Source organism: Arachis ipaensis, chromosome B6 (assembly GCF_059453495.1).
Source record: "Arachis ipaensis isolate K30076 ecotype BB chromosome B6, ASM5945349v1, whole genome shotgun sequence".
Classification (NCBI taxonomy): domain Eukaryota; kingdom Viridiplantae; phylum Streptophyta; class Magnoliopsida; order Fabales; family Fabaceae; genus Arachis; species Arachis ipaensis.
The window spans coordinates 77,277,620-77,349,708 of NC_142441.1; the positions used below are offsets into that span (position 1 = coordinate 77,277,620).

Here is a 72,089-nt window from a genome sequence, read left to right on the forward strand (position 1 = left end):
CTGGAGAAAAAAGATTGCTCCAGCTGAATGAGCTAGAGGAATTCAGATTCACTGCTTTTGAAAATGCCAAGCTTTATAAAGAGAAATCTAAAAGGTGGCATGACAGAAAGCTGTCATCTAGAATCTTTGAACCAGGACAAAAGGTTCTGTTGTTTAACTCTAGGCTCAGGATATTCCCAGGAAAATTGAAATCCCGGTGGAGGGGACCATAGATGATTACAAGTGTATCACCATATGGTTATGTGGAGCTTCAAGACATTGATTCTGATAAGAAGTTCATTGTTAATAGACAGAGAATCAAGCGCTATCTTGAAGGCAATGTTGAGCAAGAGTGCTCAAGGCTGAAGCTAGATTAAAAGCTCAGCAAGGTCCAGCTAAAGACAATAAAGAAGCGCTTGCTGGGAGGCAACCTAGCCATTGGCATCACTTCCTCTAAGCATTTTTCCCTATTCTTGATTTTATTTGTTTATATAAAGTTCATTGATACTAAGGTAAAGAGTCAATTGCATAAGTTTACAGGGTTACAGAAGGATTCAGCACACAAAACAGAGAAAAAGAGCTCACTGGCAAAAAAACGCCAGTAAGAGGCACAATTGGGCGTTCAACGCCCAAAAGAAGCATCCACTGGGCGTTGAACGCCAGTAAGGATAGCTATCTGGGCGTTAAACGCCAGAAAGAAGCATCTTCTGGGCATTGAACGCCAGAAAGAAGCTCCTTCTGGGCGTTTAACGCCAGATTTACAGCGTCCTGGGCGTTCAGAAAAACGCCCAGTGACAAAGGAGTTCCTGGCGTTCAATGCCAGAAAGAAGCAACAGCTGGGCGTTGAACGCCCAGGAGAAACAGCAATTGGGCGTTAAACGCCCAAAACATGCAGCGTTTAGGCCTTTAATTCCAGGATGGTGGGGAGGAGGTAATTTCGTTTTTACTTCATATTTTTCATTTTAATTTTCATGTTTCAATTCATGATTTCTTGCATAAATATGTTACAAACCCTGATTTCTAAAATCCCTAATTTCTAAAAACCCTACTTTAAAAATATCAAATGTATCTTAATCCATAAGCACAAATCCTTTTTTCAATCCAATTCAACTCTTTTTCAAATTTTCAAAACAAATCTATCTCTTTTCATTCAAAAATCTTTTCAACTAATCAATATCTTTTTTAAATCTCCATATTATCTTTTTCAAAAATCCAAATTTATCTTTTTTAAATATCTTTTATATCTCTTTAATTTTAAATTATATCTTTTCTTATCATACTTATTTCTTTTTAAATTATATCTTCTATCTTATCTTTCTCCCTATTTTCGAAAACCCACCCCCTCCCTTTTAAAAACACATTCGGCCTCCCTCCTCTCATCCACCATTCAACACTCGCTCCCCTTCTATCCCTCTCCTTTCTTTCTTTTGCTTGAGGACAAGCAAACCTCTAAGTTTGGTGTGTTTATCCGTGATCACTAAACTATACCCACTAAGATCATGGCTCCTAAACGAAACAACCCACTCCAAGAGGCAAGAAAGAGAGCATTCCAAAACCACTTTGGAATCAAGGGAGGTTCTTAACCAAAGAACATTCAGACCATTACTACAAAATAATGGGTCTAAGATCAGTGATCCCGGAAGTCAAGTTCGATCTGAAAGAAGATGAATATCCGGAGATCCAAGAGCAGATTCAAAATAGGAACTGGGAAGTCCTAGCTAATCCTGAAACTAAAATGGGAAGGAATATGGTTCAGGAATTCTACACTAATCTGTGGCAAACAGACAGGCAGAGAATATCTGGAACTGCCCTCTATGACTATCGAACTTTGGTCAGAGGAAAGATTGTTCACATCCACCCTGACAAAATCAGGGAGATCTTTAAGCTACCTCAGCTGAAAGATGACCCAGACTCCTTCAATAGGAGAATGATGAGAACAAACAAGGGCCTGGATAAGATTCTAGAGGATATATGCAACCCTGGAGTCAGGTAGCCCACCAACAGCAAGGGTGTCCCAAATCAACTCAAGAGAGAAGATCTCAAACCAATCGCCAGAGGTTGGCTGGACTTCATTGGGCGTTCTATATTGCCCACAAGCAACCGTTCTGAAGTCACTGTTAAAAGAGCAGTGATGATCCATTGCATTATGTTGGGAAAAGAAGTAGAAGTTCATCAACTGATCCCATCTGAATTTTACATACTTGCTAACAAGAAATCCAAGGATACCAGGTTGGCTTATCCAAGCTTAATCTCTATGCTCTGCAAAGATGCTGGAGTAAAGATGGGAATAACAGAGTATATCTCAGTGGAGCAACCAATCACTAAAATCACAATGGAAAAACAACAAATGCAGGATGACCCCACCAAGAGGAGGGCGCAAGAATTCCTCTCAGAAGTCCCTCAATTTGAATATTGGGAACAGCTTGAAGCATCTGTTACCAAGTTGCAAGAATTTATGGACCAAATAAAGGAAGAACAGCAAAATCAAAAGAGTATGCTCTGCAAACTGCTCAGGGAACAAGAAGAGCAGGGGCATGACTTAAAGGAACTGAAGCGTCAGAAGTTATCTCTTGAAGGACCAAGCACTCCACAGACTAGAGGAACATCCACATCCCAAACTCAAGGTTGTTGAGCCCTAATCTTAGCCTTAACTCTGTGATAATTGTTCTTATTTGAGTTCTACCTTAGTAGTTATAGTGGTAATTAGTAGTTATTTTATCTCTAATTAAGCTATAATTTATTTTTCTCATCATCATTAAACATGAATAAAATAGAAGATTTTCTTTAGGATAAGGAGGCAATATTTTTCGAATTTTTAATACAAGAAATTTTGATTAATTACATGTGGTGGCAATGCTTTCTGCCTTCTGAATGAATGCTTGAACAGTGCATATGTCTTTGGAATTTGATGTTCTTGAATGTTAAATATGTTGGCTCTTGAAAGAATGATAAACATGAGACATGTTATTGGTAATCTGAAAAATCATAAAAATGATTCTTGAAGCAAGAAAAAGCAGTGAATACAAAGCTTGCAAAAAAAAAAAAAAGCAAGCAGAAAAAGCCAATAACCCTTAAAACCAAAAGGCAAGGGTAATAAAAAGGATCCAAGGCTTTGAGCATCAGTGGATAGGATGGCCTAAGGGAATCAAATCCTGGTCTAAGCGGCTAAACCAAGATGTCCCTAACCATGTGCTTGTGGCGTGAAGGTGTCAAGTGAAAACTTGAGACTGAGCGGTTAAAGTCAAGGTCCAAAGCAAAAAGAAGAGTGTGCTTAAGAACCCTGGACACCTCTAATTGGGGACTTTAGCAAAGCTGAGTCACAATCTGGAAAGGTTCACCCAATTATGTGTCTGTGGCATTTATGTATCCGGTGGTAATACTGAAAAACAAAGTGCTTAGGGCCACGGCCAAGACTCATAAAAGTAGCTGTGTTCAAGAATCAACATACTGAACTAGGAGAATCAATAACACTATCTGAATTCTAAGTTTCTATAGATGCCAATCATTCTGAGCATCAATGGATAAAGTGAGATGCCAAAACTTTTCGGAAGCAAAAAGCTACTAGCCCCCGCTCATTTAATTAGAATCTGAGCTTCACTCAAAAACTCTGAGATATTATTGTTTCTTGACTCATTTGCATTCTATTTTATTTGTCTAGTTACTTGGGGACAAGCAACAGTTCAAGTTTGGTGTTGTGAAGAGCGGATATTTTATACGTTTTTTTGGGTTAATTTCATATAGTTTTAGTATGTTTTAGTTAGTTTTTAGTTTATTTTCATTAGTTTCTAGGCAAAATTCATATTTCTAGACTTTACTATGAGTTTGTGTTTTTTTCTGTAATTTCAGATATTTTATGGCTGAAATTGAGGGAGCTGAGCAAAAATCTGATTCAGGCTGAAAAAGGACTGCTGATGCTGTTGGATCCTGACCTCTCTGCACTCGGAATAGAATTTCTGGAGCTACAGGAGTTCAATTGACGCGCTTTCAATTGCGTTGGAAAGTAAACATCCAGGGCTTTCCAGCAATATATAATAGTTTATACTTTGCTCAAGGATAGATGACGTAAACTGGCGTTCAACACCAGTTCCATGTTGCAGTCTGGCGTCCAGCACCAGAAACACATTACAAGTTGGAGTTCAACGCCAGAAACAGGTTACAGCCTGGCGTTGAACGCCCAAAACAGCCCAGGCACGTGAGAAGCTTTAGTCTCAGCCCCAGCACACACCAAGTGGGCCCCAGAACTTGATTTCTGCACTATCTATCATAGTTTACTCATTTTCTGTAAACCTAGGTTACTAGTTTAGCATTTAAACAACTTTTAGAGATTTAATTTTCATCTCATGACATTCAAAATCTGAACTTTGTACTCTTTGACGGCATGAGTCTCTAAACTCCATTGTTGGGGGTGAGGAGCTCTGCTGTGTCTCGATGAATTAATGCAAGTATTTCTGTTTTCTATTCAATCACGCTTGTTCCTATCTAAGATGTTCATTCGCGCCTTATTATGATGAATGTGATGATCCATGACACTCATCACCATTCTCAACTTATGAACGTGTGCCTGACAACCACTTCCGTTCTATATTAGATTGAATGAGTATCTCTTAGATTCCCTAATCGGAATCTCCGTGGTATAAGCTAGAATTCATTGGCAGCATCCTTGAGAATCTGGAAAGTCTAAACCTTGTCTGTGGTATTCCGAGTAGGATTCTGGGATTGGATGACTGTGACAAGCTTTAAACTCGCGAGTGCTGGGCGTAGTGACAGACGCAAAAGGATAGCAAATCCTATTCCGGTATGATCGAGAACCAACAGATGATTAGCCATGCAGTGGCAGCGTATTTGGACCATTTTCACTGAGAGGAAGGATGGTAGCCATTGACAATGGTGATCCACCAACACACAGCTTGCCATAGGAGGGACGTGCGTATGTGAAGAAGAAGATAGGGAGAAAGCAGAGATTCAAAGGACAAAGCATCTCCAAAACTCCAACATATTCTCCATTACTACATAACAAGTATTATTTGTGTTCTGCCCTTTTACTTTTTACAATTCAAACTAAAAATTATTATTGATATTATATCCTGACTAAGAGTTACAAGATAACCATAGCTTGCTTCAAGACAACAATCTCCGTGGGACCGACCCTTACTCACGTAAGGTATTACTTGGACGACCCAGTGCACTTGCTGGTTAGTTGTGCGAATTTGTAAAGAATTGTGATTTCCAATTTCGTGCACCCCAACCTCCCCACACTTAAACAATAGCATGTCCTCATGCTAAATCCAAGATAAAGAGTAAGGTTAAAGTTAAAGTGGTGGAATCTCATGCAATGCAATCTACTCTAAATGCAACTACCTAAATGAATCATGCAATTCTAATTGTCATTCACTTGTATATAAAAATTACATGTAGTTGAATTAATTCACATTCTCAAGGAATCATATATGCATAGCCAAACCTTAGATAATGTTAAACCACTTTTATAATTGAGATGGGAAAGAAAAATATTGTACAAACTTGCAAGACAATTAACAATTTAAGCAGAGATATATGTTGATGAGCTATTGAATCCTTACTGGATTTTGTGTTTACTCTCTAGTCACTTAGTGTTTATTGGGTTAATCACTCTATTCTTCTTTTTATCCTTACTTTCTAAAACTTTGTTCTTCATCTAACCAATCAACAATTACAGAATACAGACATACAAAAATCATGAGGTCTTTATTTAAGGTTGTAATGGGGCCAAGGTAAAGGTAAGGGTATATGTATAAGGCTGAGTGAGCTAATAAGTGAATCCTTGATTAGTCTAAGATCTCACCTAACATACATATTTTCTAATTCAAAGGTTTCTTTACCTATTTACCCAAATTTTCTCACTTTGTATTGCACGCTCATATATTAAATTTAACTTTTGTCCCATGTGCATTGATTTCTTTTATTTTGCAATAGGGGAATTTTTTTATCCCCTTCATTTAAATAAAATTTTTTTTGTAAAAAAAAAACTGCACATGGTAATTTAATTATTTTGATTTCACATGAGCATGCTTCCTAAAACTTTTATTTTGAAATGTCTTTATTCTTTTTAACTTTCTGCCTTTGTTTCTATAATCCATGTTCCCATAAGGTTTTCCACACTTAAACAATACACAATTTCTATCTTAAGCTAACCAAGGATTCAACTTGGGATTTTTATTTTGTTTTTCTGCTTAAGGCTAGTATTGTGGTTTATAGAACAAGAGGGGATTAAAAGCTCAAGGAGGCTAACAAGGGTGATGTAAAAGGTAGGATAATTTTGGGATAAATGAGCTAGAATCAAACAATGGCCTTAATCACTTTCTTGGTATGTATCTATATTCTATAATTGGACATATAGATTAAAACAAAGTAAAGAACATCAGAAAAAAAAAGAAGGACAAAACACACAGGAATAAAATATTATGGTTTGAATGTAACCATACTATTAAGCTCAAAACTCACAGGCTATGTATTCTCTAGCTCAAAAATCATATCTCAGTTATATATGTCATGCAAGTGAAAAATTAAGAGTTCCCATTATTCTCAATGTAAAACTTAGGGTGGCTTTAAAGTTGTTAACTAACTAACATGTAATGCTATATATACCAGGTGTGGATTGTTTTTATTATGTTAAAGTCTCTAGTTTACTTCCTTTTTATTTTTAATTTAAACCAAACTTATCATATGCTAAAAGGGTGATGCCAGGGCATTTTGGCCAGTTTCACTGACCTTTTCTTTACTGTTTTAGGGTAGTTTCATGCATTTTCTTAGGAAATAAGCAGGTTTTGGGTAGAATTTCACTTACATCTTGAGTTAAGCATACATTGAGCACTTTACATGATTTCATGAGAATTTTGCATGAATTAGATGACTAAATCGGATGATGCATGTCTCATGATGTGGATTAGAACTTTGATGCACTGTATGTGCTTGATTTCATGATGGGAGCTAGCTTGCAACGTTAATGAGAAAAGTAATCGCCAATAATGTCCTCGAAGCCATCATAGCCCACGTTAAGAGTCACGTTAACTAAGTTAACGTGGACTATAACGTGGAAGAAAGAAATAAGGCCAACGTTAGTGACACTCACCTTTGTCACTAACGTTGGACCAAGCTCATAAGTGGCCAGGTTAAGAGCCACGTTAACTCAGTTAACATGGACTCTAACGTTGGGAAGCAAAAGAGAAGCCAACGTTAGTGACACTCACCTTTGTCACTAACGTTGGCCAAGCTACAATGAGCCACGTTAGTTGCCACGTTAACTTAGTTAACGTGGAAGCTAACGTGGAGAAAGCAAGTGATCGCCAACGTTAGTGACACTTACCTTTGTCACTAACGTTGGAATGAGCCACAATGAGCCACTATGAGCTACGTTAACTCCCACGTTAACTTAGTTAACGTGGAAGTTAACATTGAGGATAGGATGATGAGCCAACGTTAGTGACACTCACCTTTGTCACTAACGTTGGAGATGGCTATCATTACCACGTTAGAAGCCACGTTAACTTAGTTAACGTGGACTCTAACGTGGGAAGTAGGGGGACCTTGGAACGTTAGTGACAAAGGTAAGTGTCACTAACGTTCTCGAAGAATTGGCAAGCCTACGTTAAGAGCCACGTTAACTATGTTAACATGAACTCTAACGTAGGGGGAGGGAGGACTCTCAACGTTACTGGAAAAGGTGAGCACCAATAACGTGTGCGAAGGACCAAGAGGCAACGTTAGTGGTCACGTTGGTGCCACTAACGTTGAAGTTAACGTGGATCATCCCTGGGTGAGGAACGTTAGTGAAAAAGGTGATTGCCACTAACGTTCTCGAACCCACACTCTCACTTAACGTTAACGCCACTAACGTCCTGAGCTAAACACCCTGCCTACTTCACACTTTCTCTCTGCAAGTAAATCTAAGCCCACTCAAGATCCAAAGGCCCATATCCAAGACTTGAAGAACCAACTAGAAGATCAGAAGAGTAGTATATGTAGGGGTAGTTTTGAATTAGAAAGCAGCTTTTGGGGGATGGGAAATTGAGAATTACTCTCTGTATAATTTACTTTCTCTACACTTCTAGTTCTAGTTTTCATGATGTATTCTCCATCTTTGTTTTCCATTTCATGAGCCATGAACAACTAAACCCCTTTCATTGGGTTAGGGAGCTCTATTGTAATTTGATGGATCAATACTAATTTTCATTACTCTTCTTCTATCTTTTCTTTTGATTTTACTAGAAAGCTTTCAATCTTCATCCAATTGGGTAGTTATCTTGGAAAAAAAGCTATTCATACTTGGATCTTGATGCGCATAAACTTGTTATGCTACGATTTAGGAAATTGCACGATCGGCAAAATTCCTTCCGGCAAGTGCACCGGTTATCGTCAAGTAAAAACTCACAATAGAGTGAGGTCGAATCCCACAAGGATTGGTTGAGTGAGCAATTCGGATTAGAAGTGTGTTCTAGTTGAGCGGAATCAAGATTTAGATGAGAATTGCGGAATGTAAAATTGGCGGGAAACGTAAATGACAAGAAATTTAAATGGCGGAATCTTAAATTGCATGAATTAAAGAGCAGAAGCTAAATTGCTGAAATTAAAAGGGAATGGGGGTGATTGCATGAATTGAGTTGCAGAATGTAAAGAGAAAGTGGAAATCAGAAATGGGGAATTCATTGGGTTATAGGAGATATTGAGATCTCCGAATCAAAACATGTTTATCTCTTCCTCAACCAATGCGTTCATTAAATTTTGCTTGGCAATCTTATATGATTGGATCCCAATCCCTTGGCTCACCAATTCTCTCTTAAAACAAACAAATTCCCAATCCCTTGGTTTAAATGTTCATAAGAAGAGATGATGCTCGATCACTGATTTTACCACACAGTTTCATGAACCACAATTTGGTAGGATTACATGTCACAATATCCATCCAAACCCCAATCCAATTCACTGTGAGAAAGCTTCTCTAGCATGAATCCTCCATTCCTTTCCCAAGGTTCCGAAGGATTCCAATTATGAGTAGTTTCTTTCCCAAGACAACTACCCAATGGAATTAGATCGAGAAGCTTTCTAATCAAAATTCAAGAGAAAAGATTGAAGAAGAAGATAAACTATTATTGATTCATTGAATTACAATAGAGCTCCCTAACCCAATGAAAGGGGGTTTAGTGAGTCATAGCTCTGAATTCAATTACAAAGATATGAAAACTAGCCAAAAATGAATAGGTAAAAGCCAAGTCCTTCCTAACTTAAATTCTATCCTATTTATACACTTTCTATATTGAGCTTCTGTTGTGTTTCTTGGGCTTTGAGGCCTCTCCCTGCTTTCCTTTTGCCTTGGGTTTATGATCCATAATCTTGATGAGGCTGTTGATCCAAATTCTGTAACATTCATTGAGCCAACTTAGTGATAATCAAATAATGACACATGACTCAATAAATTGAAATTTCAGACTCATCGATCCTTCAGGCCCAATCCCATAAACCATGATATTCAATTGGGTTTCATACCAGAGTAAGTTTAAGTTAATGTTTGTGCTCAAATACTAACTTAAACCGCAATATTTTTGGCCCAGAAACCTTTTCCAAGAGTGGCGTTTAAGTTGCAGTTTAAGCTTAAACTGCAGCTTAAACGCCAGACACTTCCAGTGATGCCTTTTGTGGAAGCACGTTTAAGCTTCAGTTTAAGGTTAAACTGAAGCTTAAACGTGGAAATGGAAGAAGGTAGCCCTGGAGGGTGACTTAGTCGAACACGTTTAAGCTTCAGTTTAAGGTTAAACTGAAGCTTAAACGTGGAGATAGGAAAGGCAGCCCTGGAGGTCGAACACGTTTAAGCTCCAGTTTAAGGTTAAACTGGAGCTTAAACGTGGAAATAGAGAAAGCCATCTGGGAGGTCGAACACGTTTAAGCTCCAGTTTAAGGTTAAACTGGAGCTTAAACGTGGAAGCTGAGAAAGGTAGCCCTGGAGGTGTCGAACACGTTTAAGCTCCAGTTTAAGGTTAAACTGGAGCTTAAACGTGGAAATGGAGAAAGCAACCCTGGAGGAGAAAACTTGGTCGAACACGTTTAAGCTCCAGTTTAAGGTTAAACTGGAGCTTAAACGTGGAAATGGCTCCCTGGTGCATTCCCATTTCTGGCGTTTAACCTCCAGTTTAAGGTTAAACTGGAGGTTAAATGTGGAAATGCTTCCTGAGTGGCATTCTCATTCTGGCGTTTAACCTCCAGTTTAAGGTTAAACTGGAGGTTAAACGTGGAAATGCTTCTTTGGTGAGACTTTCATTCTGGCGTTTAACCTCCAGTTTAAGGTTAAACTGGAGGTTAAACTTCAGTTTCAGCATTTCTTAGCCTTCATGATTCTGGCGTTTAAGCTCCAGTTTAGGCTTAAACTGGAACTTAAACTCCACATGTGATATTCAAGCTTCCTTTATTGATTTTGTTGCTTCCTTGCCTAGCCTCTTCTTCCCTGTAATCATCCAAACAATTGCATCAAAGTCTTGCAAAATTTCATGAGAAATCTTCCATTCATAGCATTCAAGTAATATAACTAAAACTCATGGAATTTGCATCAAAATCATACTGTTTGGATGGTTCATTGCTTTGTTATTCTTTTAACCATTCTTGGTTACTTTAAGCTCAAGAAAATGCATAAAACAACTAAAACTAACAAAAAAATGCTAGTGAAACTAGCCTAAGATGCCTTGGCATCACAACACCAAACTTAATACTTGCTTGTCCCTAAGCAAGTCCTGAGTTATTTGAGAAGAAAGTATGAAACAGAAAGCAATTACATTGGCTATATTAGTAAGCATTTGAAGTTCATCAGAAGGGTTTTATGCAGAAAGTTGCAGCATCACTTTTTCATTCTTATCAGGTAAGATTATCACTTTTTCATTGCATCCATCAAACACTGCTATGGCCTCTTGTTATTCTTATGTCCTTGGCACTTTTCTCTTCTTTGTTTTTCTTTTCTTTTTCTTAGAGCTCCTTTGCTCCTTGTTTGCTTAGTGTCATGTGTTGCACAAGCCTTTGGCATTTTCTTTTTCTTATCAGTGCACTACACATATCCACTCCAGGCATTTTAGTTCACATTTCTTCTTGAGACATTGGTGCCCAGCACCTCTTTGTGTGACTAAATGTTTTGTATTTAGGTTGCTCTTGATAATGGACTTTTGGTTGATAATCCCGGGTTAGTTAACCCAAGTTACCAAGTGTTGAAGCACTCCTCAGAACCTATTCATCCAAGCATATCCTTAATACATAAGCACCACAGGCATTTGTCTCAGAAGTTCAAACCATTGGTGCCTAGCTTATTTTCTCAATTTTTTTTTTTTTTGCTTTTTGGTTGCCCTTTTTCAGTGGCTTTTTCTTCTTCTTTTTCTTTCTTTTTCATGGCCAAAGACATTTATTCATCAAGATCCATAGACAGTTTTCAATTTCTACACAAAAAATGATAATTCTACACTCTATTTCCAGTGATCTGACTAAACAATCAAGCATGCATACCACCACTTAATTCTACTTGATTTGTCACTAATTGAGCCAAGTTACTTTTGTTCAAACTTTTCTTTTATTATTATTATTTTTTTTTTTTGAAACAGAACAAGCATTGCAAGCATTTGTTTAAGAAGGTGAAGTTATATCCAAACATCTAGGCATTCACTTTATTCAAAGCAATAAACAGACAAACATACTAGAAACTTCACATTAAAAACTTAAATGACTTATAATGAAAGAAAGCTCATAAAGACAATTCACCAATTATCATTTGATTATTAAGGAACGAGATCACCTCTCATTTATTGCTTGGTTCTTCTTGATTCTTGGGATCCTGCTTCTTCTTGCTTCCTACCCCTTTTTGACCACTTGTACTTCCTTTGTCTTTTCTTATGAGCTTTTTCCAGAATCCAGCCTTTTTCATTGTTTCTTCCACTCCTTTTTCAAGGATCATTGCCTTGTTTATTTCTCCTTCTTTCCTCCCTTTGAAATACTCATCAAAAGCTGGGAATGCTGGGTCCATCTTGTGTAAATGTTCCCCTATGTAGTTAAGCTTGATTTGCGAACTGATGTTGTAATCAGCTTGAACTGAGTATCTTGCATTCTGTAAAGTGGTGGCTTCCTTGATTGCCAAGACATTGGCATCTTGGTGTTGGCATATGTGGCTGAAGGATTCCTGTAATTGTAAATTCTTTTCCCTTTGCAGATCTAAGAATCTTGATTCAAAGTTCCTTTGCATATCCATCATTTTTAGGTGAAAGTCCTCTTGTCTCTCCTGAGACCTCATGTATTGTTGAGACATTCCTTCTATGATTTCCTGCATTCTGCTCATATCCATGGGGTCTCTGGGAATTTGTTGTCTTCTTTCTGGAATTCCTTGCTCTTCTTGCTCTTCTTCTCCGTCCTCTCCTTCTTGTCCTTCTTGCTCTGCTTCTTGCTCTGCTTCTGCTTGTTGCCCTTTTTCATTTCTTCTTTTTGTATGTCTTGGAGCAATTGGGCCAAGAGTCATTCTGTACGCAGTTATGGCCATTCCAGGATGTAGCCAATTAGGTCTTTCATCTTCAAGTGGTACTTGGGTATCGATGCATAGTCTAATGATGGTGCTAGGGAAGTGGAGCCAGGATTCAGGGTCACTTTTCTCACTAAGCTCTTGTATCTGTTCAGCAATGAGTTTATGAACTTTAATCTCCCCTCCCACCATTATGCAATGTAGCAAGATGGCTCTTTTAGGGACTATTTCTGAAGAGTTTGCAGTGGGTAGGATGGATCTCCTAACTATTGCATACCACCCTTTAGCTTCCGGTGTTAGGTCTCCCCTTCTCAAGACTCTTGGAGCCCCTCTTGTTTTTCTTACCCATTCAGCTCTGATGGCACAAAGGTCTTCAGCAATAGTTGTATAGTCAGGTTCTCCTATCATCCTTTCTTCATAACTTGCTTGGCTGAAATGTATGTTTTTCAGGCCAAGAGTTTTCATGATTGCTTTGGGACTGAAGTCAACTTCCACCCCTCTCACATAGCTTTTGTATGTGGGTTTCTTGGTTGAGTCTTCCCTCACTGCATTTGCATAGAACTCCTTCACCAAGTTGATGTTGATTTTAGTGATTGGCTTAGTCAGGAGCTCCCACTTCCTCTTTTTGATCTTCTCCCAAACACCTGGGAACTCATCCTTTTCAAGGTCAAAGGGAACCTCAGCTAGTACCCTTTTAGGTCTCATCCATTCGGCTTGAATTTCATGGAAAACTGATTTGTATCTCCATGCATCGAATTCCCTGTTCTCCTCCATTGGTTGCTTGTCTTTTCTTCTTTTGTGGCTAGATGAGGCTGCCATTGGTTCTTTAGTTTTGGTAAGTGACAAGCTAAAGTTGACAAGGTGAAGCAAGAAGTGTTGTTGGAGGTGTGGTGAGGTTGTTTCCGGCAAAAGATAGTTATGCTATGATGAAAGAAAATGTGCATGAAGGAGATTTGGTGGTGTGGAACTCGTTCCTCAAGTGGTTCTTTATAGTGCCCGTAAGTGAAAAATGGACGGCTAGGGTGGTTTGTGAAGGGTGGCTTGATGGTAAATATATGAATTAGGGAGAAGGACGAATTGCTTTTCATTTTCTTGGAAGTATTCTGGGTGCATTAGGTTGTACATGTAGCTATCTTTTCTTGCAGAACTTCCTTTTCCCATGTGTTAGTTTCAAAGACTTGTGAACTTTCTTTTTGACCAAGCACCGTACCTCCCTTTGTCTTTTTCCTCCATTTTTGTCTTTTCTTTTGTACCTGCACAAACAAACAAGTTTGCTATCATTTTTCGGTCCATGTGAATGATGAATAGTACTTGGACATGTAAATCAATGATTGACTTCATGAGCTTATAGCCGTGACTTTTGTATGTATGCACACTTATTACTGGACACCAAACTTAGTGTTTGGTAAAGTCTCCTGATGACATGAAATCCATATTGGTTGTCCTTAATGAATGTGCATAATTCTAATAAATCATAGTCACTTTGGCTCTTTGATTCTAAACAAATTTACTACCCTAAGTAATTGAAACCAAAGTATTAAAACATGCGAATGGTATACTTGTCATGAATTTCAAAATCCAGAGGAACTTCTTGCTTTTCATGAACCGTGTTCAAAGAGGAACACCAAACTTAATGTTTGGTTGTGCACTTTGAATGAAAAATTGAATGCATTTTGAATAAAATTTGGGGTGCCTTCAGGCACACCAAACTTAGAGACAAATTGTATTTTACATGCAATGTTTAGTGCACTCTTTCAGCAGTTGTCCTGAGGATTCAAGTTCATGCATAAGAAACCATGCTTTATTAAATGCACAACAAAACAAAAAAAGTAAGGATATTAAAACATGGGTTGCCTCCCATGAAGCGCTTCTTTAACGTCACTAGCTTGACGGTTGTCCCTTGTTAGGGTGGATTGTAGTGCTTGACGTCTTCTCCTCTCACTATGAAAACGTCCCCACTTGATTCCTTCATGACCTCTAAATGTTCCATAGAAAGAACTTTCCTGATTGTGAACACTTGAGGGAGCTGGGAAGGAATGGTTTTGAGGCCAGGTGGGATTGGCAGATAATGACTTGATATCACTTTATCTCCCGGAGAAAAACCTTCAGTGGGAATTTTCTTGTTTCTCCACCCTCTTGGCAATTTCCCTATCATTCTTCCCTTTTTCTTGAGGATTTCTTCATTGACCCTTATGCGAGGAGGATCCTTCTGATCTGTTTCCATTGATTCTTGTGGCTTTAACTCTTGCAACTCTTGTTTGCCTTCCAAGGACTGTTTTAGAGTTTCAGCTGCTGGATTACTTTCCTCCAAACACAGATGGCTACTATCATCCTTAGGCTTTTCAGGTTCTGGTTCAGGCTCAGATGCAGGTTTGAAAACTTTGAAAATGAGCTGTTCATCATGTATTCTCAGAATTAGCTCTCCTTGTTCTACATCTATGAGCGCTCTAGTAGTGGCTAGAAATGGTCTGCCCAGAATGATAGGGTGTAAGTAGCTTTCCTCCATGTCCAAAATGACAAAGTCTGTGGGGAAGTAATAATCCCCCACTTTCACCAGCACATTCTCAACTACCCCTTCAGCTTGCTTCTGAGTTTTGTCAGCCAGTTGTATGATTACATCAGTGGATCTCACCTCATTCAGTTGTAGCCTCTTCATAAGAGTTAGAGGCATCACATTTATGCTAGCTCCTAGATCACAGAATCCTCTGTCAATTTTTGTTTCCCCTATGATGCAAGGGATATGAAAACTTCCTGGGTCTGTTTTCTTAGAGACTGTGTCCTTCTTGATGAGGGCACTGCATTCTTTGTTCATTGTTACCGTTTGTCCTCCCTTCAAAACTCTTTTCTTGCTCAACAATTCCTTTAAATACTTGATGTGTGTAGGCATTTGATGGAGAATCTCAAGAAAGGGAATATTGATATGGAGAGACTTAAATGTCTCTAAAAACCTTGAATAGGTTTTCCCTTTTTCACCTCCTCCTAACCTCTGAGGAAATGGTGCTTTTGGTTGGTATGTTTCCATCGTGCCTTTTTGCAGTCCCTTGGCTTGCTCAGTTTCACTTTCCTGCTTAGCTTCCTCCACACCTTCCTTCAAGATTTCTGGCTCCTGTTCTGAGGATCTGATTCCTTCTTCTTCTGAGACTTCTTTCAATATGGTGATGGCTTTGCATTCTTCCCATCTCACTCCCTTTTGTTCCCCTTTAGGATTCTTTTCTGTGTCACTAGGGAACACTGCAGTTGATTTGGGGGCCTGTTGAGATAGCTCTCCTACTTGAGACTCCATCCTCTTGAGTTTTTCACCATGGTTTCTTAAGGTAGATCTCACATCATCCCTGAAGCTTTTCAATTCAATTATGTCCTGACCCATGTGTGCCAGCACTCCTTCTATCCTGTTTAATTGATCTTGAAATTGTTGGTTCGGGTTAGGTTGGGTAGGTTGATTATTTTGGCCATGATATGGTGGTTGAGAGTAAGTGTTTTGTGTGGCTTGGTATGATCTTTGGTTGGAGTTTTGGTATGTGGACTTGTTATTTTGGTTTTGCTGGTTTCCCCACCAAAAGTTTGGGTGATTTTTCCAGCCTGGGTTGTAAGTGTTGGAATGTGGATCATATGGTTGCCTTTGTTGATTTCCTACATAATTAGCCTCTTCCCAATCACCTCCTTCAGTACTTTCTTCCTCTTGATCTTGTGTGTGTATTGCAGCCACTTGTTTTGTTTCTAATTTCCTAGTGAGCTCTGCTAGTTGCTTGGCAAACACCTTGTTTTGGGCTAGAATTGTATCAACATGGTTCAGCTCCATGACTCCCTTAGTGTTGTGTCTCTCTGATGCATAGTAGTACTCATTCTCAGCCACTGTCTCAATCACTTCAATGGCTTCTTCCACAGTCTTTTTCCTGTTCAATGAACCTCCTGATGAATGGTCTACAGCCTTCCTTGATTCATAAGACAGTCCATCATAGAAAATATGCAATTGCACCCAGTCATGGAACATGTCTGGTGGGCATTTCCTTGTCAAATCCTTGAATCTCTCCCATGCCTCGTAGAGAGTTTCACCATCTTATTGTCTAAAAGTCTGAACCTCAGATCGAAGCCTATTGACCTTTTGTGGGGGGTAGAAACATGCCAGAAACTTGCTTTCCACCTCGTCCCAGGTTGTTAGGCTCCCCTTTGAGAATGATTCCAGCCACTTAGCTGCCTTGTCCCTAAGTGAAAATGGGAACAAAAGCAGTTTATAGGCATCTTCCTGGACTCCATTGGACTTCACAGTGTCACAAATTCTCAGGAATTTTGTGAGATGTTGGTTTGGGTCTTCATTAGCACTTCCACCAAATGAACAATGATTCTCCACAAGTGATATTAGCTGTGGTTTGAGCTCAAAATTGTTGGCCTGAATGGGTGGTTTCTGGATGCTGCTACCACAATTCCCAGAGGTTGGGTTTATGTATGAACTAAGAACCCTCCTCTCAGGAATGGCATTGTTTCCATCAGCTCTCTCATGGTTGTGAACTTCTCTATCCATGTTGAGATCTAAAGCTTCCTCAAAATTGTCCTCAGATTCTCCTTCAGATTCCTCTTCTCCCAGTACTCTCTTCCCTCTTGCTTCCCTTCTAAGTCTATGAAGGGTCCTCTCTGGTTCGGTATATGGAGGAGTTGATGTCTCTCCTCTCCTACCTGTCATACAAGAACACAGCACAGGCAACAAACAAGTGAAATACTCTTGGTTAATGGAAGAGTATGGTTAAAGCAGTTGAGGAATTAATTCAAACAGTTAGTGAGTCAGTGACTTAGTTGCTTGAATTTAAAGGCATAAAGAAAGAAAGCATGTAACAGAGTGCAGAAATTAAAATTCAACAAGTAACTTGTACTGAATTAATCAAAACAAAAAAAAATGCTCAATCTAGTTAACTTCCAATTTGAGAATTGTCAATCGAAAACCAATCCCCGGCAACGGCGCCATAAACTTGATGCGCATAAACTTGTTATGCTACGATTTAGGAAATTGCACGATTGGCAAAATTCCTTCCGGCAAGTGCACCGGTTATCGTCAAGTAAAAACTCACAATAGAGTGAGGTCGAATCCCACAAGGATTGGTTGAGTGAGCAATTCGGATTAGAAGTGTGTTCTAGTTGAGCGGAATCAAGATTTAGATGAGAATTGCGGAATGTAAAATTGGCGGGAAACGTAAATGACAAGAAATTTAAATGGCGGAATCTTAAATTGTATGAATTAAAGAGCAGAAGCTAAATTGCTGAAATTAAAAGGGAATGGGGGTGATTGCATGAATTGAGTTGCAGAATGTAAAGAGAAAGTGGAAATCAGAAATGGGGAATTCATTGGGTTATAGGAGATATTGAGATCTCCGAATCAAAACATGTTTATCTCTTCCTCAACCAATGCGTTCATTAAATTTTGCTTGGCAATCTTATATGATTGGATCCCAATCCCTTGGCTCACCAATTCTCTCTTAAAACAAACAAATTCCCAATCCCTTGGTTTAAATGTTCATAAGAAGAGATGATGCTCGATCACTGATTTTACCACACAGTTTCATGAACCACAATTTGGTAGGATTACATGTCACAATATCCATCCAAACCCCAATCCAATTCACTGTGAGAAAGCTTCTCTAGCATGAATCCTCCATTCCTTTCCCAAGGTTCCGAAGGATTCCAATTATGAGTAGTTTCTTTCCCAAGACAACTACCCAATGGAATTAGATCGAGAAGCTTTCTAATCAAAATTCAAGAGAAAAGATTGAAGAAGAAGATAAACTATTATTGATTCATTGAATTACAATAGAGCTCCCTAACCCAATGAAAGGGGGTTTAGTGAGTCATAGCTCTGAATTCAATTACAAAGATATGAAAACTAGCCAAAAATGAATAGGTAAAAGCCAAGTCCTTCCTAACTTAAATTCTATCCTATTTATACACTTTCTATATTGAGCTTCTGTTGTGTTTCTTGGGCTTTGAGGCCTCTCCCTGCTTTCCTTTTGCCTTGGGTTTATGATCCATAATCTTGATGAGGCTGTTGATCCAAATTCTGTAACATTCATTGAGCCAACTTAGTGATAATCAAATAATGACACATGACTCAATAAATTGAAATTTCAGACTCATCAATCCTTCAGGCCCAATCCCATAAACCATGATATTCAATTGGGTTTCATACCAGAGTAAGTTTAAGTTAATGTTTGTGCTCAAATACTAACTTAAACCGCAATATTTTTGGCCCAGAAACCTTTTCCAAGAGTGGCGTTTAAGTTGCAGTTTAAGCTTAAACTGCAGCTTAAACGCCAGACACTTCCAGTGATGCCATTTGTGGAAGCACGTTTAAGCTTCAGTTTAAGGTTAAACTGAAGCTTAAACGTGGAAATGGAAGAAGGCAGCCCTGGAGGGTGACTTAGTCGAACACGTTTAAGCTTCAGTTTAAGGTTAAACTGAAGCTTAAACGTGGAGATAGGAAAGGCAGCCCTGGAGGTCGAACACGTTTAAGCTCCAGTTTAAGGTTAAACTGGAGCTTAAACGTGGAAATAGAGAAAGCCATCTGGGAGGTCGAACACGTTTAAGCTCCAGTTTAAGGTTAAACTGGAGCTTAAACGTGGAAGCTGAGAAAGGTAGCCCTGGAGGTGTCGAACACGTTTAAGCTCCAGTTTAAGGTTAAACTGGAGCTTAAACGTGGAAATGGAGAAAGCAACCCTGGAGGAGAAAACTTGGTCGAACACGTTTAAGCTCCAGTTTAAGGTTAAACTGGAGCTTAAACGTGGAAATGGCTCCCTGGTGCATTCCCATTTCTGGCGTTTAACCTCCAGTTTAAGGTTAAACTGGAGGTTAAATGTGGAAATGCTTCCTGAGTGGCATTCTCATTCTGGCGTTTAACCTCCAGTTTAAGGTTAAACTGGAGGTTAAACGTGGAAATGCTTCTTTGGTGAGACTTTCATTCTGGCGTTTAACCTCCAGTTTAAGGTTAAACTGGAGGTTAAACTTCAGTTTCAGCATTTCTTAGCCTTCATGATTCTGGCGTTTAAGCTCCAGTTTAGGCTTAAACTGGAACTTAAACTCCACATGTGATATTCAAGCTTCCTTTATTGATTTTGTTGCTTCCTTGCCTAGCCTCTTCTTCCCTGTAATCATCCAAACAATTGCATCAAAGTCTTGCAAAATTTCATGAGAAATCTTCCATTCATAGCATTCAAGTAATATAACTAAAACTCATGGAATTTGCATCAAAATCATACTGTTTGGATGGTTCATTGCTTTGTTATTCTTTTAACCATTCTTGGTTACTTTAAGCTCAAGAAAATGCATAAAACAACTAAAACTAACAAAAAAATGCTAGTGAAACTAGCCTAAGATGCCTTGGCATCACAACACCAAACTTAATACTTGCTTGTCCCTAAGCAAGTCCTGAGTTATTTGAGAAGAAAGTATGAAACAGAAAGCAATTACATTGGCTATATTAGTAAGCATTTGAAGTTCATCAGAAGGGTTTTATGCAGAAAGTTGCAGCATCACTTTTTCATTCTTATCAGGTAAGATTATCACTTTTTCATTGCATCCATCAAACACTGCTATGGCCTCTTGTTATTCTTATGTCCTTGGCACTTTTCTCTTCTTTGTTTTTCTTTTCTTTTTCTTAGAGCTCCTTTGCTCCTTGTTTGCTTAGTGTCATGTGTTGCACAAGCCTTTGGCATTTTCTTTTTCTTATCAGTGCACTACACATATCCACTCCAGGCATTTTAGTTCACATTTCTTCTTGAGACATTGGTGCCCAGCACCTCTTTGTGTGACTAAATGTTTTGTATTTAGGTTGCTCTTGATAATGGACTTTTGGTTGATAATCCCGGGTTAGTTAACCCAAGTTACCAAGTGTTGAAGCACTCCTCAGAACCTATTCATCCAAGCATATCCTTAATACATAAGCACCACAGGCATTTGTCTCAGAAGTTCAAACCATTGGTGCCTAGCTTATTTTCTCAATTTTTTTTTTTTTTTTGCTTTTTGGTTGCCCTTTTTCAGTGGCTTTTTCTTCTTCTTTTTCTTTCTTTTTCATGGCCAAAGACATTTATTCATCAAGATCCATAGACAGTTTTCAATTTCTACACAAAAAATGATAATTCTACACTCTATTTCCAGTGATCTGACTAAACAATCAAGCATGCATACCACCACTTAATTCTACTTGATTTGTCACTAATTGAGCCAAGTTACTTTTGTTCAAACTTTTCTTTTATTATTATTATTTTTTTTTTTTGAAACAGAACAAGCATTGCAAGCATTTGTTTAAGAAGGTGAAGTTATATCCAAACATCTAGGCATTCACTTTATTCAAAGCAATAAACAGACAAACATACTAGAAACTTCACATTAAAAACTTAAATGACTTATAATGAAAGAAAGCTCATAAAGACAATTCACCAATTATCATTTGATTATTAAGGAACGAGATCACCTCTCATTTATTGCTTGGTTCTTCTTGATTCTTGGGATCCTGCTTCTTCTTGCTTCCTACCCCTTTTTGACCACTTGTACTTCCTTTGTCTTTTCTTATGAGCTTTTTCCAGAATCCAGCCTTTTTCATTGTTTCTTCCACTCCTTTTTCAAGGATCATTGCCTTGTTTATTTCTCCTTCTTTCCTCCCTTTGAAATACTCATCAAAAGCTGGGAATGCTGGGTCCATCTTGTGTAAATGTTCCCCTATGTAGTTAAGCTTGATTTGCGAACTGATGTTGTAATCAGCTTGAACTGAGTATCTTGCATTCTGTAAAGTGGTGGCTTCCTTGATTGCCAAGACATTGGCATCTTGGTGTTGGCATATGTGGCTGAAGGATTCCTGTAATTGTAAATTCTTTTCCCTTTGCAGATCTAAGAATCTTGATTCAAAGTTCCTTTGCATATCCATCATTTTTAGGTGAAAGTCCTCTTGTCTCTCCTGAGACCTCATGTATTGTTGAGACATTCCTTCTATGATTTCCTGCATTCTGCTCATATCCATGGGGTCTCTGGGAATTTGTTGTCTTCTTTCTGGAATTCCTTGCTCTTCTTGCTCTTCTTCTCCGTCCTCTCCTTCTTGTCCTTCTTGCTCTGCTTCTTGCTCTGCTTCTGCTTGTTGCCCTTCTTCATTTCTTCTTTTTGTATGTCTTGGAGCAATTGGGCCAAGAGTCATTCTGTACGCAGTTATGGCCATTCCAGGATGTAGCCAATTAGGTCTTTCATCTTCAAGTGGTACTTGGGCATCGATGCATAGTCTAATGATGGTGCTAGGGAAGTGGAGCCAGGATTCAGGGTCACTTTTCTCACTAAGCTCTTGTATCTGTTCAGCAATGAGTTTATGAACTTTAATCTCCCCTCCCACCATTATGCAATGTAGCAAGATGGCTCTTTTAGGGACTATTTCTGAAGAGTTTGCAGTGGGTAGGATGGATCTCCTAACTATTGCATACCACCCTTTAGCTTCCGGTGTTAGGTCTCCCCTTCTCAAGACTCTTGGAGCCCCTCTTGTTTTTCTTACCCATTCAGCTCTGATGGCACAAAGGTCTTCAGCAATAGTTGTATAGTCAGGTTCTCCTATCATCCTTTCTTCATAACTTGCTTGGCTGAAATGTATGTTTTTCAGGCCAAGAGTTTTCATGATTGCTTTGGGACTGAAGTCAACTTCCACCCCTCTCACATAGCTTTTGTATGTGGGTTTCTTGGTTGAGTCTTCCCTCACTGCATTTGCATAGAACTCCTTCACCAAGTTGATGTTGATTTTAGTGATTGGCTTAGTCAGGAGCTCCCACTTCCTCTTTTTGATCTTCTCCCAAACACCTGGGAACTCATCCTTTTCAAGGTCAAAGGGAACCTCAGCTAGTACCCTTTTAGGTCTCATCCATTCGGCTTGAATTTCATGGAAAACTGATTTGTATCTCCATGCATCGAATTCCCTGTTCTCCTCCATTGGTTGCTTGTCTTTTCTTCTTTTGTGGCTAGATGAGGCTGCCATTGGTTCTTTAGTTTTGGTAAGTGACAAGCTAAAGTTGACAAGGTGAAGCAAGAAGTGTTGTTGGAGGTGTGGTGAGGTTGTTTCCGGCAAAAGATAGTTATGCTATGATGAAAGAAAATGTGCATGAAGGAGATTTGGTGGTGTGGAACTCGTTCCTCAAGTGGTTCTTTATAGTGCCCGTAAGTGAAAAATGGACGGCTAGGGTGGTTTGTGAAGGGTGGCTTGATGGTAAATATATGAATTAGGGAGAAGGACGAATTGCTTTTCATTTTCTTGGAAGTATTCTGGGTGCATTAGGTTGTACATGTAGCTATCTTTTCTTGCAGAACTTCCTTTTCCCATGTGTTAGTTTCAAAGACTTGTGAACTTTCTTTTTGACCAAGCACCGTACCTCCCTTTGTCTTTTTCCTCCATTTTTGTCTTTTCTTTTGTACCTGCACAAACAAACAAGTTTGCTATCATTTTTCGGTCCATGTGAATGATGAATAGTACTTGGACATGTAAATCAATGATTGACTTCATGAGCTTATAGCCGTGACTTTTGTATGTATGCACACTTATTACTGGACACCAAACTTAGTGTTTGGTAAAGTCTCCTGATGACATGAAATCCATATTGGTTGTCCTTAATGAATGTGCATAATTCTAATAAATCATAGTCACTTTGGCTCTTTGATTCTAAACAAATTTACTACCCTAAGTAATTGAAACCAAAGTATTAAAACATGCGAATGGTATACTTGTCATGAATTTCAAAATCCAGAGGAACTTCTTGCTTTTCATGAACCGTGTTCAAAGAGGAACACCAAACTTAATGTTTGGTTGTGCACTTTGAATGAAAAATTGAATGCATTTTGAATAAAATTTGGGGTGCCTTCAGGCACACCAAACTTAGAGACAAATTGTATTTTACATGCAATGTTTAGTGCACTCTTTCAGCAGTTGTCCTGAGGATTCAAGTTCATGCATAAGAAACCATGCTTTATTAAATGCACAACAAAACAAAAAAAGTAAGGATATTAAAACATGGGTTGCCTCCCATGAAGCGCTTCTTTAACGTCACTAGCTTGACGGTTGTCCCTTGTTAGGGTGGATTGTAGTGCTTGACGTCTTCTCCTCTCACTATGAAAACGTCCCCACTTGATTCCTTCATGACCTCTAAATGTTCCATAGAAAGAACTTTCCTGATTGTGAACACTTGAGGGAGCTGGGAAGGAATGGTTTTGAGGCCAGGTGGGATTGGCAGATAATGACTTGATATCACTTTATCTCCCGGAGAAAAACCTTCAGTGGGAATTTTCTTGTTTCTCCACCCTCTTGGCAATTTCCCTATCATTCTTCCCTTTTTCTTGAGGATTTCTTCATTGACCCTTATGCGAGGAGGATCCTTCTGATCTGTTTCCATTGATTCTTGTGGCTTTAACTCTTGCAACTCTTGTTTGCCTTCCAAGGACTGTTTTAGAGTTTCAGCTGCTGGATTACTTTCCTCCAAACACAGATGGCTACTATCATCCTTAGGCTTTTCAGGTTCTGGTTCAGGCTCAGATGCAGGTTTGAAAACTTTGAAAATGAGCTGTTCATCATGTATTCTCAGAATTAGCTCTCCTTGTTCTACATCTATGAGCGCTCTAGTAGTGGCTAGAAATGGTCTGCCCAGAATGATAGGGTGTAAGTAGCTTTCCTCCATGTCCAAAATGACAAAGTCTGTGGGGAAGTAATAATCCCCCACTTTCACCAGCACATTCTCAACTACCCCTTCAGCTTGCTTCTGAGTTTTGTCAGCCAGTTGTATGATTACATCAGTGGATCTCACCTCATTCAGTTGTAGCCTCTTCATAAGAGTTAGAGGCATCACATTTATGCTAGCTCCTAGATCACAGAATCTTCTGTCAATTTTTGTTTCCCCTATGATGCAAGGGATATGAAAACTTCCTGGGTCTGTTTTCTTAGAGACTGTGTCCTTCTTGATGAGGGCACTGCATTCTTTGTTCATTGTTACCGTTTGTCCTCCCTTCAAAACTCTTTTCTTGCTCAACAATTCCTTTAAATACTTGATGTGTGTAGGCATTTGATGGAGAATCTCAAGAAAGGGAATATTGATATGGAGAGACTTAAATGTCTCTAAAAACCTTGAATAGGTTTTCCCTTTTTCACCTCCTCCTAACCTCTGAGGAAATGGTGCTTTTGGTTGGTATGTTTCCATCGTGCCTTTTTGCAGTCCCTTGGCTTGCTCAGTTTCACTTTCCTGCTTAGCTTCCTCCACACCTTCCTTCAAGATTTCTGGCTCCTGTTCTGAGGATCTGATTCCTTCTTCTTCTGAGACTTCTTTCAATATGGTGATGGCTTTGCATTCTTCCCATCTCACTCCCTTTTGTTCCCCTTTAGGATTCTTTTCTGTGTCACTAGGGAACACTGCAGTTGATTTGGGGGCCTGTTGAGATAGCTCTCCTACTTGAGACTCCATCCTCTTGAGTTTTTCACCATGGTTTCTTAAGGTAGATCTCACATCATCCCTGAAGCTTTTCAATTCAATTATGTCCTGACCCATGTGTGCCAGCACTCCTTCTATCCTGTTTAATTGATCTTGAAATTGTTGGTTCGGGTTAGGTTGGGTAGGTTGATTATTTTGGCAATGATATGGTGGTTGAGAGTAAGTGTTTTGTGTGGCTTGGTATGATCTTTGGTTGGAGTTTTGGTATGTGGACTTGTTATTTTGGTTTTGCTGGTTTCCCCACCCAAAGTTTGGGTGATTTTTCCAGCCTGGGTTGTAAGTGTTGGAATGTGGATCATATGGTTGCCTTTGTTGATTTCCTACATAATTAGCCTCTTCCCAATCACCTCCTTCAGTACTTTCTTCCTCTTGATCTTGTGTGCGTATTGCAGCCACTTGTTTTGTTTCTAATTTCCTAGTGAGCTCTGCTAGTTGCTTGGCAAACACCTTGTTTTGGGCTAGAATTGTATCAACATGGTTCAGCTCCATGACTCCCTTAGTGTTGTGTCTCTCTGATGCATAGTACTACTCATTCTCAGCCACTGTCTCAATCACTTCAATGGCTTCTTCCACAGTCTTTTTCCTGTTCAATGAACCTCCTGATGAATGGTCTACAGCCTTCCTTGATTCATAAGACAGTCCATCATAGAAAATATGCAATTGCACCCAGTCATGGAACATGTCTGGTGGGCATTTCCTTGTCAAATCCTTGAATCTCTCCCATGCCTCGTAGAGAGTTTCACCATCTTGTTGTCTAAAAGTCTGAACCTCAGATCGAAGCCTATTGACCTTTTGTGGGGGGTAGAAACGTGCCAGAAACTTGCTTTCCACCTCGTCCCAGGTTGTTAGGCTCCCCTTTGGGAATGATTCCAGCCACTTAGCTGCCTTGTCCCTAAGTGAAAATGGGAACAAAAGCAGTTTATAGGCATCTTCCTGGACTCCATTGGACTTCACAGTGTCGCAAATTCTCAGGAATTTTGTGAGATGTTGGTTTGGGTCTTCATTAGCACTTCCACCAAATGAACAATGATTCTCCACAAGTGATATTAGCTGTGGTTTGAGCTCAAAATTGTTGGCCTGAATGGGTGGTTTCTGGATGCTGCTACCACAATTCCCAGAGGTTGGGTTTATGTATGAACTAAGAACCCTCCTCTCAGGAATGGCATTGTTTCCATCAGCTCTCTCATGGTTGTGAACTTCTCTATCCATGTTGAGATCTAAAGCTTCCTCAAAATTGTCCTCAGATTCTCCTTCAGATTCCTCTTCTCCCAGTACTCTCTTCCCTCTTGCTTCCCTTCTAAGTCTATGAAGGGTCCTCTCTGGTTCGGTATATGGAGGAGTTGATGTCTCTCCTCTCCTACCTGTCATACAAGAACACAGCACAGGCAACAAACAAGTGAAATACTCTTGGTTAATGGAAGAGTATGGTTAGAGCAGTTGAGGAATTAATTCAAACAGTTAGTGCGTCAGTGACTTAGTTGCTTGAATTTAAAGGCATAAAGAAAGAAAGCATGTAACAGAGTGCAGAAATTAAAATTCAACAAGTAACTTGTACTGAATTAATCAAAACAAAAAAAAATGCTCAATCTAGTTAACTTCCAATTTGAGAATTGTCAATCGAAAACCAATCCCCGGCAACGGCGCCATAAACTTGATGCGCATAAACTTGTTATGCTACGATTTAGGAAATTGCACGATCGGCAAAATTCCTTCCGGCAAGTGCACCGGTTATCGTCAAGTAAAAACTCACAATAGAGTGAGGTCGAATCCCACAAGGATTGGTTGAGTGAGCAATTCGGATTAGAAGTGTGTTCTAGTTGAGCGGAATCAAGATTTAGATGAGAATTGCGGAATGTAAAATTGGCGGGAAACGTAAATGACAAGAAATTTAAATGGCGGAATCTTAAATTGCATGAATTAAAGAGCAGAAGCTAAATTGCTGAAATTAAAAGGGAATGGGGGTGATTGCATGAATTGAGTTGCAGAATGTAAAGAGAAAGTGGAAATCAGAAATGGGGAATTCATTGGGTTATAGGAGATATTGAGATCTCCGAATCAAAACATGTTTATCTCTTCCTCAACCAATGCGTTCATTAAATTTTGCTTGGCAATCTTATATGATTGGATCCCAATCCCTTGGCTCACCAATTCTCTCTAAAAACAAACAAATTCCCAATCCCTTGGTTTAAATGTTCATAAGAAGAGATGATGCTCGATCACTGATTTTACCACACAGTTTCATGAACCACAATTTGGTAGGATTACATGTCACAATATCCATCCAAACCCCAATCCAATTCACTGTGAGAAAGCTTCTCTAGCATGAATCCTCCATTCCTTTCCCAAGGTTCCGAAGGATTCCAATTATGAGTAGTTTCTTTCCCAAGACAACTACCCAATGGAATTAGATCGAGAAGCTTTCTAATCAAAATTCAAGAGAAAAGATTGAAGAAGAAGATAAACTATTATTGATTCATTGAATTACAATAGAGCTCCCTAACCCAATGAAAGGGGGTTTAGTGAGTCATAGCTCTGAATTCAATTACAAAGATATGAAAACTAGCCAGAAATGAATAGGTAAAAGCCAAGTCCTTCCTAACTTGAATTCTATCCTATTTATACACTTTCTATATTGAGCTTCTGTTGTGTTTCTTGGGCTTTGAGGCCTCTCCCTGCTTTCCTTTTGCCTTGGGTTTATGATCCATAATCTTGATGAGGCTGTTGATCCAAATTCTGTAACATTCATTGAGCCAACTTAGTGATAATCAAATAATGACACATGACTCAATAAATTGAAATTTCAGACTCATCAATCCTTCAGGCCCAATCCCATAAACCATGATATTCAATTGGGTTTCATACCAGAGTAAGTTTAAGTTAATGTTTGTGCTCAAATACTAACTTAAACCGCAATATTTTTGGCCCAGAAACCTTTTCCAAGAGTGGCGTTTAAGTTGCAGTTTAAGCTTAAACTGCAGCTTAAACGCCAGACACTTCCAGTGATGCCTTTTGTGGAAGCACGTTTAAGCTTCAGTTTAAGGTTAAACTGAAGCTTAAACGTGGAAATGGAAGAAGGCAGCCCTGGAGGGTGACTTAGTCGAACACGTTTAAGCTTCAGTTTAAGGTTAAACTGAAGCTTAAACGTGGAGATAGGAAAGGCAGCCCTGGAGGTCGAACACGTTTAAGCTCCAGTTTAAGGTTAAACTGGAGCTTAAACGTGGAAATAGAGAAAGCCATCTGGGAGGTCGAACACGTTTAAGCTCCAGTTTAAGGTTAAACTGGAGCTTAAACGTGGAAGCTGAGAAAGGTAGCCCTGGAGGTGTCGAACACGTTTAAGCTCCAGTTTAAGGTTAAACTGGAGCTTAAACGTGGAAATGGAGAAAGCAACCCTGGAGGAGAAAACTTGGTCGAACACGTTTAAGCTCCAGTTTAAGGTTAAACTGGAGCTTAAACGTGGAAATGGCTCCCTGGTGCATTCCCATTTCTGGCGTTTAACCTCCAGTTTAAGGTTAAACTGGAGGTTAAACGTGGAAATGCTTCCTGAGTGGCATTCTGGCGTTTAACCTCCAGTTTAAGGTTAAACTGGAGGTTAAACTTCAGTTTCAGCATTTCTTAGCCTTCATGATTCTGGCGTTTAAGCTCCAGTTTAGGCTTAAACTGGAACTTAAACTCCACATGTGATATTCAAGCTTCCTTTATTGATTTTGTTGCTTCCTTGCCTAGCCTCTTCTTCCCTGAAATCATCCAAACAATTGCATCAAAGTCTTGCAAAATTTCATGAGAAATCTTCCATTCATAGCATTCAAGTAATATAACTAAAACTCATGAAATTTGCATCAAAATCATACTGTTTGGATGGTTCATTGCTTTGTTATTCTTTTAACCATTCTTGGTTACTTTAAGCTCAAGAAAATGCATAAAACAACTAAAACTAACAAAAAAATGCTAGTGAAACTAGCCTAAGATGCCTTGGCATCAGATCTCTTCTGAACCTTGGAAGAGGAATGAAGAGATCATGCTAGAAATGCTTTCTCATGTTGGACCAAATTGGGTTTGGTTGGGTATGGTGACTATAATCCTACCAACACTTGATTTGGGAATGCATGTGGTATAATCAGTGACCATACTTCATCTCTTCTCATGAGCAATTGACCAAGGAATTGGCTATTGATCAAGATTTGAGAGATTGAATTACCAAGGAATTGGAATTCGATCACTTAAGATTGCCAAGGAGATCAATGAATGCATTGATTGAGGAAGAGATGAAAATGAACTTGATCCGGAGAATGCAACATCTCCTAAGCCCAATGAATCCCCATTTCTGATCTTACCCATTCTCTTTAATTTCTGCAATTTACTTTTATGAACATCTTCCCCATTCCCATTTACAATTCTGCAATTTACTTTCCGTCATTTACTTTCATCTCTTTACTTCCAGCATTTACATTTTCTGCTATTTACTTTCCCGCCATTTAATTTCCTGTAACTTTCAAACCAAATTCTTCTTCGCTCAACTAGAACACCCCTCTAATTAAAGTTGCTTGACCAATCAATCTCTGTGGGATTCGACCTCACTCTATTGTGAGTTTTTACTTGACGACAATTCGGTATACTTGCCGAAGGAAAATTGTTGAGAGACAAGTTTCCGTGCTATCAAAGGGTAAACTATACTAATTAATCCACATATTCTATGGATAATAAGTTAGAATTGGAACAAAACTAACAGGCTAAAATATGAACGAAAGTGTAAAATACATAGAATAGAGTAAAAATACATGAAAAGAGCAATGTATAAGTACTGAGGAATAAAAATAAGAATCAAAATACAGAAAAGTAATAAAATAAAATAAAAAGAGTCTGTAGTGGTTCACCATGAAAAATATGCCGGAGATGGCGACCTCCCCACACATAAAATAAAGCATCGTCCTCGATGCTCACTCAAGCAAGATGTGAAGGAGTGTCATCACTGGAAGGATGGGTGGCTGGAGTCTCTGTGGTGGTGGTCTGAGGGTCTGCCTACTGCAGAGGAGGTGCTGACTGAATAGGAACCTCTGGGTCTACAGCCTGAATCTGATGCGGGGCCTCCTGCTGTGGCGCAGCCTGCTCCGGGCCTGCCTGCTCAGCCTCTCTCTGTGGATGGGTCTCCGCCTCATGATCATCCGCCTCCTTCTCAGATGGCTCTGATGGTGTGTCAGGCTCGGAGGGGATGTTAGAAAGTTAAAAGTGGTTTTAAATTGAAAAAGAGGTTAGAAATAAAAAATCAGTGAGTTAGTAAAAAGAAAGTTAAGGTAAGCAGCATGATGATTGGTTTCTAAGTAACAAGAATTTCACAATTTGAAGCAACAGACAACTCATATTTAAGCAAGGAAATCAAGGTGTTGATGATTCATATAGATATACCAATAACGAAAATTTGAAATCAAATCATCAATAATGTGATTTATAAACCGGGGAAACAAAAGGAATAACGATTTACAGAAAGTAACGTGCATTCATGAATTGGTTTGGTGAAAGCTAAAGAAAGCAAAATTAAAAATGCCAAAACCAAGACATGAATAAGAATCAAAACGATTTACAAAAAATTGGGCAACATTCTGGCTAAAATTTGATGTTCCCGGAAAATAAACAGCAAGCAGAATAGTTCATATAAACTAAAATAAACTGCAAATAGATATGAATAATATGAATATGAAAGAACAGTCGCAATAGCAGCATGAACAGTAAGAATATCATATGAACAATACTTAGATCATAGCAACAGCAGAATTGCGAAAATTATAAAACAAGTAGCAAGAACAGCGCAAATAAATAGGCCTAGATCCACTAACCACATCCTAGGCTACCTAACCACCTAGAATCCACTACAACATGCATTTCTAACTAGCCTAAATGTAAACAAAAACGGAAAAAAAATGCAATTGACTACGATTTGAAATAAGAGTGGTGTTCGGTGGAACCTGGTAGGCATATGAATGAAAGTAGGGCAGAGAGATGGTAGGGGGTGGTTGTGGTGGTGGCTGACGCGGCGGTTGAGGGGCGGTTGGCGCGGCGGTGCTGGCTGTTCAGTGGCAGTGGTTGCTGTTGGGGATAATGGGAGGGGTAAGTGTTAAGGGGGAAGGAAGGGAAGGGGTGAGGGTGTTAGTGGTGGGTGGAGTGGCGGTGATGGTGGCTTGGTGGCTGTGGCTGGGCGTGGCGGTGGCGGCGGTGGTGGAGGGAAGAAGAGAAGAGAAAGAGAAGAAAGAGAGGGAAGGAAGAAAGGGGGTGGTGGCGCCGCAGTGAACGGCTGGGGGGTGGTTGCGGTGGTGCGGCCAGTGGAGGTGGTTAGGGTGGTGAGGGGCAGAGAGGGGGGGTTGCAGAAAAGAGGAAGAAAAAAGGGGTTGGGGGGAGGGCGCGACAGGGTAGGTTTCGCATCACTGGGGGGTTAATGAATTTGAATCCACGCGATCGCGTGGCTGGGGTGGAATGGGGGTTGACGCGATCGCGTGGGTGGCGCGATCACATGCAATGGGTAAAAGGATGAATGACGTGAACGCGTAAGGCACGCGATCGCGTCGCTGAAAATTGTGCTAAACGCACAATTCCAGCGTCGTTTCAGGGCAACTCTCTGTCTCCATTGGGGTGACATGATATCCGCGCGACGCGAACGCGTCGCTCACGCTATCGCGTGGCATGGGTGTGGTGCACGTGACGCGACCGCGTAGAGGACGCGACTGCGTGGGTCGTTTTGTGCGAAATGCACAACAGCCGCATGATTTCTGCCCAACTTTCTGGGCGTTGGATCTTTACGCCGATCTCCAGATCACGCGGTCGCGTGAATGACGCAGACGCGTGGGAGGTGTTTTTTCGCAACTGACGCGATCGCATGAGCGATGCGGTCGCGTCACATGCCCTTTTTTTATGCAATTATGCAGTATGCAATGCTAATGAATTATATTCAGGTTCAATTGAAAAATAATAAATAACATGAAATAAAACTGAAAAAGAAACGACTATACCATGGTGGGTTGTCTCCCACCTAGCACTTTCATTTAAAGTCCTTAAGTTGGACATATGGTGAGCTTCCTATTATGGTGGCTTGTGCTTAAATTCATCCAGAAATCTCCACCAATGCTTGGAATGCCAACAACCTCCGGGGTCCCAAACTAGGCATGCAAAGCTTCGGAACAGCTTCAAACGGATTCTTAGGCTCCCGGTGTGGCGAATGTCAAAATAGATTCCAGGATCCCAAACTTTGCTTTTAAATTCGCCTTCATCTTGACCTATATTTCTCCATCCGTGCGGTTTAGAAATTAGATTCTCACCGTGGTGACCAAATATTTTCCGAGATCCATTTGATAGAACATGAGACCAATCCGTGCACTTCGAGTTGAAGCATGGAACTTTATTGAACCTTGTGCACTAGCTTTGAGTGCGAGCCATTTCCCTCTTACTCTTAAAGCCGCAGAGAGCTCTAAGCTGGCCATCTGTTTCAAGCAAACCATATTCAAGTGGAAAAGTAAAGTTAAAGGTTAAGGATTGTACCCACTTGAAGCTCGTATTGGGTGGTAATGGCCTTGGGATAGGTGTTTCCAGTGGTTCTGTAAGTTCTACTCCCTTGTGCTCTCCTGTGAATTTCTCCACTTCCTTACAGAATTCTTCAAATGCAGCATCGTCCTGATCAAAGTCTTCTATGTCTTCCTCATCACTCAAGTCATAAGCTGGAGGTTGAGAGAAATCTACCTCCGTATCTTCTTCGTATTTACTTGGATAAGGTTCTTCAATCTCAGAGAATTCACTTGCGGATGCAAGTTCATTACTAGGAGAACTTGACTTGTGATTATCATCATCAAGGAGATTTGCTTCTTGGATTATTCCGTCTAGTTCTTCATAAAAGACTTGCCTTGGGGGTTGTGCACTATCCTCCTTAGCATCAATTGTAACGTCCTTGACAGAATTCTCCACAACTTTGGATTCCCATGGAAGTTCAGCGTCTCCTAAGTCTTCAACCAACTCTTCTTCTTCTATAATGACAGCTTCCTCTACTTGTTCCAGTACGAAGTCATGCTCTGTTCTGTCCACTGGAGTTTCTAGTATCTCCTTCATGCTATGCTCTTCATTAGATTGTCCACATGGGGTTGTGGGAGGTCATTGAATGCCCGAACGTCTAGAAGGTAATTGACTTATTGCTTGCTCCAGTTGATGAAGGGTTGTTTGAAGTTGATCTACTGTTTCCTTGAGGCGAGCCAGTGATTCTGGAGGTGATGGATTTGGACATGGTATGTAGGGAAGTGGTGATGTTTGGGAGTAATTGGATTGGGATTGGGGTAAATAAGGATCATATGGTGGTGAATGGTGAAAAGGAACTAGTGAGTGTGGTGGTTCAAAGCTACGTTGAGAGGGTGGTCTATAAGCATAGGATGGGGCTTGTTGGTAGTTACAAGGTTGTCCACCATATCTATCAGCTTGGTATGCATTGTAGAATGGCCTTTGTCCATGATATTTTGGAGGGTGTTGTTGCCTAAAGGGTTGATCAAATCCTCTTGGCTCCATCCATCTTTGATTTCTCTGACCTTGATGCATATTCCTATTATAGCTTTCACTACTTTCAACAATATTAGAACCAAACTCAAAGTGAGAGGGGTGAGAATTCATAGTAGCTAATAAAAATGAAAAAGTAAAAGTAAAATAAATAAACAGGCAAAATAAAATATTTACAATAACCAATAATAAGGCACACGTTTGCAGTTCCCCGGCAACGGCGCCATTTTGACGTTAGGATTTTTGCTGGTAAGGAATTTTATAAAAATAATCGCGTTGTAGATATAGTTTCTAAACCGACTGAAATCCCTTCGTACAAATGTTTTGGTTGTCACAAGTAACAAACCCCTTTAAATTAATAACCGAAGTATTTAAACCTCGGGTTGTCTTCTCAAGGAACTGCAGGGAGGTATGTTCTTACTATTGGTTATGAAGATTGTAAATTGGGGGTTTTAAAAGTAAGGAGCAAGTAATTTAAATTGTAATTAAAATAAGTAAATAACTGTAAAATAAACTTTTGGTAAGGTATGAGAAATTGGAAGTCCTATCCTAGTTATCCTTATCAATGGAGACGAGAATTGAATCTTAATCCCACTTAGTTAGCCTTTACTAAAGCAAGGGAAGATCAAGTGGATTAATTAGTCTGATCTTCAGGTTCTAGTCAATTCCTAAGAAAGGACTGGAATTATTGAAGTTCAATTCAATTAGCAAAGATAACAATTATCGATCACGTTGAGTTTGATAACTTCTGAGTTACCGATTTCTTAACCAAGACCAAAAGGGGAAAAGTAAATCTACTCGAATAAAAATATCTTCAGGTTGGAAGTAACAGTAACATAAACAAAAGAGAACAATCATAAACTGAAATACCTCAAATAACATTAATTAAGAGAATAATCTGTAACATAGAAAAGTTCATAAATTAAATTGAGAAAATAATTAATTAAAAGGAATGTTGAACCTGATAGAAAGGGGAAATCATGAAAGCAAGAAATAATCCTAAATCCTAATCCTAAGAGAGAGAGGAGAGAACCTCTCTCTAAAAACTACATCTAAATCATAAAAAGTAAAATAATTGGAGACTCTCCTTGAATGGATGCATTCTCCCACTTCATAACCTCTGATGTGTGCCTTCTGGACTTGGATTTGGGCCAAAAAGGACTTCAGAAATCGCTGGTAGTGTTTTCTGTAATTTCTGGTGTGTGGCCTCTGTCACGCGTCCGCGTGGGTCACGCGGTCGCGTCATCTGGAGTTTTCCTTATCACGCGTTCGCTTCAGTCATGCGTCCGCGTAATCTGCGTTTTGCTCGTGGCGCGCGATCACGTCATTCACGCGTTCGCGTCGCGCTCTCTTTGCGCTGGGCATGCGGCCGTGTCGTCCACGCGTTCGCGTCGCTGCCAGTTTCTTCAAAGACTCTATTTTGTGCTTTCCTTCCATTTTTGTATGTTTTCTTTCCATCCTTTTAAGTCATTCCTGCCTTAGAAGATCTGAAACTACTCAACACACAAATCACGGCATCGAAGGGTAATAAAGGGTAATTAAAATAATTATTCTTGAAGCATAGGAAACATGTTTTTCACATATCCCACATAATAAGGAAGGGAAAGTAAAACCATGCAATTAACATGAATAAGTGAGTGAAGGATTGAATAAATCACTTAAATCAGGCACAAAATATATCATAAAATATGGGTTTATCACCTCCCCTACTTCGTGCTTTTTCCAAAATTTGTTTTTCTTCTAACAATCAACATATATTCCATGCATGCATGCAAGTATCATGGGGTCGTTTCTTTAGGTTGTAATGGGGCTAGGGTCAAGGTAAGGGTGCATATTTGGTCAAGTGAGCTTGAAATTTAAACATACTCATGCATTTTCTTTTCATTTCTCAACACTTGTGCATTGATCTTTATTGAACTACACTTTGGGGCATTTTGTCCCCTATTATTTCTTTCTTTTTCTTTGTTTCTTTCTTTTTTCTATTTTTTTTTCTTTTTTTCTCCATATTTTTTTTTCTTTTTTCTTTTCCTTTTTCTCATTTTTTTATATACAAGATCATCAATGCATAAGATTTTACATTTATTACACATGAGCATGTACCCAATTCCCAATATTTACAACAAAAATACAAAACTACCATTTTTTTCTTTTTTTCACCCAATGTCCCAAGTTTTTCCACACTTGAATGACACACACTAGCCTAAGCTAATCAAAGATCCAAATTAAGGACTTTTATTGTGTTCCGCTTTAAGGCTTGTAATGTGCTAAAATTATAAACAAAGTGGGTTAATCGTAGGCTCAAATTGGCTAACAAAGGAAGATTAAAGGTAAGGACATTTAGGTAAGTGAGTTAAAAGAAACGATGGCCTCAATTATATACATGCATGAATACAAGGAATAATTGACATATAGAATTAAACAAATCAAAGATCACAATCGTAGGAAGAGAATAATTGCACACAAGAAGGAAAAATAAGTGGTTATAAGATGTAACCACACCACCATTAGGCTCAAAACTCGCTTGCTGGTGGTCTTGGCTCAAATCTCATGTTCCAAAATACATTCTTCAAACAAGTTAAGCATCAAAAGATTTTCAAATTTCAAAATTGGTAGATTCGCCATAAAATTCTAGTTTTCTAGAATAGAAGTCATTGCTCTAACCAAGTGGATTTATTAAGAGATACTAATATGAAAAAGATGCCAAAAATGAAAGACCTAGTATGCAATCTACTCCAGTTAAGAAAAGTGGTTCAAGGAATTTATTCGGGTGTTACCTACGAAAACCGGTCGGCCGACCGACCTCCCCACACTTAGAAGTTGGCACGGTCCTCCGTGCCTTGAGTGAGATGGAGTGGTTGATCGGCTTTCGAGTGTCCATCCACTTCTTCATCATTATTACTTTTGTCATTATCGGTACCGGTGGAGGTGGAAATTTCTGGTTCTTTCATAGGTTGTGCTAAGCAACTTAGAAGCTTCTTGACAAAAGTGTATCGGCATTGGTTACGCCGCCCATAACGGTCAAGCTTCTTGTGGAGTTCCTCTATGCGTTGCATGGATGACTTTGGTGGTGCGGATGAGGAAGAGGGGATTCGCATGGGGACGGATAAGTGTGGCTCTTCGGTGTCCGCCGGAGGATAAAGGTACCTCCCGTTTGGAACAACATCTCCATTCACCGGGATCATGGCCCTTCTATCCTTGGTCTCTCAGGGATCACCGACTGCGGCGACTAAGTCGGTCACTAGAGCGGGAAAAGGTAGATTCCCCTTAGCGTGGATGCGGCCCATAGATTGGCAGATGAGACGGGGAATATGCACCGGTCTTTCTGTGAGGACATACCAAACCAACAAGGCTAACTCGGTAGTGATAGATGAGCCATGGGTGCTTGGGAGCACGTAGTGGGCTAGAATTTGGGCCCATGCTTGAGCCTCTCTGGTGAGAAAACGTGCGTCAATGCCCTTGGGCCGGGGCCTCATCCTTCCTAGAATCCAGAATGATTCGGGTATGGCAATGACCTTAAGGATAGCATCCCAATCAAACACATATTCGCACCGGGCCGACAAAATCTCTTGATAGGCATCAACCCCTTCCGCTAACGGTCTGGTCTTAAGCACATTTTGAATGGCCTCCTCCGTGACGGGAACTTGCCTTCGGCGCACCAATACCGATGTAAGGGAAGGTGAGTGGTAGTTGGTGTAAAATTCAACCACTCATGACAAGTTCGCCTCCCGTGGCTTCCTCAATAGGAATTCCCATTGCCGCCATTCGATACGGGGCATAATGAGTGATAAGACATGAGCCGGAGGGGCTAGAAGGGGCTTCGCATGATAGTTCCTTGGCTTGATCAAGGGATAGACAAGTTCACAATAGCGGTTGGGGAACTTGTTCAAATCCCTCGCCGGATTGTCTTTTTTTCCAGAACATCAATGTTAGCAACGCTCCTAGTCTTGGTGATGAGGGGCTTAGCTCACGGGCCTTGTTGTGCTTTGCTAGTAGACCGTGATGGTGCCTTCTTGGGTGCCTTTCCATTGTCTCTTTTGAGCACCATCCTAGAAAAGAAGGAAAGCTGGTGAAATTAAGCTTTAAGAGACGCCAAGAAAGAATAATCATGCAAGTGATAAAGCACAAGAGAATGAATGGCCTAGATATATGACAGCTGCAACATGTAACTAAGACAATAATGAAGATCATAGCTAGTCACTAGCATGTGATACATGAGTGGTATAAGCATGCAAACAAGAAGCATGAGAAGCGCACACTCTTAACAACAACAACAAGAAGTAAGAAAAATAGGGGATGAGCTTGTAGAAATGAAGCAAGAAATGTAGTAAGCTCAATGTATACATGAACAAACAAGTGAATGAGAAGGAACACCAAAATAAAGAACACTTTAGTCAAAATAATTCCAAGAAGTCATATGGGTCTTTCATCAAACACTTGGTGTGCATCCCTTTATGACAAAAACTTAGAGAAGAGTGACAATGTAGCATCCTATAAAGCATCATCAATCATCATATCACACCACTAAATACAAAAGAAAGCAAGTAAATCAAACAAACTCATCAATGCAAGAGTAAGCTCCACTTAGAATACCCATGAGAAAATGAAAAGAAATAAGGAAATAAAAAGCAATAAACAAAGAGAACATGAATGCAACTACTTAAAAAAAAAGAGTAAGAGCATGTAATTAAGGGAATGGAAAAAGAGAGAAGGAAACAAAAAATTAGAAAGGAGGGGTACCTTGAAGGGGAAGAAGGAGACAGGGTATGGAGGTGAGAGAAAGGTTAGTGAAGAAGAAGAGAGGGAAGAGAGAAAAGAGAGGTGTGGGTCCGCCGGAGGTGGTGGTTGCCGCCGGTGGTGGTAGAGAAGAGGAGGTAGGGATGGTAGAGGAGGGGAGAGGTGAAGAAGAGGGGTGGTGGTAAGAAGAAAGAAAGAAAATGGAGGGAGAAAGGCACACTCTCATTCAATTGGTTCGCGAAACCGACGCGCGCGTGCCATGCATGCGTGCGCGCGCATGGGCAAAATCAGTAACGACGCGGACGCGCACGGTGCGCGTGTGCGTGAAGTAGCGAAATGTGAGTGTGCGCGCCAGCGCCAGGTGCGCATGCGCGTGCATATGTGTTGTGCCCTCAGCACAGGTTGGGCACATCTCTGGCCCAACTCTCGGGAAAAAGTACCAGAAAGTAAAATTTGTTCAGCGACGCGGACGCGCATGGTGCGCTGACGCGCCGATTGGCATTATGGTCGAGGTACGCGTGCGCACCAGGTGCGCCTACGCGTGAGTTGAGCTGGGCCAGTAGCATGAAATTGGCACAACCAGGGCACAACTCTCTGGACGATAGCCCAGGGTCACAAAACGCAGTAGTGACGCGTACGCAACTAGTGCACGCACGCGTGTTTTTGCGTGAATTGACATGAACGCGTACGCGTCTTGTGGGTGCACGCATGATGTTGGTTATGCCCAGGGCCCAAAGCTGGCCCAGAATTTGCACAACTCTCTGGTAAATGGCCCAGGAGTTGCGAAAGCCTAGGGACGCATACGCGCACAGTGCGTGTACGCGTGCTCCCCCTCCCCCCCTTTTTTTTGAATGGAAAAATGCCTAATTATCATGTATTCACTGGCCAAACAAGCCAAAGAAGTCAAAAAACACCTAAAATCAATGCAAAATCTAAAGAGAAGTTTGCTTCTACCACACAATCAAGTCATTTATGGAAAAATCAATGCAAGTCTTTATGAACAAGTTATCGAAGGTAGTCACAAGCAATGCTAATCAAGGAAAAGTGTAGCTAAGCAATTACAAAACAATGAAGAATTCAAAAACTGTACACAAAGGGGAGAAATGATAGATCTCACCATGGTGGGGTGTCTCCCACCTAGCGCTTTTGTTTAATGTCCTTAAGTTGGACTTTCACTTGTTCATTGCTCTTTGTCAAGAGCTGCATCTTCCAAACGAAATACCTCAATCTCTTTGTTGCTCTTCATTTGCTCACAAGATACAACTTGAGACGGTGCCCATTGACCTTGAAGATATCCGGACTTGAGGGATGGCACAAATGGTAAACCCCATAGGGTTCCGCCTTCACTACTTGATATGGGCCTTCCCATTTTGACCTTAGTTTACCGGGCAACAATCTCAATCTAGAATTGTAAAGAAGGGCAAGATCACCGGCCTTGAATTCTTTGCCTCTTATGTTCCTATCATGGACGACTTTCATTTTCTCCTTGTAAAGTCTAGAGTTCTCATAAGCTTCAAGCCTCAAACATTCCAACTCCGCTAGTTAAAGTTTCCTTTCTACTCTGGCTCCACCCAAACTCGGATTACACTCCTTAATGGCCCAATACGCCTTGTGCTATATCTCCACCGGCAAATGGCAAGCTTTGCTATACACCAACCAAAAGGGACTCATGCCAATTGGTGTTTTGTAAGCCATTCGGTAGGTCCATAATGCATCGGTGAGCTTGGCACTCCAATCTTTCCTATTGGATTTCACAATCCTTTCCATGATGCGTTTGATATCCCGATTGGAAACCTCAACTTGGCTATTTGTTTGTGGGTGGTAGGCCGTGGCTACTTTATGCATGATGCCATATTTCCTCATTAATCCGTCTATTCTTTTGTTGTAAAAGTGTGAACCTTGGTCGCTCATGATCGCTCGTGGCGACCCAAATCTACAAATGATATTATTCCACACAAAAGAAAAGACCACATTAGCATCATCCGTCCGGGTGGGTATTGCTTCCACCCATTTGGACACATAATCGACGGCGAGTAGAATGTAGAGGAAACCATTAGAATTTGGGAATGGCCCCATGAAGTCAATTCCCCACACGTCAAAAATCTCACAAAATAGCATGGTTCGTTGGGGAATTTCATCCTTCTTAGAGATATTACCAAATCTAATGCATTGAGAACAAGATTTACAAAAATGAGAAGTCCTTGAAAAGAGTTGGCCACCAAAAGCCACAATCTAAGATTTTCCTTGCTGTTCTTTGAGGTCCAAAATGGCCTCCTCCTTTGGAGGAGTGGCAAGCTTCCAAGATTGAGTGGAATTCGGTTTGTGGAATGCACCTCCGAATTACTTGATCTGCCCCACATCTCCAAAGGTATGGGTCATCCCACACATAGTATTTGGATTCACTTTTTAGCTTATCCCTTTGGTGTTTGGAGAGATTAGGAGGGAAAGAGCGAGATACTAAGTAATTGGCGATTGGTGCATACCAAGGAATGGTTTCTGAGATTGCATGCAAGCCCTCAAAGGGAAATGAATCATTGATAGGAGTAGTATTGTTTTTTGTATGTTCAAGGCGACTTAAATGGTCCGCCACTAGGTTTTGCGTACCACTCCTATCCTTGATTTCCAAGTCAAACTCTTGCAACAATAAAACCCATCTAATCAATCTTGGTTTGGATTCCTTCTTAGCCAACAAATACTTTAATGTTGCATGATCCGAGTACACTACCACTTTTGAACCGAGAAGATATGCTCGAAACTTGTCAAAGGGAAAAACAATGGCCAAAAGTTCTTTTTCGGTAGTAGTGTAGTTGAATTGGGCTCCATCTAATGTTTTTGATGCATAGGCTATGACATATGGATTCTTACGCTCGCGTTGTGCTAACACGGCTCCTACTGCAAAATTTGAAGCATCACACATTATTTCAAATTGCCGACTCCAATCCGGCCTCGCACAATGGGAGCTTGGGTCAATGCTACCTTGAGCTTGTCGAAAGCCTCCATGCATTCCTTGCTTAAATCAAACTCAATATCCTTTTGTAGCAATGATGAGCGGATAATTTATACGCTTTTTGACATTGTTTTTAGTATGTTTTTAGTAGGATCTAGTTACTTTTAGGGATGTTTTTAATAGATTTTGTGTTAAATTCACATTTCTGGACTTTACTATGAGTTTGTGTGTTTTTCTGTGATTTCAGGTATTTTCTGGCTGAAATTGAGGGACTTGAGCAGAAATCAGATTCAGAGGTTGAAGAAGGACTGCTGATGCTGTTGGATTCTGACCTCCCCGCACTCAAAGTGGTTTTTCTGGAGCTACAGAACTCGAAATGGCGCGCTTCCAATTGCGTTGGAAAGTAGACATCCAGGGCTTTCCAGAAATGTGTAATAGTCCATACTTTGGCCAAGAATAGACGACGTAAACTGGCGTTCAACGCCAGCTCTCTGACCAAATCTGGCGTCCAGCGCCAGAAAAGGATCCAAAACCAGAGTTGAACGCCCAAACTGGCACAAATACTGGCGTTCAACTCCACAAATGGCCTCTGCACGTGCAACACTTAGGCTCAGCCCAAACACACACCAAGTGGGCCCCGGAAGTGGATTTATTCATCAATTACTTACTCATGTAAACCCTAGTGACTAGTTTATTATAAATAGGACCTCTTACTATTGTATTAGACGTCTTTTTGACCATCTTTGGATTACCTTATGATCCTTTGATCACGTTTTAGGGGGCTGGCCATCTCGGCCATGCCTGGACCTTCACTTATGTATTTTCATACGGTAGAGTTTCTACATTCCATAGATTAAGGTGTGGAGCTCTGCTGTTCCTCAAAGATTAATGCAAAGTACTTCTGTTTTCTATTCAATTCTTCTTATTTCACTTCTAAGATATCCATTCGCACCCAAGAACGTGATGAAGGTGATGATTATGTGTGACGCTCATCATCCTTCTCCCTTATGAACGCGTGCCTGACAAACACTTCTGTTCTACATGAATTAAGCTAGAATGAGTATCTCTTAGATCTCCTAACCAGAATCTTCGTGGCGTAAGCTAGAATGATGGCGGCATTCAAGAGAATCCGGAAGGTCTAAACCTTGTATGTGGTATTCTGAGTAGGATTCAATGATTGAATGACTGTGACGAGCTTCAAACTCGCGAGTGCTGGGCGTTAGTGACAGACGCAAAAGGAGGGTGAATCCTATTCCAGCATGATCGGGAACCGACAGATGAATAGCCGTGCCGTGACAGGGTGCGTGAGCATATTATTCACTGAGAGGAGGGGATGTAGCCACTGACAACGGTGATGCCCTTGCATAAAGCCAGCCATGGAAAGGAGTAAGACTGATTGGATGAAAATAGCAGGAAAGCATAGGTTCAGAGGAACGAAAAGTATCTCCATTCGCTTATCTGAAATTCCTACCAATGATTTACATAAGTACCTCTATCCCTATCTTATTATATAATATTCGAAAACACCATTATCACTTTATATCTACCTGACTGAGATTTACAAGGTGACCATAGCTTGCTTCATACCAACAATCTCCGTGGGATTCGACCCTTACTCACGTAAGGTATTACTTGGACGACCCAGTGCACTTGCTGGTTAGTTGTATCGAAGTTGTGACAGACTGTAAAACTAGATCAGAGTATCTGGCCTAAGAAGCCATTACCAGAGATCACAATTTCGTGCACCAAGTTTTTGGCGCCATTGCCGGGGATTGTTTGAGTTTGGACAACTGATGGTTCATCCTGTTGCTCAGATTAGGTAATTTTCTTTTTGTTTTCTTTTCAAAAATATTTCAAAAAAATTTCTCATCTGTTTTCGAAAAAAAAAAATAAATAAAAATTTTTTCAAAAATTTTATTCAAGATTTTTAAGAATGAATTCTAGTGTTTCATGAAGCATGTGAAGCCTGGCTGGCTGTAAAGCCATGTCTAAATTCTTTTGGACTGAGGCTTCCAAACCATCAGAGGTAAGTTACATACTTGATAAATGATGAGCAGCAATTCGTTATCAAGATCAATATACTCTGGTTAAATGCTGAAGCTTGGCTGGCCATTGGCCATGTCTAGTGTTTTGGACCGGAGCTTTCATTGAAAGCTTGGCTGGCTAGTGAGCCATGTCTAATTCCTGGACTGAAGCTTTAGACTAAGAATGCAAGATTCCTGGAATTCATATTAAAAATTTTGGAATCCTTATTTTCCTTTTTCTATTAATTTTCGAAAAATCCAAAAAAATTAGAAAATCATAAAAATCAAAAATATTTTTTGTGTTTCTTGTTTGAGTCTTGAGTCATGTTATAAGTTTGGTGTCAATTGCATGTGCATCTTGCATTTTTCGAAAATTTCATGCATTCATAGTGTTCTTCATGATCTTCAAGTTGTTCTTGGTAAGTCTTCTTGTTTGATCTTGATGATTTTTTGTTTTGTGTCTTTTCATGTTTATCATATGCATTCTTGAATTCTTAGTGTCTAAGCATTAAAGAATTCTAAGTTTGGTGTCTTGCATGTTTTCTTTGCATTAAAAATTTTTCAAAAATATGTTCTTGATGTTCATCTTGACATTCAAAGTGTTCTTGGTGTTCATCTTGACATTCATATCATTCATACATGCATTCATTGTTTTGATCTAAAAATTTCATGCATTGCATCTTTTTAGTGTTTTTCTCTTGCATCATAAAAATTCAAAAATCAAAAAATTATATCTTTCCCTTTTTCTCTCATCAAATTCGAAAATTTGGATTGACTTTTTCAAAAATTTTTAAAATCAAATTGTTTCTCATGAGTCAAATCAAATTTTCAATTTGAAAATCTTATCTTTTTCAAAATCTTTTTCAAAAATCAAATCTTTATCAAAATTCTTAGTTATTTTCAAAAATTCCAAAAATATTTTTTAAAAATCTTTTTCTTATTTTTATATCAAATTTTCGAAAATAACATAATCAATTAATGTTTTGATTCAAAAATTTGAAGTTTGTTACTTGCTTGTTAAGAAAGATTCAAACTTTGAGTTCTAGAATCATATCTTGTGATTTCTTATGAATCAAGTCATTAATTGAGATTTTAAAAATCAAATCTTTTTCAAAAACTAATTTCTATCATATCTTTTCAAAAATATCTTCTTATCTTATCTTTTTCAGAAATTTGATTTCAAAATATCTTCTCTAACTTCCTAACTTCCTATCTTTTCAAAATTGTTTCAACTAACTAACTAACTTTTTGTTTGTTTCTTAACTTTTTCAAAACTACCTAACTAACTCTCTCTCTCTCATTTTCGAAAATATCTTCCCTCTTTTTCAAATATTTCTTTTTAATTAACTAATTATTTTTATCTTTTATTTTTTATTTCAAAAATTTTCGAAAATTACTAACATTTTTTCAAAAACCATTTTTCAAAAATCACTAACTCTTTTTCAAAATAATTTTCGAAAATTATCCCTCCCCCATCTCATTCTATTTATTCATTCATATCCTAACATCTCATCTCACATCTCTTCCATTCGTACAGTTGTGTTTCTTCCTTTACATCACATTCTTTGTCTCCCCCTTTTTTCTTCCACTCATAAAGGGATCCCTATACTGTGGTATAAAGGATCTCTATTATTATTATTATTATTTTTCTGTGTCTTCTTCTTTGTCATATGAGCAGGAGCAAGGACCAAAACATTCTTGTGGAAGCAGATCCAGAACCTGAAAGGACTCTGAAGAGAAAATTAAGAGAAGCAAAAATACAACAATCCAGAGATAACCTTTCAGAAATTTTCGAACAGGCAGAGGAGATGGCAACCGAAAATAATGATAATGCAAGGAAGATGCTTGGTGACTTTACTGCACCTAATTCCAATTTACATGGAAGAAGCATCTCCATTCCTGCCATTGGAGCAAACAACTTTGAGCTGAAACCTCAATTAGTTTCTCTGATGCAGCAGAACTGCAAGTTTCATGGACTTCCATCTGAAGATCCTTTTCAGTTCTTAACTGAATTCTTGCAGATATGTGATACTGTTAAGACTAATGGAGTAGATCCTGAAGTCTACAGGCTCATGCTTTTCCCTTTTGCTGTAAGAGACAAAGCTAGATTATGGTTGGATTCTCAACCTAAAGACAGCCTGAACTCTTGGGATAAGCTGGTCACGGCTTTCTTAGCCAAGTACTTTCCTCCTCAAAAGCTGAGCAAGCTTAGAGCTGATGTTCAAACCTTCAGACAGAAAGAAGGTGAATCCCTCTATGAAGCTTGGGAAAGATACAAACAGTTGACCAAAAAGTGTCCTTCTGACATGCTTTCAGAATGGACCATCCTGGATATATTCTATGATGGTTTATCTGAGCTATCAAAGATGTCACTGGACACTTCTGCAGGTGGATCCATTCACCTAAAGAAAACGCCTGCAGAAGCTCAAGAACTCATTGACATGGTTGCTAATAACCAGTTCATGTACACTTCTGAAAGGAATCCTGTGAGTAATGGGACGCCTATGAAGAAGGGAGTTCTTGAAGTTGATACTCTGAATGCCATATTGGCTCAGAATAAAATATTGACTCAGCAAGTCAATATGATCTCTCAGAGTCTGCATGGAATGCAAGCTGCATCCAACAGTACCCAAGAGGCTTCTCCTGAAGAAGAAGCTTATGATCCTGAGAACCCTGCAATAGCAGAGGTAAATTACTTAGGTGAACCTTATGGAAACACCTATAACTCAACATGGAGAAATCATCCAAATTTCTCATGGAAGGATCAAAAGCCCCAACAAGGCTTTAATAATGGTGGAAGAAACAGGTTTAGCAATAGCAAGCCTTTTCCATCATCAACTCAGCAAAAGACAGAGAACTCTGAACAAAATGCTTCTAATTTAGCAAATCTAGTCTCTGATCTATCTAAGGCCACTGTAAGTTTCATGAATGAAACAAGGTCTTCCATTAGAAATCTGGAAGCACAAGTGGGCCAGCTGAGTAAAAGGATCACTGAAATCCCTCCTAGTACTCTCCCAAGCAATACAGAAGAGAACCCAAAAGGAGAGTGCAAGGCCATTGACATAAGCGCCATGGCCGAACCTGTGAGGAGAGGAGAGGACGTGAATCCTAAGGAGGAAGACCCCCTGGGACGTCCAGTGGTCAATAAGGAGCTTCCCTCTGAGGAACCAAAGGAATCTGAGACTCTTCTAGAGACCATAGAGATTCCATTGAACCTTCTTATGCCCTTCATGAGCTCTGATGAGTATTCCTTTTCTGAAGAGACTGAGGATGTTACTGAAGAGCAAACTGCCAAGTTTCTTGGTGCAATCATGAAGCTGAATGCCAAATTATTTGGCATTGATACTTGGGAAGTTGAACCTCCCTTGTTCATCAATGAACTAAGTGATCTAGATCAACTGACATTGCCTCAGAAGAGACAGGATCCTGGAAAGTTCATAATACCCTGCACCATAGGCACCATGATCTTTAAAGCTCTGTGTGACCTTGGTTCAGAGATAAACCTCATGCCCCTCTCTGTAATAGAGAAACTGGGAATCTATGGGGTGCAAGCTGCTAGAATCTCATTAGAGATTGCAGACAGCTTAAGAAAACAGGCTTATGGACAAGTAGAGGACGTGTTAGTAAAGGTTGAAGGCCTTTACATCCCTGCTGATTTCATAGTCCTGGAAACTGGAAAGGAAGAGGATGAATCCATCATCCTAGGAAGACCTTTCCTGGCCACAGCAAGAGCTGTGATTGATGTTGACAGAGGTGAAATATTCCTTCAATGGAATGAGAACTCCCTAGTGTTTAAAACTCAAGGATCTCCCTCTGCAACCATGAAGAGGAAGCATGAAAAGCTTCTCTCAAAGCAGAGTCAACCAGAGCCCCCACAGTCAAACTCTAAGTTTGGTGTTGGGAGGCCACAACCAAACTCTAAGTTTGGTGTTGAATTCCCATATCCAAACTCTAAGTTTGGTGTTGGAGAGTCTCAACAAAGCTCTGCACATCTGTGAGGCTCCATGAGAGCCTACTGTCAAGCTATTGACATTAAAGAAGCACTTGTTGGGAGGCAACCCAATGTTTATCTAATCCTTATTTTTATTGTTTTTCATGTTTTCTTAGGTTCATGATCATGTGGAGTCACAAAATAAATATAAAAATTGAAAACAGAATCAAAAACAGCAGAAGAAAAATCACACCCTGGAGAAGCATCTGTCTGGCGTTCAAACGCCAGAACAGAGCATAGTTCTGGGCGTTGGCGTTGAACGCCCAGAATGGGAGCATCCTGGCGCTGAACGCCCAGAACAAGCATGGTTCTGGCGTTCAACGCCAGAAATGGTAGCAAAGGGGCGTTGAACGCCCAAAATGGGCACCAACCTGGCGCTGAACGCCCAGAGTTGTGTGCAAGGGCATTTTACATGCCTAAATTGGTGCAGGGATGTAAATGCCTTGACACCTCAGGATCTGTGGACCCCATAGGATCCCCACCTACCTCATCATCTCTCTTTCCATTCATGATCATCCCTTCTTTTTTTCCATTTACCACTCACATCCATACACCCACTACCTTCAAAAATTCAACATCTCTCTCCCACCCAATCCCACCCATATGGCCGAATACACACTCCCATCCATCTCCTCCATATCTTCTTCTTATTCTTCTATTCTTTCTTTTTTTGCTCGAGGGCGAGCAACATTCTAAGTTTGGTGTGGTAAAAGCATAGCTTTTTTGTTTTTTTTCCATAACCATTGATGGCACCTAAGGCCAGAGAAACCTCTAGAAAGAGGAAAGGGAAGACAAAAGCTTCCATCAAGGGTCTATAGCTCAGTGGTAGAACGTTTGACTGCAAATCAAGAGATCCCTGAGATACCTCAAGGGATACATTTTCTTCCACACAATTATTGGAAGCAACTAAGGGTGGAACATCAAGAGCACTCCATCATCCTTCATGAAATCAGAGAAGATCTAAAAGCACTGAAGGAGGAGCAACAAAGGCAAGGAAGAGACATAGTAGAGCTCAAGGACATCATTGATTCCTCAAGAAGGAAATGCCACCATCACTAAGGTGGATTCATTCCTTGTTCTTAATTCTTCTGCTTTTCGTTTTCTATGTTATGTGTTTATCTATGTTTGTGTCTTCATTACATGATCATTAGTAGTTAGTAACTTTGTCTTAAAGTTATAAATGTCCTATGAATCCATCACCTCTCTTAAATGAAAAATGTTTTAATTCAAAAGAATAAGAAGTACATGAGTTTCGAATTTATCCTTGAACTTAGTTTAATTATATTGATGTGGTGACAATGCTTCTTGTTTTCTGAATGTATGCTTGAACAGTGCATATGTCTTTCGAAGTGGTTGTTTAAGAATGTTAAATATGTTGGCTCTTGAAAGAATGATGACTAGGAGACATGTTATTTGATAATCTGAAAAATCATAAAAATGATTCTTGAAGCAAGAAAAAGCAGCAAAGAACAAAGCTTGCAGAAAAAAAAAATAAAAAATAGGCGAAAAAAAATATAGAAAGAAAAAGAAAAAGCAAGCAGAAAAAGCCAAAGCTCTTAAAACCAAGAGGCAAGAGCAAAAAGCCAATAACCCTTAAAACCAAAAGGCAAGGGAAATAAAAAGGATCCCAAGGCTTTGAGCATCAGTGGATAGGAGGGCCTAAAGGAATAAAATCCTGGTCTAAGCGGCTAAACCAAGCTGTCCCTAACCATGTGCTTGTGGCGTGTAGGTGTCAAGTGAAAACTTGAGACTGAGCGGTTAAAGTCAAGGTCCAAAGCAAAAAAAAAAAAAGAGTGTGCTTAAGAACCCTGGACACCTCTAATTGGGGACTTTAGCAAAGCTGAGTCACAATCTGAAAAGGTTCACCCAATTATGTGTCTGTGGCATTTATGTATCCGGTAGTAATACTGGAAAACAAAGTGCTTAGGGCCACGGCCAAGACTCATGAAATAGCTGTGTTCAAGAATCATCATACTAAACTAGGAAAATCAATAACACTATCTGAACTCTGAGTTCCTATAGATGCCAATCATTCTGAACCTCAATGGATAAAGTGAGATGCCAAAACTATTCAAGAGGCAAAAAGCTATAAGTCCCGCTCATATGATTGAAGCTCTGTTTCATTGATAGTTTGGAATTTATAGTATATTCTCTTCTTTTTATCCTATTTGATTTTCAGTTGCTTGGGGACAAGCAACAATTTAAGTTTGGTGTTGTGATGAGCGGATAATTTATACGCTTTTTGACATTGTTTTTAGTATGTTTTTAGTAGGATCTAGTTACTTTTAGGGATGTTTTTAATAGATTTTGTGTTAAATTCACATTTCTGGACTTTACTATGAGTTTGTGTGTTTTTCTGTGATTTCAGGTATTTTCTGGCTGAAATTGAGGGACTTGAGCAGAAATCAGATTCAGAGGTTGAAGAAGGACTGCTGATGCTGTTGGATTCTGACCTCCCTGCACTCAAAGTGGATTTTCTGGAGCTACAGAACTCGAAATGGCGCGATTCCAATTGCGTTGGAAAGTAGACATCCAGGGCTTTCCAGCAATGTATAATAGTCCATACTTTGGCCAAGATTAGACGACGTAAACTGGCGTTCAACACCAGCTCTCTGACCAAATCTGGCGTCCAGCGCCAGAAAAGGATCCAAAACCAGAGTTTAACGCCCAAACTGGCACAAATACTGGCGTTCAACTCCACAAATGGCCTCTGCACGTGCAACACTTAGGCTCAGCCCAAACACACACCAAGTGGGCCCCGGAAGTGGATTTATTCATCAATTACTTACTCATGTAAACCCTAGTGACTAGTTTATTATAAATAGGACCTCTTACTATTGTATTAGACGTCTTTTTGACCATCTTTGGATTACCTTATGATCCTTTGATCACGTTTTAGGGGGCTGGCCATCTCGGCCATGCCTGGACCTTCACTTATGTATTTTCATACGGTAGAGTTTCTACACTCCATAGATTAAGGTGTGGAGCTCTGCTGTTCCTCAAAGATTAATGCAAAGTACTTCTGTTTTCTATTCAATTCTTCTTATTTCGCTTCTAAGATATCCATTCGCACCCAAGAACGTGATGAAGGTGATGATTATGTGTGACGCTCATCATCCTTCTCCCTTATGAACGCGTGCCTGACAAACACTTCTGTTCTACATGAATTAAGCTAGAATGAGTATCTCTTAGATCTCCTAACCAGAATCTTCGTGGCGTAAGCTAGAATGATGGCGGCATTCAAGAGAATCCGGAAGGTCTAAACCTTGTATGTGGTATTCTGAGTAGGATTCAATGATTGAATGACTGTGACGAGCTTCAAACTCGCGAGTGCTGGGCGTTAGTGACAGACGCAAAAGGAGGGTGAATCCTATTCCAGCATGATCGGGAACCGACAGATGAATAGCCGTGCCGTGACAGGGTGCGTGAGCATATTATTCACTGAGAGGAGGGGATGTAGCCACTGACAACGGTGATGCCCTTGCATAAAGCCAGCCATGGAAAGGAGTAAGACTGATTGGATGAAGATAGCAGGAAAGCATAGGTTCAGAGGAACGAAAAGTATCTCCATTCGCTTATCTGAAATTCCTACCAATGATTTACATAAGTACCTCTATCCCTATCTTATTATATAATATTCGAAAACACCATTATCACTTTATATCTACCTGACTGAGATTTACAAGGTGACCATAGCTTGCTTCATACCAACAATCTCCGTGGGATTCGACCCTTACTCACGTAAGGTATTACTTGGACGACCCAGTGCACTTGCTGGTTAGTTGTATCGAAGTTGTGACAGACTGTAAAACTAGATCAGAGTATCTGGCCTAAGAAGCCATTACCAGAGATCACAATTTTGTGCATCAAGCAACCATGAGAGAGGAAATGGTACCTTGCTAAAATCCTTGATGAATCTCCGATAAAATCTTGCATGTCCAAGAAAAGAGCAGACCTCCCTCTTGGAAGAGGGGTAAGGCAAACTAGATATGACATTAATTTTAGCCGGATCTACAGAGATACCATCTTTTGAAACAATATGTCCTAAAACAATGCCTTGCTTGACCATGAAATGACACTTCTCAAAATTTAAAACAAGGTTGGTTTTAGTACATCTTTCCAAAACTTTTTCAAGACTATCCAAGCAATGATCAAAGGAATCATCATATACCGTAAAATCATCCATGAATACCTCCATGCATTACTCTAGAAAATCCGCAAAGATGCTCATCATGCACCTTTGAAAAGTTGCCGGTGCATTGCATAAGCCGAATGGCATACGCTTGTAGGCATAAGTTCCAAAAGGGCAAGTAAATGTTGTTTTTTCTTGGTCCTCTAGAGCAATGTGTATTTGGAAGTATCCCAAATAGCCATCTAGAAAGCAATAATGAGACTTACTGGATAATCAATTGAGCATTTGATCGATAAACGGACGTGAAAAATGATCTTTTCTAGTGGCCGCATTCAGCCTTCGGTATTCTATGCATACTCGCCAAGAGTTTTGCACCCGTGTTGCTATGAGCTCCCCGCTTTTATTCTTGATTGTGGTTACCCCGGACTTCTTAGGCACAACTTGAACGGGACTTAGCCATTCACTATCTGAAATAGGGTAGATGATATCCGCCTCAAGTAACCGTGTTACCTCTTTCTTGATAACCTCCAAAATAGTAGGATTTAATCGCCTTTGAGGTTGTCTTACGGGTCTAGCTTCTTCTTCCAAAAAGATCCGGTGCTCACACACTTGGGGACTTATCCCCATAAGATCTGCCAAACTCCACCCTATTGCCCTTTTGTTCTCCCTCAAAACACATAGTAACTTCTCTTTTTGTTGAGGATTGAGTTCTCTTGCTATAATCACCAAAAACTTGTGGGCTTCATCAAGGTATGAGTACTTTAAGTGGGGTGGTAATGGCTTCAAGTCTACATCTTTCCTACATTTGCACAATGCACTTCTGCCACAATGTTGTCAATTAGATCACACTAGAATATGGAATGGTTCTCCGATGGGTGTCTCATTGCCTCTTCTAGGCTAAAACTTACAACTCTTCCATCTATCTCGAATGAGTAGGTTCCCGAATGGGCATCTAACTTGAATCTAGAGGTCCTCAAAAACGGCCTCCCAAGTAGGATAGATGACGCCCTCTCGGATTCACCTGGTGGCATCTCAATGATATGGAAATCAATTAGAAATATCAAACCCTTGATGTTGACCAACACATCTTCCGCAATACCCGACACGGTTATTATGCTCTTGTCCGCCAAGACAAACCTAGCCGCCGACCGCTTCAACGGTGGGAGCTTCAATAAATGATAAACGGAAAGAGGCATAATACTAACGCATGCACCAAGGTCACACATACAATCAACGAATTGGACTCCATCAATGATACAAGAAACTAAGCAAGGACCCAGATCAACACACTTTTCCGGGATGGATTCCATCAAAGCCAAAATGGAACTACCCAATGGAATGGTTTCCAACTCATGAATCCTATCTTTGTTCATACACAAGTCCTTAAGAAATTTTGCATATTCAGGCACTTGATGTATAGCATCAAAGAGGGGGATGGTTACCTCCACTTTCTTGAACATCTTCACCATAGTTGGGTCAAGCTCCACACGCTTCTTAGCCTTTCTTGCTAATGTAGGAAATGGAATTGGTTGAGCCACTTCCTCTAAAATTTGCTCCTTTCTAGGGACTTCACTCCTTGGTTAAGGGTCTTCATCTTCAACTGCTACATGTGACTCCTCCTCCTCTTCAGTTTCTTCTATCTCGACTCCCTCTTCCTCTTGAGCAACTTTCATTTGGTTAGGTGCCTTTGAGTCTCTTTCCTTCAATTGCATTCCGGACCTCAAGGTTACGGCGTTGATGCCACCTTTGGGGTTGGGTAAGGGTTGAGAGGGTATGGCACTAGAGGTTGAAGCTTGAGGAGTGGGAATAGAAGGTGGCTCCATGCGAGCAATGAGAGCTTGGAGAGTAGAAGTAAGGCCATTAAGACTTGAGTTGAGGGTGTTTTGGAGTCCCTTTTGTCCTTGGAGTATGGATCAGAGTTTGTCATCTTGATTTGGAGATGTAGAAGGGTAGGTAATTTGTGGTGCTTGGGGTTGGTTGGGTGGAAGTGGTTGTCTATGAGGTGGTATGTAGGTTTGATAGTTCCTTCCTTGATTTGGTTGTTGGTTTGGAGGGTTTTGTGAATAGCGATTTTGTGAAGTGTTGTTGTTCCATCTTTGGTTGCCTCCATTGTCCCTTCCTCCTTGTTAATAATTGTCCCGCCAACTTTGGTTGGAGCTATCCCTTCATCCTTGATTGGAGTTGTTACTCCATTGGCTATAGTTTCCTCCTTGTTGGGGGTACCCTTGGTTATAATTGCTCCCTTAGTTATGATATCCTTGATTAGAACGTTCATAGTAGGGGCGATCATAAAAGTTGTGGGTAGCCACTAGAGTGTTATCTTCTTGGATACTTGGACATTCGTCCGTGTAGTGGGAGTAGCATGAGTAAATGCCACACACTCTTTGGGGGACCAATTGTTGACATTGTTGGTTTTGAGGAGAAGGTTGTTGTTGAGATGGAGGTTGTTGTTGATTCACTTGGAGTTGCTTTAGAAGACTTGTCATTTCACACAAGGTCTTGGTAAGGGTAGCGGTCTCACCACTAGAAGAAACTTCATTTACGGCCTTTGGATGGTTGACTCTCTGTCTAGCATGTTGAGTGGACTCGACCAAGTCAGTAATGAGTTGCCGTGCCTCCTCCGCCGTCCTATACTTTGACAAAGAACCGTTGCTTGAAACATCCAACAAATTCTTATCTTGCTTCCTCATGCCTTGGCACACATAGCTAAGCAAGACTTGAGTGTCAATCATATGGTTGGGACATGAATCAAGAAGTTTGCAAAACCGTTCCCAATATTCATACAAAGTTTCCATCTCGCCTTGTACAATACATGAGATCTCTTTCCTTAGCTTGTCCGTCATTTCCACGGGCATGAACTTATCAAGGAATTCTCTCCTAAGCAAATCCCAATCAGACACGACATTACTAGGCAAGGTATAGAACCACTCCTTGGCTCTTCCCTCAAGAGAGAAGGGAAAGGCAAACAACCATATAGCCACTTCATCGGATCCTTCCCGCCTAGTAGTCGAGCATACACCATGAAAGTCCTTGAGGTGTCTAATTAGATCTTGTGCGGGAAGTCCATGGAACTTTGGTAAGAGATTGATGAGAGCGGTCTTGAGTTCAAAGTTTGCATTCAAGTTGAGATGAAGCACATGTAGAGGTTGGAGAACAAAATCCGGTGCACCCGCTTCCTTGAGAGTAACTCTTCTTGGAGCGGCCATGTTGTCAAAACCTAGATCAAAAGAAAAACTATTAGTAGTATCAACAGAAGAGTAATTGGTGCCTTCATTGGATGACGATGAGATGGTTGGTGAATTGGTAAGAACCTTTTAACCTTCCTCAAAGAACAACCGCCTCCGAGCTTGCCTAATATGAAGCAAGGTTCTTTCAATTTCCGAATCAAAGGGTGCTAAGCACGGATTTGGTAGTGAACGCGTCATACAATAAAAGAGATAAGAAACTCATGACATCAATCGGCATCTAAGCAAAGACTAATCCTAACTAACAATCAAACAAGCAAACAATCAAATAAGAGAGAAATGCAAGTATTCACATATAAACATATTCACACTAACCAATAGAATGGCACACATAAGCAACTCCCCGGCAACGGTGCCATTTTGATGAACTTAAATATTCTTATGCCGGTTAGAAACTAGTGATGAATCCGATCGTGAGTATAGTCTAATCAACACACGAATACCGCATCAAACAATTCTAATATCTATGACTGAGAGTATTGATCCCGGGTCGTTCTCCCTAGGAATTGCTTTAGAGTGTGCATCATTGATTAGGAAAGCTTTTATGGTTTTGAGAATTGGTGCAAGAATTCAAACTAGCAAGGCAATCAACAATTAATTGAAATAAAAGCCTTGGCCAAGGGTAAGCATTGGAAGTTCCATCATTATGGCCTCCTTCAATTATGATAAGAATTGATTGTTGCTTCACTTAGTTAACCCCCTAACAATGGAGGAAAGTCAAATGAGAGTAACTAACTTGAGTCACAAGTCCTAGTCTCACCCTAGGGAAGTCTAGCTTTAGTGCACTCCAAGTCAATTAGCAATTCTTAACTCATAATCTACATTTGATATCAACTATTCAAGTGTCTCGAATAACTCAACCCCTAAGCCAAGTGAGAGAAATCTACTCCATATCTAAGGTTGTCATTATCACAAACAATTGGTAGGCAATTATAGAAAACATGATGTAATTAAGAGAAGAGAATTGAATCAAAGCTATCTAATCCAAACAATCATCAACAATCACAAAATTAAATGAAACCTCAATTCATTAATCCAAATTCAAAGTAACAAAATGAACCAAACCTAGATCTAAGGAATTGAATCAAAAGAACATCAATTAAGAGTAGAAGAAGAGTAGATCTACACTTGTAGCAAAACAAAAAGTCAATTATCAATGGATCTCACCAAGAATTCCAAGAAAACTTACAATGGAGGATGAAAACCAAGAGAGAAGTTGGAGCTTCTCTCTCTAAAAATAAAATGTAACTAACTTCCTAAAATATCTAGAATTATGACTAACTATCCTAACACTCCTAATCCTTGGTCTTCTTAAGCTTTTCCCTCCAAAATCTACTCCAAAACAGGGCCTGGGAACCCCCTGAAATCGCTGGGCACGTGTTTCATTTAAAAAATCATGTGCGCACATCGACGCGTACGCGCACTGCACGGGTACGCGTCCTTGGGCTCTTTTGCGACCTGCGCACAGCCGTACGGTGCGCGCGAGCGTTATAAGGGATATAGCCCAGCCATATAGGCGCGCCAGCTCCTCGCTCGGCTCCACTGCACTGGCTTTGGATGAACGCATCCACGCGTACGCGCACGGTGCGCGTGCGCGTGCGTGTGCAAATTCAATTCTTTGGTTTTGTTTCATGCTCCTTTCATTCATGCATGCTTCCTTCATTCCTCTTAGCCTTTTTTTCCCTGTAACTTCTGAAATCACTCAACAAGCAGATCAAGGCATCTAATGGTAATTAAGGAGGATTACAATGTATCAATTTTGATGCAAAAGAAGCACATTTTCATCTATGAGAAAAAAATGGGAAAGAGACACAAAATCATGCAGTTTTATATGAATAAGTGTGGAAGATCATTGATAAAACCCTTAAATTCTATGCATGATAAACCCTAAAAACGGGGTTTATCAGTGGCATGACAAAAGGATCTCACAGAAGGAGTTCAAACCAGGACAGCAAGTACTTTTTTATAACTCCAGGCTCAAAGTTTTCCCTGGCAAACTCAAGTCTAAATGGACTGGTCCCTACTTGGTGACAAAGGTTCTCCCTTATGGAAGCCTTGAACTCTTAGATGAAGCAACAAAGAGCAATTTCACAGCAAACGGTCACAGGGCAAAGCATTATTTGGGAGGCTCTTGGGACAGAGAAGAAGAGTCAGAAATTAAGTTGAGCAAGAATGAAGGATGTCAAGCCAGTGACATTAAAAGAGCGCTTGTTGGGAGGCAACCCAACCAGAGGTAGTTTTCTCTTCCTAAACTATTTCAATAAAAAGGTTAAGTAGAATATTCTGTATTTCAAGGAGCTAAGTTTGGTGTTGCACACCAAAATAATTTAAGAGTGAATGAAGGATGCTAAGTTTGGTGTTCCACTAAAAATCTCATTTAAAAACACATTTCAGCCCTCTGCATAAATGGTTACTAGCTCCAAGCAATGAGGGAGATCACTAAACCATTGTCTGTCTTCTAGTTTTTAGTTTTATTACTTTTAGCAAAAGCACATGGTTTTATGTAACTGATGCATCATAGACAGTAGCAAGAGAATAAGTTTGGTGTTCCCTCACCAAAGTAAGTTTAAGAAACTACAATAATTCATGCATGCTAACCATTTGCCTAAGTGCTTGGAAAAACAAGCTACTTCTAATAATTACGCAGAAAAAAAATACTCAGCCTCTTAAAAGAATCATCACCAAGGGAAATGCAAAAGTAAAAGATGATGAGGACAAAAGGAAAGCTGCAAGACACTCCTGAGAGGTTGTATTCTCACTAAATTCACTCAACTTTTGAAATGTTCTGAATGAGAAGTTGCTGTTTACCTTGACGTTTAGTTCAAATAATGCAAATTTTGATGTCTGCACTAGTTTAAATGCTTGTCTTTATCACTCATCTGCATTAAATTCATGTCTTGTTTCCCCTTTTTGCATCAATAAGAGAAAATGTTTGAAATAGAAAGTGATTGTCCAATGTAGTAGGAATTAGAATAAAGACTTGTGGTGGTAATTGCTTGATTAGATGATAAGCTCAAAAATAAAAGCTGCAGAATAGAATGTCTTTTGTAGTGAGAACTTAGTTGCTGTTATCAAACCTTTTATTAATGATCATCCCTTGGAAAATGAAGGAAAGTAAGAAAGAAAGAGAAAAGAAAAGCCAAGGATTGGCAACAAGAAACAAATAATAAGGCTAGACACCAATAGCTTGGACCTTAGGACATATTCATGTGGTGTTTCTTGTACTAGGATATGCTTGGACAATTAAGTTCTGAGGAGTGTTTTAAAACTTGGTAACTTGGATTAACTAATCTGGGATTATCAACCGAAAGTTCATTATCAAGAGTAACCTACTTACAAAGTATTTAGTAATCCAAAGAGGTGCTGGGCATCAATGTTCCTAAGAAAAATTATGAGCCAAGTGTCTGTAGTGAAGAGGTGTTGAGAAAAATTGAAGCCAAAAGGCTACTGCAACACTTGACACTAAGCTACCATTAAGAAATAAGCTTTCTAAGCTAAAGAGAGAACGAAAAATCAAAAAGGGATCAATCAAAGAGCAAGGAATTATAACAGCAACTCTAGTGAATCCTCCAAGGGACATTTCTTATCGATCAGCAAAGAATAAGTGAGTTGCATCTGTCTGCATAAAATCCCATAGTCTTAATTCAATTACCTGCTAAATAAGGACATGTATACTTCTCCGTTTGATTTCATTTCTTCTCATGTTTAGTGCTTCCTTGCGGACAAGCAAGGTTTAAGTTTGGTGTTATGATGACAAGTTATCTTATGCTAGTTTTACAAGCATTTTTCATTAGTTTCATTAGGTTTTATGCACTTTCTTGCACAATAAGTAAGTAATTAGAGTGTATTTTCTTGATTATCTTGAATCAATCAACCATCATTTATTTTACACAAAATCATAGGGTTTATGCTAGAATTAATTGATTTCATGAATGATGCAAAGACTTTGTGAATTTGGTAATACGTTGATTGTTTGTTTGGTTGCTTGTAGGTGAAGAATTGAAGAAAAGGGGGAGGCCAATCAAGGGAGCAACGTTCAAAGAGTGAACTTGGAGTTCACTAATGCAACGCACCAAGGGGCCGCACTCAGCAACACTTTTAGGCCAGTGTTCACTTTGGAAGTGAATGTAGAGTTCACTTTGTGAATGTTTTCGTGGATTGCTGGCCAAGGAAGGAAGGTTAGCATCAAAGAGGCAAGGGATAGCGTTCAAAATTTGAACGTGGGGTTCACTTTGTGAAATTTATCGTGAATTTCACACTTGGGAGGCCATCTTGTACACTAAGGAGCGTTCAATTAATGAACGTAGCGCTCAACCAAGGGAGCAGTAGGAGAAGCGCTCAACCAAGGGAGCGCTAGGCAACGTTCAACAAGTGAACGTGACGTTCACTAAGTGAACGCTAGGCAAGAAGGATTGCGCACGTGAGGAAGCATGCAAGCAAAGTGAACGTGGAGTTCACAAAGTGAACTTAATGCTCCACTAGGAGGAGACCCAAGCCACAAAATGCACTCTGAGCCAATTAAACCAGGCAAATCCAGATCCACTTCTTCAAGGCCAAATCAAAAGCCCATTCCAATGGCTCAATGGCTGAAAATAGAAAGTGTATAAATAGGAGCAATTTTGATTTGAGAAGGACATTTACTTAATTTTTGTTTTACTTTTACTTTTGGCTCTCTTTTAATTTTCTTTTGAATTTGGGGGAATTGGGATCGGATCTGAGTTTATTTTCTGTATTCATTTTCTTTCTGCTACAACTTCTACTCTCTGCTTTTTGGTTTTTGAAATCTGATTGAAGAATTCTCTAAAGTTCTTCATCTTGGAGTTCCATTTCTTTTCTGTTTTCTGAATCTATGAATTAAAGATCAGATCTCAATTGTTTCTTTCTGATTTACCTTCTTCTGCAATTTTTCATTTCTGTTTTGGTTCATCTGCAATTTCTCTTCATCTCATAGTTCTTTAGTTTACTGCACTTAAATTTTCTAGTTCAATTTGAATCCCAATACCCAAATCCCTTTTATTCTTCAAGCAATTTACATTTCCCAGCAATTTAGATTCAATAATTTAAGTTTCTTGCACTTAATGTTTCAGTCATTTACCTTTCTTGCAATTTAAGTTTCAGCTCTTTTACTTTCTTGCTCTTTAAGTTTCTACAATTTACTTCTTCTACACTTTACTTTTCTGCAATTTACTTCTTCTGCACTTTACTTTTCTGCAAATTTACTTTCTGCACTTTAACTTTCTACAATTCACTTTCTGTTAATTAAAATTTCACTCAAATCACCAACTATTTGGTTAACTAAATTCATCACCTAACTAAAGTTGCTCAATCCTTCAATATCTATGGGATCGAGCTCACTCTTGTGAATTATTACTACTTAATGCGACCCGGTACACTTGCCGGTGAGTTTATGTGGAATCGTTTTCCCTCATCACACAAGCACCATTCCCACAGAGGCTCAGAGGAGGTGAGAAGTTAATGTCATATTCAAGATTCCTAAATATGTTTGCATCTCTCAGTGTCAACATCCCCTTTATCAAAACTCTCCAATAGATGCCTACATACATCAAGTGCATGAAAGAGCTACTAACCAAGAAGGAAACCTTAAAAGAGGGACAAACAGTGACAAGGAACAAGGAATGTAGTGCCCTCATCAAGAAGGATGTACTCCTGAAGAAAAAAGATACAGGGAGCTAGCATAAATGTGATGCCTCTATCTCTTATGAAGAACTTGTAAATCAATGAGTTGAGATCCACTGATGTAATCATCCAATTGGCAGATAAAACTCAGAAGCAGGCCGAAGGAGTAGTCAAAAATGTATTGCTGAAAGTAGGAAACTACTTCCTCCCCACTGACTTTGTTGTTCTGGACATGGAGGAAAGTTACCTCCATCCCATTATTATGGGGAGACCATTTCTAGCTACTGGTCAAGCACTCATTGATGTAGAACAAGGAGAGTTAATACTGAGAATACATGATGAGCAGCTCACTTTTCATGCTTTCAAACTTACATCTGAGTCTGAACCAAAACCTAAATAGCTAAAGGATGATAACAGCAACATGTGTACAAAGGAAAGCAACAGCAAAACAGCAGCTGAACCCCTAAAACAGTCCTTGGTGAACAAGCAAGAATTTCAAGAGATACATCAACCAAGAGAAGTCAAGGAAGAGCTGAAGCCACAAGAATCAGGAAGAGCAGCTAACAAGGATCTCCCTAACACAAGAGTCAATGGAACACTACTGGGAGATGAGAAAAGAGTTGTGAAGAAATTGCCAAGGGGATGGAGAAACAAGAAGGTTCCTACAAAAGGTTTCTCCCCTGGAGATAAAGTGATATCAATCCATCATCCACAAATCCCACCCTATCTTCCAACCATTCCATCCCAGTTACCCCAAGTGTTCACAGTAAAAAAAAGTCCTTTCCCTCGAGCATTTGGAAATTGTCAAGGAATCAAATGGAGACCGCTTCACTGTTAGGGGAGAAGACCTAAGGCACTACAATCTGCCCTGACAAAAACCAACCGTCAAGCTAGTGACGATAAAAGACCGCTTGTTGGGAGGCAACCCAACCAAAGGTAGTCATCTTTTCCTACTTAAATTCAATAAAAGAGCTAAGTAGATTCTCTGCATTGCATGGAACAAAGTTTGGTGTGGCACACCAAAGAATATTAAGGGTGAATGTGTAATTCTAAGTTTGGTGTTCCACCACGGATTTTATTAAGAACACTTTGCACCCTCAGCATAATTAGTTATTAGCTCCAAACAATCAAAGAATTTACTCAAAAGTTGTTTGTTTCTAGTTTCTAGTCTGTTATCTAGTTTGCAGTTATTTTCTAGTTCATAGTTTTAATTCTTAATAAAAGCACTTGATGTTTTCTGCATAGATTCAATTTCCTGCATAAGGCAAGAAACTAAGTTTGATGTTCACACACCAACTTAAGTTCAAAAGCCTACAAACATACAAGCATGCTAACAATCTCTCAAGTGCTTGGGGAAGAAGCAACTTCCAAAAACTTGCAGGAATTCAATCAATCTCTTGGAAGGAATACACACCGTTGGCTAGGAGTAAAAAGAAAGACACAAAAACCAAAGATGGTGATAGAAGAGAGCAAGCAGCTAGAAGGCACCACCAAGAGGTTGTATTGTTAATTAATTCCATCTACTATGAAATGCTCTAAATTGGAAGTCTGAATGATCCCATGTTAATAGTCAATTATAGTTTAAGTCATTTTGCATTCTGTGTATTTAAATTTTGCAATAAGTATGCTAGCTTAGGTGTGTGTGCTTTCACTTTCACCTGTTTAAATGCTTGTCTTGTCCCCTGATTCTTTTCAATTTCAATAAAAAAAAATGTTTGAACAAGAAGTGGAATAGTTCTTTTTTAGCAAGAAGTGAAATAACAGTAAGTGGTGGTATGTATGTTTGATTGTGTAGTAGCTCACTTATAATGAATAAAGGATATATTGTTCCTCTTCTAGTGAAAACTAGCATGCTGTCTATGAATCTTAGTAAATAAAAGTCCTTGGATGAAAGAAAAATAAACAAAAAGAAAGAAAAAAAGAATGGCCAAAAGTGGCAGCAAAAACAAAAGAAAGCAAAGAATAAGGCTAGACACCAATAGCTTGGACCTTAGGACATATGCCTGTGGTGTCTCTGTACTAAGATCTGCTTGGAGGATTAGGTACTATGGAGTGCTTTAACACTTGGTAACTTGGGTTAAATAACCCAGGATTATCAACCGAAAGTCCATTATCAAGAGCAACCTAGTTACAAGACATTTAGTAGCCCAAAGAGGTGCTGGGCACCAATATCCTAAGAAGAATTGTGAGCCAAGTGTCTGTAGTGAATATGTGTTGAGTACAAATAAGCTAAGAAACTGCTACAACACATGACACTGAGCTAAAGTTTACTGGAAAAGAAAATAAAGAAAAGCAACTACCAAGGATGAGTGAATAATAAGAGGTCATAGAAGTGTGTAAATTGATGCTTGAAGGAGACATTCTATGCCTAAAGATCAACAAGAAGTGAGTTACCACATTTTCTGCATAAAACCCTATTAACTAAAAATAACGACTTGCTGATATGAACATGCCCTTCTGTTTCATTCTTTCCTCTTAATAATTCAGTACTTGATTAGGGACAAGCAAGATTTATGTTTGGTGTTGTGATGCCAGGGCATCGTAGGCTAGTTTCACTAGACTTTTTCTTTATTTTTAATAGGTTTTATGCACTTTCTTGAGTTATAAGTAAGCAAATTGGGTAGAAATTTGTGCATACCTAGATTCATCCAATTATGATTAATTTGATGCAATTTCATGAGAATTATGCTATAATTACTTGTGTGTTAAGAATGATGAGAATTCTCATGACTTTATCAAGGCTTTGATGCATGTATTGGTTGATGATAGGTGAAAGAAAGCATGGAGGAATGTTGAAGAAGGAGCCTGGAAAAAGATGAAGAAGAAGCAACATTGGTGGCCAAGTTGGACCACCGACGTTGCCTCCAACGTTCGAAGAGAGGCAGAGCAAGTCTCTGCATGATTTACTAATGCTCACGTTGGAGGGAGCGTTGGACATCCAACATTACCCCCAACGTTGTGATAAAAAGTTCAATTATGGAGCTAAATGAATTTTGAGTGACGCATACGCGTCGTAGACGCGTACGCGTGAAAGAACAAAATTTTTGTATCCACGTGCAAGCTTAAGTCACGCGCATGCGTGGAATGGCAAAATTGACCATCTACGAATACGCGCGGGTCACGCGTATGCGTAAAAAACAAACGTTTGAGGTCAAACATTGCCTCAAATGTTGCCTCTAACATCCGCGACGAGGAGACCAGAATTTGAAGTTGAAAAACGTGAATCGACGCGCACGCGTCAGTGATGCATACGCGTCAGTGACGCATACGTGTAGATGGGAAAAAGGGCAATTCACACGTGAGCATGGTGCACACGTACGCGTGAATTAGCAAAATCACAGACTTCACGCTTAAGCGTGAAGCACACGTACGCGTGGGTAAGCAGAACGTTGGCCCTCCAATGTTGAGTCAAACGCCAATGACAGCAAAGTATCTGGTTTTTTAGGTTTTTTTTCTAAATGGCGTTTGAGTCAACGTTGGCCATCAAACGTTGACTCCAACGTGAAGCATCAGAATTCACAATTCAAACAAATCTCTTCTCAACAGCAAGGGAAACAAATTGGAGCAACTTCAACCCAATTCCATCAAGGCCAAAAGCCCAATTCAAAGATTGAAGATCAAGGGAAGAATGTGTATAAATAGCTTAGAATTTAAGTTAGAAAGAACTTTGACTTCACTTTTCACTCCGGTTCATTTTAATTTCTTTCAATTCAGCAATGTATCTTTCAATTTATATTTCTATTTTGAGAGCTATGAATAACTAAACCCCTTTAATTGGGTTATGGAGCTCTATTGTAATTCAATGGATCAATAGTAGTTTTCATCTTCTTCTTCTTTCTTTTCTCTTGATTTTTGTTAGAAAGCTTTCGGTCTTCATTCAATTGGAAAGTTGTCTTGAGAGAGAAGCTATCCATAATTGGAATTCTTCGGATCCTTGAGAGTCGGATGAAGAATTCATGCTAGAATTGCTTTCTCACATTGGATTAGATTGGGGGTTGGATGGATATAGTGACATGTAATCCTACCAATACTTTGATCTATGAATTTGTGTGGTATAGTCAGTGACCGAACTTCAACTCTTCACATGAGCAATTAAATCAAGACATTGCGCAATTGTTCATGCTTAGAGAGATTGGTGAGCCAAGACATTGGGATCCAATCATCTAAGATTACCAAGCAATGTCAATGAATGCATTGATTGAGGAAGAGATGAAAATGATTTTATCCGGAGAGTTCAATATCTCCCGAAACCCAATGAGTCCCATATTTCTGATCTTGCCCATTCTTTTACATTTTGCTCTTTAATTTCATGCTAATCTCCATTCTCATTTAACTTCCAGCATTTTAAGATTTTGTCATTTAATTTCTTGCAATTTAAGTTTCCCTCCAATTTTACTTTCTGCAATCTCAACCAAATCTAATTTCACTCAACTAGCACAATTCTCTAATTAACATTGATCAATCTACCAATCCCTGTGGGATTCGACCTCACTCTACTGTGAGTTTTTACTTGACGATGAACTAGTGCACTTGCCGGTAGGAAATTGTTGAGAGACGATTTTCAAGTGAATCACTACGGACACCCCACCAACGAGTGCTACGACTTGAAGAATGTCATAGAAAAATTGGCTCGAGAAGGAAGACTGTACCGATTCCTGGCCAACAGAACCGATGAGCCAAAAAATAGAAGAAAGGATGAAGAGGAGGGGCAAGCTGAATGACCTCCTCACACCCCGGAAAGACACGTTCATATGATCAACGGAGGATTCGCAAGAGGAGGAATCTCCAAATCATCCCGAAAAAAACATCTCAAAGAAGTATACCATCTCGGGGAAGGGGATCGGACATCCGACCTCCCCACTATTGCCTTCACCAAAGAAGACGCCGCGGGCATCATCTGCGTGCATGATGACCCCGTGGTCATTACTATTATACTCGCCAATACCAATCTCCAACGAAAACTGGTCGACCAAGGAAGCTCTGCGGATATCTGGTGCACGAAATTGTGATCTTAGGCAACGGCGCCAGAAACTCTGTACGCACGTCTTAATAAATCGTTTTTCATTCACAACTTCGATACAACTAACCAGCAAGTGCACTGGGTCGTCGAAGTAATAAACCTTACGTGAGTAAGGGTCGATCCCACGGAGATTGTTGGTATGAAGCAAGCTATGGTCACCTTGTAAATCTCAGTCAGGCGGATATAAAATAGTTATGGAGTTTTCGAAAATAAATAATAAATAGATAGAAACTAAGGATAGAAATACTTATGTAATTCATTGGTTAGAATTTCAGATAAGCGTATAGAGATGCATTCGTTCCTCTGAACCTCTCCTTTCCTGCTGTCTTCATCCAATCAATCTTACTCTATTCCATGGATGGCTTTATGTAAGGGCATCACCATTGTCAATGGCTACATCCCATCCTCTTGTAAAAATGGTCCAAATGCTCTGTCACGGCAGGGCTATTCATCTGAGGTTCTCGATCATACTGGAATAGGATTCACCCTCCTTTTGCGTCTGTCACTACGCCCAGCACTCGCGAGTTTGAAGTTCGTCACAGTCATTCAATCCCAGAGTCCTACTCGGAATACCACAGACAAGGTTTAGACTTTCCGGACTCTCATGAATGCCGCCATCAATCTAGCTTATACCACGAAGATTCTGATTAAGAGATCCAAGAGATACTCATTCAATCTAAGGTAGAACGGAAGTGGTTGTCAGGCACGCGTTCATATGGAATGATGATGATTTCACATTCATCACATTCAGGTTGAAGTGCGAATGAATATCTTAGAAGCAGAATAAGTTGAATTGAATAGAAAAATAGTAGTACTTTGCATTAATCTTTGAGGAACAGCAGAGCTCCACACCTTAATCTATGGAGTGTAGAAACTCTACCGTTGAAAATACATAAGTGAAAGGTTCAGGCATGGCCAAATGGCCAGCCCCCAAAACGTGATCAAAGATGATCCGAAGATCATAAAATGTCTAATACAATAGTAAAAAGTCCTATTTATACTAAACTAGTTACTAGGGTTTACAGAAGTAAGTAATTGATGCATAAATCCACTTCCGGGGGCCACTTGGTGTGTGCTTGGGCTGAGCTTGAATATTACACGTGTAGAGGCTCTTTCTGGAGTTGAACGCCAGGTTGTAACGTATTTCTGGCGTTTAACTCTGGTTTGTGACTTGTTTCTGGCGTTTAACTCCAGACAGCAGCGTAGAACTGGCGTTCAACGCCCTTTTACATCATCTAAACTCGGCCAAAGTATAGACTATTATACATTTCTGGAAAGCCCTGAATGTCTACTTTCCAAAGCAATTCGAAGCGCGCCATTTTGAGATATATTGCTCCAGAAAATCTACTTTGAGTGCAGGGAGGTCAGAATCCAACAACATCGGCAGTCCTTCTTCAACCTCTGAATCTGATTTTTGCTCAAGTCCCTCAATTTCAGCCAGAAAATACCTGAAATCACAGAAAAACACACAAACTCATAGTAAAGTCCAGAAATATGAATTTAACATAAAAACTAATGAAAACATCCCTAAAAGTAACTAGATTCTACTAAAAACATACTAAAAATAATGCCAAAAAGCGTATAAATTATCCGCTCATCACAACACCAAACTTAAATTGCTGCTTGTCCCCAAGAAACTGAAAATCAAATAGGATAAAAAGAAGAGAATATACTATAAATTCCAAACTATCAATGAAACATAGCTCCAATCAGATGAGTGGGACTTGTAGCTTTTTGCCTCTTGAATAGTTTTGGCATCTCACTTTATCCATTGAAGTTTAGAATGATTGGCATCTATAGGAACTCAGAGTTCAGATAGTGTTATTGATTCTCCTAGTTCAGTATGATCATTCTTGAACACAGCTATTTTATGAGTCTTGGCCGTGGCCCTAAGCACTTTGTTTTGCAGTATTACCACTGGATACATAAATGCCACAGACACATAATTGGGTGAACCTTTTCAGATTGTGACTCAGCTTTGCTAAAGTCCCCAATTAGAGGTGTCTAGGGTTCTTAAGCACACTCTTCTTTTGCTTTGGACCTTGACTTTAACCGCTCAGTCTCAAGTTTTCACTTGACACCTTCACGCCACAAGCACATGGTTAGGGACAGCTTGGTTTAGCCGCTTAGGCCAGGATTTTATTCCTTTAGGCCCTCCTATCCACTGATGCTCAAAGCCTTGGGATCCTTTTTATTACCCTTGCCTTTTGGTTTTAAGGGTTACTGGCTTTTTTGCTCTTGCCTCTTGGTTATAAGAGCTTTTGACTTTTTCTGCTTGCTTTTTCTTTTTCTTTCTATTTTTTTTCGCTATTTTTTCTTCTCTTTTTTTTTTCTGCAAGCTTTGTTCTTTGCTGCTTTTTCTTGCTTCAAGAATCATTTTTATGATTTTTTAGATTATCAAAAAACATGTCTCCTTGTCATCATTCTTTCAAGAGCCAACATATTTAACATTAATAAACAGCAACTTCAAAAGACATATGCACTGTTCAAGCATTCATTCAGAAAACAAGAAGCATTGTCACCACATCAATATAATTAAACTAAGTTCAAGGATAAATTCAAAACTCATGTACTTCTTGTTCTTTTTGAATTAAAACATTTTTTATTTAAGAGAGGTGATGGATTCATAGGACATTCATAACTTTAAGGCATAGTTACTAACTACTAATGATCATGTAATGAAGACATAAACATAGATAAGCACTTAACATAGAAAACGAAAAACAGAGAATGTAAGAACAAGGAATGAGTCCACCTTAGTGATGGTGGCGTTTTCTTCTTGAGGAACCAATGATGTCCTTGAGCTCTTCTATGTCTCTTCCTTGTCTTTGTTGCTCCTCCCTCATTGCTTTTTGATCTTCTCTTATTTCATGAAGGATGATGGATTGCTCTTGATGTTCCACCCTTAATTGTCCCATGTTGGAACTTAATTCTCCTAGGGAGGTGTTGATTTGCTCCCAATTGTTTTGTGGAGGAAAATGCATTTGAGGCATCTCCGGGATCTTATGGTGATGAGCTTCATGCGTCTCTTGAGATCCATGAATGGGCTCTCTTGCTTGCTCCATCCTTTTCTTAGTGATGGGCTTCTCTTCCTCAATGGGAATGTCTCCTTCTATGGAAGCTCCAGCTGAGTAACATAGATGGGATGAGGAAAAGCTAGCCTTGCCATGGGGGAGGACTTTTCGGCTATTTTGTAGAGTTCAAGGGAGATGACTTCATGAACTTCTACTTCCTCTCCAATCATGGTGCTATGAATCATGATGGCCCGATCCACAGTAACCTCAGATCGGTTGCTAGTGGGGATGATGGAGCGTTGGATGAACTCTAACCATCCTCTAGCCACAGGCTTGAGGTCCAATCTTCTTAGTTGAACCGGCTTGCCTTTGGAGTCAATCTACCATTGAGCTCCTTCCACACATATGTCCATGAGGACTTGGTCCAACCTTTGATTAAAGTTGACCCTTCTAGTGTAGGGGCGTGCATCTCCTTGCATCATAGGCAAGTTAAACGCCAACCTCACATTTTTCGGACTAAAATCTAAGTATTTCCCTGAACCATTGTAATATAATTCTTTGGGTTTGGGTTCTTACTTTGATCATGGTTCCTAGTGATCCATGCATTGGCATAGAACTCTTGAACCATTAGGATGCCGACTTGTTGGATGGGGTTTGTTAGAACTTCCCAACCTCTTCTTTGGATTTCATGTCGGATCTTCGGATACTCATTTCTCTTGAGTTTGAAAGGGACCTCGGGGATCACCTTCTTCTTGGCCACAACATCATAGAAGTGGTCTTGATGAGCTTTGGAGATGAATCTTTCCATCTCCCATGACTCGGAGGTGGAAGCTTTTGTCTTCCCTTTCCCTTTTCTAGAGGATTCTCCGGTCTTAGGTGCCATCAATGGTAATGGAAAAACAAAAAGCTTATGCTTTTACCACACCAAACTTAGAATATTGCTCGCCCTCGAGCAAGAGAAGAAAGAATAGATGAAGAAGAAGAAGAAAATATGGAGGAGAGGAGGGAGATGTGTTTCGGCCAAGAAGGGGAAGAGAGGGTTGTGTTGTGTGAAAATGAAGAAGAATGGAGGGCTTTATATAGGGAAGGGAGGGGGGTAAGGTTTCGGCCATATAGGGTGGGTTTGGGTGGGAAATTGATTTTGAATTTTTAAGGTAGGTGGTGTTTATGAGGTAGGTTTATGGGGAAGAGTTGATGGATGTGAGTGGTGAAGTGGTGATAGGGAAGAGAGATTGAGGTGATTGGTGAAGAGTTTTGGGAAAGAGTGTTTATGGGATTGTGTGAAAGAGGGGTGAGAAGAAGTGAGTGGAGGTAGGTGGGGATCCTGTGGGGTCCACAGATCCTGAAGTGTTCAAGGATTTACAACCTTGCACCAAATTAGGCATGCAAAATGCCCTTGCACACAACTCTGAGCGTTCAGCACCAGATTGGTGCTTGTTTTGGGCGTTGAACGCCCATTTGTTGCCCATTTCTGGCGTTGAACGCCAGAACCATGCTTGTTCTGGGCGTTCAGCGCCAGCTCTTCTCCAGGGTGCAATTCTGGCGTTCAAACGCCCAGATGCTGCCCATTTTGGGCGTTTAGCGCCAGAACCATGCTCTGTTCTGGCATTGAACGCCAGCCAGATGCTTCTTACTGGCGTTTAAACGCCAGTAAGGTCTTCCTCCAGGGTGTGATTTTTCTTCTGCTGTTTTTGATTCCGTTTTCAATTTTTATATTTATTTTGTGACTCCACATGATCATGAACCTAATAAAACATGAAAGAACAAGAAAAATAGAATTAGATAAATAAAAATTGGGTTGCCTCCCAACAAGCGCTTCTTTAATGTCAATAGCTTGACAGTGGGCTCTCATGGAGCCTCACAGATGTTCAGAGCATTGTTGAGACTCCCCAACACCAAACTTAGAGTTTGGATATAGGAGTTCAACACCAAACTTAGAGTTTGGTTGTGGCCTCCCAACACCAAACTTAGAGTTTGACTGTGGGGGCTCTGGTTGACTCTGTCTTGAGAGAAGCTTTTTATGCTTCCTCTCCATGTTTATAGAAGGATAACCTTGAGTTGTAAACACAAGGGAGTCCCCATTCAATTGAAGGACTAATTCACTTCTGTCAACATCAATCACAGCTCTTGCTATGGCTAGGAAGGGTCTTCCAAGGATGATGAATTCATGCTCATTCTTCCCAGTATCCAAGACTATGAAATCAGCAGGGATGTAAAGGCCTTCAACCTTTACTAACACGTCCTCTACTTGTCCATAAGCCTGTTTTCTTGAATTGTCCGCCATCTCTAATGAGATTTTAGCAGCTTGCACCCCATAGATTCTCAGTTTCTCTATTACAGAGAGGGGCATGAGGTTTATCCCTAAACCAAGGTCACACAGAGCCTTTTCAAAGATCATGTTGCCTATGGTACAAGGTATTACGAACTTTCCAGGATCCTGTTTCTTCTGAGGCAACGTCAGTTGATCCAGATCACTTAGTTAATTGGTGAACAAAGGAGGTTCATCTTCCCAAGTCTCATTACCAAATAAATTGGCATTCAGCTTCATGATTGCACCAAGGTACTTGGCAACTTGCTCTTCAGTAGTATCCTCATTTTCTTCAGAAGGAGAATACTCATCAGAGCTCATGAAGGGCATAAGGAGGTTCAATAGAATCTCTATGGTCTCTACATGAGTTTTAGATTCCTTTGTTGCCTCAAAGGGAAACTCCTTATTGATCACTAGACGTCCCAGGAGGTCTTCCTCACTGGGATTTATGTCCTCCCCTTCCTCTCCAGGTTCGGCTGTGTTGACTATGTCAATGGCCTTGCACTCTCCTTTTGGATTTTCTTCTGTATTGCTTGGGAGAGTACTAGGAGGGATTTCAGTGATCCTTTTACTCAGCTGGCCCACTTGTGCCTCCAAATTTCTAATGGAGGACCTTGTTTCATTCATGAAACTTACAGTGGCCTTAGATAGATCAGAGACTAAGTTTGCTAAATTAAAGGTATTTTGTTTAGAGTTCTCTATCTGTTGCTGAGTGGATGATGGAAAAGATTTACTATTGTTAAACCTATTTCTTCCACCATTATTAAAGCCTTGTTGAGGCTTTTATTGATCCTTCCATGAGAGATTTGGGTGATTTCTCCATGAGGGGTTATAGGTGTTTCCATAAGGTTCACCCATGTAATTCACCTCTGCTATTGCAGGGTTTTCAGGATCATAAGCTTCTTCTTCAGAAGATGCCTCTTGAGTACTGTTGGATGCAGCTTGCATTCCATTCAGACTCTGAGAAATCATATTGACTTGATGAGTCAATATTTTATTCTGAGCCAATATAGCATTCGGAGTATCAATTTCAAGAACTCCCTTCTTCATAGGCGTCCCATTACTCACAGGATTCCTCTCAAAAGTGTACATGAACTGGTTATTAGCAACCATGTCAATGAGTTCTTGAGCTTCTGCAGGCGTTTTCTTTAGGTGAATGGATCCACCTACAGAAGTATCCAATGACATTTTGCCAATTCAGATAGACCATCATAGAATATATCCAGGATGGTCCATTCTGAAAGCATGTCAGAAGGACACTTTTTGGTCAGTTCTTTGTATCTCTCCCAAGCTTCATAGAGGGATTCACCTTCTTTCTGTCTGAAGGTTTGAACATCCACTCTAAGCTTACTCAGCTTTTGAGGAGGAAAGAACTTGGCTAAGAAAGCCTTGACCAGCTTATCCCAAGAGTTCAGGCTATCCTTAGGTTGAGAGTCCAACCATACTCTAGCTCTATCTCTTACAGTAAAAGGGAAAAGCATGAGCCTCTAGACTTCAGGATCTACTCCATTAGTCTTAATAGTATCACAGATCTGCAAGAATTCAGTTAAGAAC

General features: G+C 39.9%; 4 non-coding genes across 4 annotated transcripts; 3 read left to right on the top strand and 1 right to left on the bottom strand.

Moving 5' to 3' along the window:
- The first annotated feature begins 16,479 nt into the window (after nucleotides 1–16,479).
- On the top strand, nucleotides 16,480–16,583 carry LOC148561421 (small nucleolar RNA R71). The gene has a single exon (XR_015886362.1). It is a non-coding gene; the product is annotated as a small nucleolar RNA R71 (small nucleolar RNA).
- Nucleotides 16,584–25,645: 9,062 nt separating this feature from the next.
- On the top strand, nucleotides 25,646–25,749 carry LOC148561422 (small nucleolar RNA R71). Its single transcript, XR_015886390.1, has one exon. It is a non-coding gene; the product is annotated as a small nucleolar RNA R71 (small nucleolar RNA).
- Nucleotides 25,750–45,392: 19,643 nt separating this feature from the next.
- LOC148561423 (small nucleolar RNA R71) lies at nucleotides 45,393–45,500 on the bottom strand. Its single transcript, XR_015887332.1, has one exon. It is a non-coding gene; the product is annotated as a small nucleolar RNA R71 (small nucleolar RNA).
- A 26,276-nt stretch (nucleotides 45,501–71,776) lies between these two features.
- On the top strand, nucleotides 71,777–71,884 carry LOC148561424 (small nucleolar RNA R71). Its single transcript, XR_015886754.1, has one exon. It is a non-coding gene; the product is annotated as a small nucleolar RNA R71 (small nucleolar RNA).
- Nucleotides 71,885–72,089: the final 205 nt, after the last annotated feature.